The sequence below is a fragment of the Macrobrachium nipponense genome, chromosome 8, assembly GCF_015104395.2.
Source record: "Macrobrachium nipponense isolate FS-2020 chromosome 8, ASM1510439v2, whole genome shotgun sequence".
NCBI classification, from domain to species: domain Eukaryota; kingdom Metazoa; phylum Arthropoda; class Malacostraca; order Decapoda; family Palaemonidae; genus Macrobrachium; species Macrobrachium nipponense.
This window is the reverse complement of record NC_087203.1, coordinates 49,357,298-49,429,386: the sequence shown is the minus strand read 5'-3', so window position 1 is coordinate 49,429,386 and position 72,089 is coordinate 49,357,298. Positions and strand designations below refer to the sequence as shown.

The 72,089-nt window shown below is 40.6% G+C and overlaps 2 protein-coding genes and 1 long non-coding RNA gene across 3 annotated transcripts; 2 read left to right on the top strand and 1 right to left on the bottom strand.

The window, feature by feature from the left end:
• The first annotated feature begins 27,981 nt into the window (after window positions 1-27,981).
• On the top strand, window positions 27,982-29,118 carry LOC135223259 (uncharacterized). Its single transcript, XR_010316443.1, has 2 exons — window positions 27,982-28,328; window positions 28,936-29,118. It is a non-coding gene; the product is annotated as an uncharacterized LOC135223259 (long non-coding RNA).
• Window positions 29,119-46,434: 17,316 nt separating this feature from the next.
• Window positions 46,435-49,872, top strand: LOC135222770 (uncharacterized). The gene is made up of 6 exons (XM_064261026.1): window positions 46,435-46,781; window positions 47,312-47,402; window positions 47,547-47,779; window positions 48,168-48,448; window positions 48,626-48,809; window positions 49,507-49,872. The coding sequence occupies exons 1-6, from the start codon at window positions 46,568-46,570 to the stop codon at window positions 49,698-49,700; spliced, it is 1,197 nt and encodes a 398-aa protein (XP_064117096.1). The 5' UTR covers window positions 46,435-46,567; the 3' UTR covers window positions 49,701-49,872.
• A 3,638-nt stretch (window positions 49,873-53,510) lies between these two features.
• LOC135223088 (high mobility group nucleosome-binding domain-containing protein 5-like) lies at window positions 53,511-54,598 on the bottom strand. Its single transcript, XM_064261594.1, has 3 exons — window positions 54,371-54,598; window positions 53,853-54,184; window positions 53,511-53,619 (listed from the first exon to the last, which is right to left on the bottom strand). Exons 1-3 carry the CDS (start codon window positions 54,596-54,598, stop codon window positions 53,511-53,513), a joined length of 669 nt encoding a protein of 222 aa, XP_064117664.1.
• Between the last annotated feature and the right edge of the window lie 17,491 nt (window positions 54,599-72,089).

Sequence of the window (72,089 nt, the reverse complement as noted above, 5' to 3'; positions counted from 1 at the left end):
AGAGGCGTTGACACTCAGGCCTGAGATGCCGAGTTCTCTTCAGATAGCGCCGTAGCGCCCTCACAGGACAAAGCAGCATCTCATCCGCATCATTATCGGTGAAATCCTTCAGGGAGGGGATCGTGAAGGACTCGAACTGGTCATCAGGGACCGAAGGATTCTGAGTCTTCGCTACAAAGTTCGGGTCCGGCACAACCGAGTAGAAAATCTGAGAGTTTTCTGTTGTGCCAGGTGGCGAACAGATCCACGACTGGACGCCCCCACAGGTTGAAGAGCCTTTCCGCCACGTCTGGATGAAGGGACCATTCGGTTCCTATTACCTGATCCCGACGGCTGAGCTTGTCGGCTACCACATTCCTCTTGCCTGGAATGTAGCGGGCCGACAGCTCTACTGAGTGTGCCGCGGCCCACTCGTGCACCTGTAACGTCAACTGGTGCAGCGGGAGGGACACTAGGCCCCCCTGCTTGTTGACGTACACCACTACTGTGGTGTTATCGCTCATCAACACTACCGAGTGTCCCACCAGACGGTCCCGGAACTCTTGGAGAGCGAGGAACGCTGCCTTGAGCTCCAGGACGTTGATGTGAAGGTGCTTGTCGCGATGGTCCCACACACCTGCAGTCAGCAACTCCTCCAGGTGTGCGCCCCTCGGTCAATGCGTCCGAGAAGAGCAGCATCTCCGGGGGGGGAGGGGAGGAGTGCGAAGAGGCACTCCGCTTACGAGGTTCCCGTCGTCCAGCCACCAGGCTAGGTCCTGCCTCACCTCCTCCGTGAGGGACACGGAGAATAAGGGAGGGTCCCTTGCCTGTGACCAACATTCCTTTAGTCTCCACTGAAGAGACCGCAGGTGAAGACGCCTGTGAGGGACTAGCTTCTCGAGAGACGACAGGTGGCCGATCACAACTTGCCACTGCTGAGCTGGTTGCTCCTGTAGAGACAGGAACTGTCTTGCTGCCTCCCTGAACCTGTTGATCCGCGAATCTGCGGGGAAGACTCGCCCTGCTACCGTGTTGATCAGCATGCCCAGGTACTTCATCCTCTGCTTGGGCTCGAGATCTGACTTCTCATAATTCACTACGATTCCCAGATCGCAGCAGAATTCGAGGAGTCAATCTCTGTCCTACAGCAACTGCGAGCGGGAGCTCGCCAGGACTAATCAATCGTCGAGATACCTCAAGAGACATATCCCCACCAAGGGGGCCCAAGCCGACACCAGCGTGAACACTCGCGTGAACACCTGTGGGGCGGTTGAAATACCGAAACAAAGTGCCCTGAATTGGTACACCGTCCCGTCGAGGATGAAGCGGAGGGACTTCCTGGAGGATTGATGGATGGGTATCTGGAAATACGTGTCCATCAGATCCACCAAAAGTATGAAGTCGTCCTCCCTGATGGAATCGAGCACTGAACATGCTGTTTCCATCGTGAACCGAGTCTGGCGAACAAATCGGTTCAATGGAGAGAGATCTATAACCAGGACTTCTCCACTAGGAAGAGTCGGCTGTAGAAGCCCGGCGACTGATCCTGTACGATCTCCACAGCACGTTTGCTCAGCATGGCTTCTACTTCCTGCCGAAGCGTCACGTCCTTGGTCGAGCCAGGAACGTAGGTTTGCAGATGGACCGGGTTGTAGGTGAGGGGTGGCCGAGACTCAAAGGGTAGTAGATATCCCTCCCGAAGGACGTTTACTATCCAGGTCTCCGCACCATAGCGCTGCCATGTTGCCCAATGGCTTGCCAGGCACCCCCCCCCCCCCACTTCCGGCAGCAGGTGAGGGGGAACGCCGTCCCTAGCGTTTCCCTCCTCTCTTTGACTTCTTCTTCCCAGATCCTCCTCAAGAGAAGGACTGGTTGTGGTCACTCCTTACAGCAGAAGTCGAAGGCAGATTCTTTCCTCTCGGCTTCAACGAGGCGACCGTCTTGGCCGCAGAGGAAGCGCTAGCTAAGCTCTTGGGCTTAGCTGCAGTCGTCCGAGGTTGCTCAGCCACCTTGGAGACTGCCTGGTGGACAAGACGGTCACTGTCGTCAGTGCGCTGCTGTTCCACCGCAGCGTCCACCATCTCTCTGGGAAAGAGAAAGGCGGAACTCCACACCGGTCCGTTGCGAAGACCCAGAGCCGCCTCACGCCCAGCCGCCCTGGTCACTCGGGTGAGAACAGCGTCTCTACGCCAGAGAACCAGGTTGGCCCACAGGTTAGTCGTCTGGTGGGCCAGGTAGGCAATGGCCCTACCCCCAGACTGGCACAGTCTCACAAAAGCCGGGTCCCCTTCAGGAGTGATGTTCCCCAAGGAGGCCGCGGTTTTCGACACTGTGAGGGACCACAGGTCGAGCCATGAGACTGCTTGGAATGCTGCCATTGCGGTAGATTCCAAGGCAAGTGCCTCCTGCTGCGAGAACCAAAGGTTCTCTGACAGGAGCTGTGGCAGAGACACCCCGGAGTTAGCCTGGCTAGCTCCGGGTTAACCTGTTTGGTGGCAGAGGGTCCTCTGAAGGCACGTAGAAGCGCCTCTGTCGCGGTAGAGGTGGAGGAAGGAGCTTGGCAGACCTACCGGACCGAAGCGAACCCTCCTGTCCGGAGACGAGAGTGTCCACTTGGCTCAGTATGCTGTCAGCCAAGGCTGATTGAGGCAGACCCACCGTCGTCCTGGGTTCCTTCTTAGGTCTCCAGAATGACTCCAAGCCCGATGTGGGCTCGGTAGGTGGGAGCGGCGAACCTTCTCAGAGGTCGTTGTGCTGACGAATCAGCACAATTACCTCCGCGAACGACCTCTGGATCTCAGGAGTGACTGCATCCTGTGGAGACAGACCGTCAAGCCCGTCCAACGAGAATGCCTCCCGAGGCCCTCCTCCATCCACAGGAGGAACCACGATAGACCCCTCCTGGTCTCCTCCTGCCACTTGTGCATACGATCTGGTTGGTCCAAGGACCGTGCCAGGTTCGTAGGGCGTCGTGGCGGGATCACGAGGAACGCGTCCCTCGCGATCACTCCTGATCGCCTCGCTCTTCCCGGTGAAGCCCGAGGAAGTTGAAGGGATCGGAGAGGCAGACCTGACACTCCCCCTGCAGAACCAGTGTGCTGAGGGGGCTTCGGGCTGCAGCCCTGGTCGAGCGGCTCTCCCGGGGAGAGCGGATGGACCGAGAACAGCGGCGATGGTCCCGAGCGTCAGAAGAGTTGCTGCTGGTCCCCCTCTCTGCCCGGTCCCGGTAGGAGCGGCGGTCAGGGGACCTGCAGAGTCCGCTGTCGCGGTGGGAGCGAGGCCTGTCCTCACGGCGCGTCACGCCGCTTGGACCAGCCGAGGCTGGTTCAGGCGACCGAGGGGACCGCTTCCTCACCTCAGCCCGCGAGCGGTCTGTGACCGTCACATCAACCCTGGGTACCAGCGCGTTGCCGCGACAGCGATCGCTGGTCTGGTGAGTCGCCTGAGCAACCCCCGTCAGTCTTCTGCTCCGTGCCTGGATCCTGGCGCCGAGAGGACTCGGATGCCTGGGTCTTGGCTGTGCAGGTGACCGTACACTCGGTGACTCTCGCAAACGAGACGCCGAGACGGTACCTGGCGTCGAGGCAGAACCTCTGGTGCCGGTGTTAGCCGGCACTCCTCCAGTCCCCATCTTCTTCCTTGCGGAAGAAGAGACGGGCACCGTTCCCGAAGGAACAGGAGGACCGACGGAAGTCCCGACCGTCCCACCGGAGTGGGACGGACCCTTAGGAGTCTTAGCACAAGCCTTCTTGGGGGGGGGGGAGGAGGCAACCTTCTTCTTCTTCGGCTGTGTGGCCTTAGAAGTTGAAGGGGAAGCGGCGGCAGATGACGGCAACGATGATGACGAAGACGACACCTTCCTCCTCTTCTTCTTCGTCAGCTTCCTCAGCACCACCGTCAGGTCTTCCATCCAGGACAGAGCCGGGGCAGTTGCCGAAGCAACAGGGCCCGACTGCACCTGTCCGGAAGGACCTGGGGTGGGAGCAGCAACACCACGGGCAGGAACGACGGCAGCAGGAACTGGTACCAGGGCTGGAGCGGCAGCATACTCAGGAACAGGAGGCAGGGCAGGAACCGGCAGCATCCTCTGCACAGGAGGCAGGTCTAGAGGAGAGCTCTTGGGACACCGGAAGTCTGGGGCTGTAGCAGAAGCGACAAACCCAGGTGGCGGCATCACAGCGGGCATCGAAACCTCCGGCAGCGGTGTCTGCACAGCAGCTGTTGGGGTCACCGTGGCTACGTGCTGAGTGTACACTAGGTGTGACAGAGCAGAGTAGCCCGGCGTGGACACCGTCGTGGTGGTCGGCCCGTGTGTTACCGGCATGGCCCCTCTTGCCAGGTGACTCGGCAGCCCCTGGACCCTTGGTGTCCCTTGCAGCCCCAGCGAGTACCAGGCCCATCCGAGATCGTCCCCCGTGGCCAGCAAGTCTGAGGAAGGAAAAGTCGGGTAAGTTGGTGGGGGAGTCTCCCCTCGCCCGGGGGGGGGGACAGTTCCAAGCCCGAGCGAACGGAGGACCCCAAGTACAACTGGATGTCGGGGTATCTTGCCCCTCCCTCCACGCTCTACTGATCAAGAGAGAAGAGGGAGTGAGAAACCTCCCCCGAAGGGGAAGGAGCCATACGAGGGAGCTGAGAAGGAGGGAGAAAAGAGGAAGACGTGTCCGTGACCAAGGGCGTAGCCGGAGAACCCTCCGACGACTCCTTGGCCGGCTTGCGCTGCTTCTTCCTCCCACCATAGTGTTCCCACTGCTCCTCCGACCAAAAGATAGAAGTGTCACATGTCTCGGTGCGAGAGCATTCTCGCCTTATACACCGAGCACAAAAATCATGAGGGTCAACCTCTACAATCTGCAGCTGATGTGGGGGAGAGGGGGTCTCTCCGACTCTTGTAGTTCCATATCCATAGCAAAAAAGCACTTATGAATACAAAAATACACATGCACTTACTTTTATCCTTGCAATAGCACACAAGTAAAAGGAAAAGCAAAAAAGTCTTCACGCAGTGAAGCAAACCAAGCATGAGACGAAGCAGCACGTCCATCCACTAGCTGACCGCCAACTGCCGGACAAGTACAGGCAGTCCCCGGGTTACGACGGGTTCGGCTTACGACGTTCCGAGGTTAAGGTGCTTTTCAATTATATTCATCAGAAATTATTTCCAGGGTTACGACGCCTATAACTCTCATCTTGCAGAAGAAACATGACACCAAAAATGCAAAATCATCAATATTTGAAGGTTTTTGGATGAAAATTGCAATAAAAATGCAGTTGACATAGTTCCCAATGCACCCAAAGCATTAAAAGTAAGGTTTTCTTAGGATTTTTGATGATGTTCCGGTTTATGACGCTAAGTACCTTCCTATTGTTAAAGGACCGAGGGTTTGTATAGTATCAGAACAAATTCCAATTTAAAAAATCAGAAAATAACATGAATCAATACTTTCAAAATGGAACAAATCTGAAAACAAACTTAACATGATAAATACAGCATACTTGTACTATATATTTTATATATTTATAAATCAAGTCAATCTGGAGGATTACATATTCGACTGGATCGCCTTAACATTGGTGGTTGTACTGAACATTCACTATCATTATTTACAGTTACTTCTGTGGGTTCTTCAGTCCCACCTGTTATCACATGGTACATTAGTGTCTGAAATGAAAGTACTAGAATCACTAAAATTTACAAATGACTTAGAATTATTTGATAACACTTCTTTATTGGATTGGTTAAAGTCTAGGCATAATCTGATCTGCATGTCTTGTCCAAATAATATTACCAAAACTGTACTTCCACCTTATAATTTCTCAACCCAAGTACTTCCACAATCTTTCCTTCCACCCATGGTGAACCTTTCCCAAAATTACGAACAAACACAGCATCATTGACTTTAAACAATTTACCTTCCTCCCGGAAAATTTTATCCTTCATTTTCCTTAAAGATTTCTTTCAGTTTAACTGATTCAACAGTACCTTAGAAGTTCCTACTGAACGTTATTTCTGCTGGGGCCTTACCAGTGGAAGAATTCTCAGTCCTCCTATAATTATACAAAAATCTACAAATTCTGGTCTGCATATCTCCCTTCTTAAATTTTCCCAGCCCTCCTTGAATGTTCTCACAGCCATTTCGGCCAGCCCATTGGAGGATGGATGATAAGGAGGTGGTGTTACATGCTTAATCCTATTTTTACGCAAGAACTCCTCCCTCTCTTGAGAAACAAAATTTGGAGCATTATCCGATACAATGATATCAGGTATACCAAAATTACAGAATGTCTTCCTCAAATGACCAATGGTAACAGCAGACGTAGTGGAACTAGAAAACTGAACATCCAAAAATTTACTATGAGAATCTACAATTATCAAAAAATATTTACCATCAATCGGTCCTGCATAATCTATGTGCAGTCACGACCATGGTTTACCAACAATAGGCCAAGACAATGTAGGAGCTCGAGTATTCATAAAATTCTTTAAACAAATGCTAAAATTCTTTGTGACTTCTCCTATGTCCTGGTCTATCTTTGGACACCATACCAAATTCCTTGCCTCCGCTTTCAATAGCATTTATACCATTATGCCCACAATGCAAATGGTTCAAAACCTTACATCTTAACTCAACGGGAATCAAAACTCTATTTCTATACAATATTACATCATTATGGAGAGAGAAATCATCTTTTATAGAGGCATATTCCAGAAGTGACATATTATGTTCCTTTGACCTTTTAATCAACTTATAAGCAAAACCAAGCCTATATTATAATTTTACATATGCCGTGCGTAATTCGTTGTTGCTATGCTGACGCTCAAAATGGCGGCTCAGTCGGCGACACCCTCAACTCATATTTTGAGGGGCCTGGACTGATAGCATACTTAATATAACTTAAATATGATAAAAAACCAAATTGGGGTACTCAACTTCGAAGCAGCAGAAGATTGGGCACTCATAATGATTGAAAATAGCGAAATCCACACTGGAAAAAGCACAGCAAAATTCTCGTTAGTTAAACGCACGGCTCTACTAACAGGAATGGAGATGGCGCGTGGGTAAGTAGTAGTAGTGGCGAGCAAGGACGAGTAGTGGGATTTCGTTGTAGCGGCTCCCACCAAAGGGAGGGAATTTGAAGGGAATCTTCTAAATGGCAGAAGTCCTGTGGTTTGTGGTAACACAACGCCCCTATACTATACCGACACCCTTTTGGGTGATCGCGCTGGGGGTAGTAACCTCAGCATAACTATGTTAGCTTTTTCTCTGGTATATTTAGAGTTTATTTATACTAGAAAAATGAGTAACAGGGATTTTTCATCGGGCGACACAGGTCTTCCCCCAGAAATAGATTTTTCCTATGTCAAAATCCCTTTTTTCAACTGAGACAATACAGCATCCTTATTGGTGAAATGTTTAACTGCCTGAAAAGAGATGTCAAAATCAAGTAATTCAACTAATTTAACATACTCAGCTGGTGTACCAGAGTGAAAATCATCAAGTGGCAATCTGGTTAAGGCATCAGCAATTACATTTTCCTTCCCAGGTTTGTGAACTAATTCATAATCATACTGAGATAAACAAAGCCCATCTTTGTATTCTAGAATTAGCATTATATGGAATCTGTTTCCCTCTTCCAAAAAGTCCCAGTAATGGTTTATGATCAATTCTAGCAACAAAATTCCTGCCAAGCAAAAAATATCTAAAACGTTTCACAGCAAAAAGAGCTAATCCTTCTTTATCTAAGTGAGAGTAGTTCCTTTCTGCTTTAGATAGCTTTTTACTTGCAAAATAAATTGTTTTTCTTGGTCACCAACCTTTTGTAACAAAACGCACCCCACACCTACAAGAGATGCATCTACTTCAATGATTAAAGGACTATCCCCATCAAAACTAGTCAGCACTTGGGACTCTGCAAACTTCTTCAACAAAAGTAGGACATGGGCAATCTAAAATAGCTTTCAGTCCCTTTGAAGATGGCTTGACTCCTTCACCTGAGGTGTGGTATCCTAAATATTCAATAGATTCAGCCTCCAAAACAGCCTTAGTCATATTTATTTGTACATTATGTGCTTGCAAAGTTCCAAAACTTTTCTTAATCGGTGATCATGCTCCTTTTTGGTAGCACCACTTACAATAATATCATCTAAATAAGCAGCTACACCCTCCACATTTGCCAACAGTTGAGAAAGAAACCTTTGGAAAATACCAGGAGATGAGGACAAGCCAAAAGGTAAGCGCTTATATTTAAACAATCCTTTATGAGTATTAATGATTAAGTACTCTTGACTTTTCTCATCAACAGGTATTTGAAGATAAGCATTCTTTAAATCAATTTTGGAAAAAACTTTCCTTTACCAACAACAGATAACAATTCCTCTATCTTTGGTTAGGGATACCTGTCACAATGAATTTGTTTATTCAAAACTTTAAAATCTCCACAAATCCTCATTTCAACCTTATTTTCTTTCAATATAGGTACAATAGGAACTGCCCATTCACTATGTGATAAGGGTTCCATCATTCCATCCGCTGCTAGCTTATCTAAGGCATCTTCAATCATTTTCTTGTAATAAAAAGGAACTGTGAGTGCTTTCATAAGCACTTTGAGATGAATCTTAGCCAAACCACCAGTAATAGGCTTACGAGAATCTACCAAGTAATTATAAACACCTACTTGCTGCATTAAATCTTTATCACACAAATTTGTATTACATTGAATCAACAACATAAAATACCTGAGAAACTTTTGTGCTATTATAAAGTACAGGGGCTAACACTTTGCCTAAGACATCAATTCTCATATTATCGTAAGCTTTTAGCTTTTTATTGCATGGTTCCATATTTAGTTTTAACCTATGTACCCACTCTTTGGTTATAGTGGACATAGCAACGCCTCTGTCAATCTCAAATGGAACTAATTCTGATTAATACTGAAATAAAATTCGTCGGAATTAAGAGCAAAAACCTTTCTTTTAACCATTAACAATCTATCATCACTGTTGTATTCATAATCATTAATAGTTTTTACACCCTTCTTACCTTCAGCCCTATTATTGGAAGCCTTATACCTAGGTTTAACACTACTAGGCCTATGAGGAGACAAATCTTTGTTTGCCTCTCTTCACACCCTTTTTAGATGTTACAAGTCAGATCTTTAAACCTACAGGCTATACTCTCATGAAAAAACCACAATGCTTACAAAATGACTTTTCTTTTCTCACTAAACTAACCTGTGGCTGTGACTCGCTCCTCTCACCCACTAAAGCTTTTTCCATGTTCAAAATTCTTTCTAAAACTGCACTAGAGGTCATAGCTTGGAGAGAAATATTCAAAGCAACTAAATTGGGAAAATATACTTCATTGTCCACTGCCATAAACAACTGATCTTTGACTCTTAAATCAAATTGAGTACCAAAATTGCAATCTTTTGCTAAAGCCTTGAGGTCAGCATACAGACTATTCACTGTCTCATCCCTCTTTTTTTTTTTTTTTTTCTTTTTCTTGTTGAAAAGCTATTAGGCTACGATGATAAGGTTTCACAATGTAATGTGATTTCAATACAGCTACAAGGTGATCGTAAGTCTTTGTATGGGGTAAATCAGCAGCACACAAATTACCCAGTACACTAAAAACATCAGTTCCAATCGACACTAGCAAGACATTTTTCTTTTTGTTATCTTCCTGAATCCCAAGATTACTTTAAAGTAGCTTCTAATAAACTAAGCCAAAGAACCAGGGTTATCTGAGAAGAATTAAAAGGATCAGTCTTAATCTGTGTCGTCGTCGCCATCGTGAACAAAATTGCAAGATGAAGCAAAACTGTAGGTAGGGCAGCCTATATGCCAGGTAAGGTAAGGTAGGGTAAAACACAATAAATCTAAGCATCAACTAATACAGCTTACGGAATTGAAAATCCTCACATCCTAGCATAGGTGAACTCTGCCTACCCTCCGCACCGCCACCATCGCCGTCAATCAACTGGCCTTTCGCAAGTATCCTCAGAGCCAGTAGACTATGCTGAACTCATCAAAAATCCTGGAAAATCCTTACATCCACATGAAGTTCTTGTAGAACCTATGCTCCTCTTCATGGATTCTCGTCGCCATTTGTTAGGACTAGCATAATTAAATACATGGCCGGTTACAAGGTTTATTGTGAATGCCGTTACAACTACTTGCCGCCAAGGACCAGCACGGCGGTCACATCACAACACAAGAACGGGGCCGAGAACTTAAAAACAAAAGACGTTCACGGCAGGGAATAGAATCAGAATTAACAAAGGATTACCTTATTTTTATCTAAAACTCTACAACATGGAAACCTGCTTGCCTGTGATCAAAAGAAAAACCATTCGGTTGATGCTCGCTGTGGGAATGGAGAAGGAACTGAGGTGTGCGCATGTCAATGTAATATCTGCCTACATCAATAGTGATACCAAGGACGAAGTATACCTGGAACAACCAGTGGGTTTTGATATTGACAAGAATAGGATGATATGCAAGCTGAAGAAGTGCCTTTACAGTTTGAAACAATCATGTTGGAAATCTGCAATATTGTAAGATATGTAATTACTTATGTTAAATTAGATATTCCTTATTCAAACTAATGAAAAAGGTTTCCATACAAATTTTACATATATCATTTACCCTGTAAGATCCATATAGGATTATTCACATAGATATACATTTTCACTTCTAGACTTCCTGACTTTAAAATCTCTTTTATTTTATTTTTTTTTTCATTGACTGCGAATATAAACCACCAGGACAGACAATATGCCAGTAGGTTTTGATATGCGTTTGAGCTTTTAGCTTATTTGTCGTTAATATCCCTAGAATACTGAATGGACTACTAAACTAAAGCGTTAAGTTAGAGTTCAAATCTTTACGCATATATATTTGGATATTTTATAAACACTTACTGCATATGGTTACGTTTTGCTTATTGATTTTATCGTGATTCCTTTTTTATTACAATTTGTAACCCTTCAAACTTCTTACGGAGTATATTATATCGACTCCACTTGTATCCATACCTTCTTTTTTTTTTTTTTTATTTGATAAATTAATGGTTGGCCTGAATATGTGGAAAAGTGTTCTAGCGGCGTACCGTATAGGCTACTTGCGGTATCATTTCTACAGATACATAATATGAATGATAAAGGTATTTAAAACCGCGAGAACTGCAATAATCCAGTTCGGATCCAATATCGCGAGTGTAACTCGTAAAACATTGACACTTTCTTATTTATTTCTTATTCTACCAAACCGATTGACTCTGGGTGATATTATATGGTATTGGTTTTCTTAATGGAAAGGAATTCACACAACGAGTTAAGGAAATTATTATTGATTTACGCCACCCGAGTCAGAGATTATCGTGTGTTGAATTCCATGTTTACTGATGTAGCACTCATAAATATTCCTAGCGCACTCAATTGCGGTGTTTGTCTTTTAGTGCTATTAATTCTATATAACGTGTTAAGGCAACTATTAACACTAAGAGGTGTTTATTTCCTCTGTCAGACTCGTAAAACCCTGTTAATAAATCTACGTGTACACTTTCAAAGGGTTGATTTGACACGGGATAGGCCCCTAAACTGACAGGTGTCTTAGTGTGTCCCATGTTTTCATGACACGTGACAATTAGTTATGTGCTTTTTATATCTGTAAGCATTGTAGGCCAGTAAAATAGTGATTTGGCTTTCTGTAACATAATAGAGAACCCTGGATGACCATGTAATGGGTTGGAATGCAACTAGTTTAGGACGATTGATATGAAAGAGATTATTACTACTACCTGGTCGTTAGTCACCTGCTGTGTTCTTCGGGTTTTCCTCGTCATGGACCTACATATAATATTACCTTTGATTACATAATTCTGCTACACATACTTTAAATATACTTTTGCTTTAGGATTTCCATTCGAAGCATTTATTGTTTTGCTTAGTTGCTGACCCTTGCTTTGTTCAGTTTGTAACAGTTCAGCGCTCCAACCCTTGTCTTCAGTGTTCACGATCTCTTTGGGTTAATGAATTTTCTTGCTCAGATACGGTTTAACAGTAGGCACGGATGTTTCTATATCTTTTAGTCCAACTAATGGTTCCTTACAGGATGGTGCGGGATTGCGGGATAATGCGTCAGCTATGATATTTGCTTTCCTAGGTAGATATCGTAACGGCTCCAAAGACCTGAATGATCATATGCCACCGAGTTCCTTTGAGACTGTGATTAAAGCCTTTGAAAAACTCGGTAAGGGACTTATGGTCAATAAGGACTTTAACAGGATAGCCGTAGATTATGAACTTAAAATGTACTAGTGAGTTAACGATACCTAGCCCTTCCTTGCCTATTACTGCATATTTACTTTCAGAGGACTTTAGTTTACGTGAATAAAAAGCTATAGGAAAGAACTGTTTATCATATTGCTGAAGTAGTACCCCTCCTACCCCTTGGTCTGAGGCGTCTGTTGCAATAAAAAAAAAAAAATCCTTATTTAAATCAGGGAATTTTAAGATAGGTGAACTGCATAATTCCACTTTAAAGATATCGAATGCCTGTTGATGCTTTTCAGACCATAATAAATCTACTCCCTTCTTCGTAGGATCTGTTAAAGGAGCTGCTATGATTAAAGAGTTACATATTTACTTACGATAGTAATACCCACTACAGCGCAAAAGTGCTGTATCCCCCTTACGTTAATAGGTACCGGAAAGTTATGAATAGCCGACACCTTACCATGGACTACTTTAAGACCTTGACTAGACACATAAAACCTAAATAAACATGTTCGGTTTTTAAAACTCACATTAGATATTTTACTCTGAGATTATTTGTCTTAGTCTCTGTAGCACTAGCTCCGAATGTACTTCTAAGGTATTAAAAAAGATTACAAGACCAACCATATAGGCATGTAGGGTATCCCCTAAAGGTCTCCAAACACTATATTAATCATTCTGGTGAATGTAATTGGGGCGCAACGTAAACCGAAAGGCATACGTAAAAATTGATAATGTCCCCTGAGTGTGCTGAAGGCGGTGTATGAGGTACACTCACTTAGCTAATGGTATTTGGTGAAAGCCTTTAAGTAAGTCCAAGCTGGTGAAAAATTTATACTGACCTAACAAAGATAAGATATCGTCGGTACATGGCACTGGAAAACGATCGGGAATCGTTTCCTCGTTTGAGCGACAGAAATTTACTCAGATACGCCAAGTCCGATCTTTTTTAGGCATGACGTTTAAGGGAAAAATTATATAGGCTATTTGATTTCCTAATGACTCCTATTACTAACATTTTTTCAACTTCGTCATTTATCTCATTTTGAAATTTCATTTGGAGTCTATACAAAGGTATGTATATAGCTTTATGTTTGTCCTTCGACCGTATTTTGTGTTCAATGACATCCGATTTCCCCAGAGATCACTCGCTAGTGGAGAAACATCATGATATTCAGATAAAAGATAAAAAATTTCTGCTGAATCACCTCTGCTTGAATGACTTTACTGATTTTACTTTAGATAGAGTATAAAAGGGATTCACCTACAACTGGTTGGGCGTGATTAAATTTAGCAACAGTAAAAAATGCGATATTTATAACTTCCATATCCTCGATATATATATAGGTTCTGTGGATTACTAGATTGGTATTCGGAAGGTTACAGACTTCAATATTAACTTGTTGCTGTGAGTCAACTGTGTATAGTGCTTTGTTCGCGGAAATCCGTTATATTTCAGAGTGTCGGGAAGGGATTAAAATTTTCAGATCCCAGTGAAGTCTTTTTACATGCACTAAGACATTCGAGGATGCATGCGTCTCGAGATTTTGCGTGCAAACTGCGACTGCGGGTGTGGGAGAATTCTGTTAGGTCGCTTGAACAATGTCACGATTTATGGGACAAGTGATTAGTTCCTCTATATAAGTTATTATTTGATTAACTGTCTCTTTTTGTCCAAAACGGATTTTAATGTGTTAGAAGGTTTATAGAATTTTCCTTTGATAAACACGCCTTCTTTGGCAGGAGGTAGGATAATGTTTTGTATACCCATAGATGGATATCCTACAATTACACTAGATACAGATCAATGGTTTTTATAACTAGAAAGGTATCTGTAAGCGTGCGCTTATCCGCCCTGTACTGAAACTAAGTTACGCTACGACAATTAACTCGTTATTGCCAATTACTGAAAGCTGTACTCCGGACTTCTCAATAGGGAAGTTCGAAGAACAACGGTGAGTCCGTAAATATAGGATTTTACGTGGAATAAAGGAATAAAAACACTGTAAATGGCTGATATTCTAATTTTACGGCACGTACAGTCAGGCTTAATCCACCACTACTTATAATAACTTATATTGAAACTACGGGAACCTGCTCTGATTACTTGATACAGTCGTGTGATTCATAGGAAAATTCCTTTTTAATTCAGAAAGGTGTTGGCATGAATGATCCGACATCACTCTCCCCCCTCCACTAGAGTCGCTTATGTGGAATGTGCTTTGCTTTCAACACTCGGCAGATTTGACTGACCCTGACCGTTTTACTAGATGACACAGTAACCAAGTTTGCTGAAGCACGATTTGTTTGTTTCTGATTTTTAGCAGATTTACTGTTTACCTGTTTTTTTTTTTTTTATAATAATGAGGATTCTTTTCTTTCATATCATCGGCAACGTATTGTGTGTTTTTAGCATTATGTTGCTGTTGGTTACATAAAAAGCAACGAACGTAAGAATGGCTTGAACTATAATGAATTGAGCGATTACTATTAAAACAAGTTATCCCTACTGCATTATTATTAATTATATGTACTTGCTGTGGTTTACTTTCATTCTTTGCTAAAATTTGAAATAGTGAGGGATCCAGGTCAGCGCATTTAGACATATTTTTGTTAATTTGTTTATATGAATGTTAAGTATGTTAACCTAATGAAATTTTTTACAGACATGTTATTCCTTGCAATCCAGCCGTATTTTATTTTTTTTTAAGTTAAGTTGAGTCATAGAGATTCAATTTTTTTTTAAGCGTATAACTCAAAAAACTCAAGGCTAAAACTGCCATCGGGACCTTGCAAAGGAGCCCTTATTGTCCTGACCCAAAATAGTGTTACCTCTAATTTATCCAGATTTGTACTTGTGTTCCACTTGTTTTTGTGTGTTTTCTTATCACTAGGGTGCCTAACGACCCTATCCATGTATCTGTATAAATACAGACGACCACTGCGTAAACGCATATTCAATGTTTAATATGATTTGTTACGTACAGAATTAATAGAGTGCCCCAAAATGATAAGATTAACACAGAATGTATAATTATAATATTTCAGAATTTCTGGAAAAATAAAGTTGACAGAAACTCAAAGATAAAAACTCACAGTAGGAAAGTCCCAATAATGTAGATAATTTCTGTAAAAAACTAAGATTTAGAATGTCTCGTAACTTCAGCCACAGGAACAACGAAAATTCGACCTGCAAAGGAAACACTCAAAGTTACTCCAATGAATAAAAAAGGATTGTACTTAGCTTGATTTTGTGGTGAGTCACAGCATTTCAATAATGACACGGCCTTGGCCCTCCTTCTCTGTTTAGCGGATGACCCTGGTTTTTAGCTTGAGTTTCCCCCGTGTGCATTGTTTGTTTGTTGAATGATTCGTTTCTTGCTGATCCTCGATGATCCGATGCTGCAGACGCGTCCGGTTTGTTTCTTGAAGTGCTGGAAATGCTCAATAAATGATGATACCTTCTCTTGAATGATTCTAGATGAGAGACATCTCTTACGGTTAGGACGAAGCTTGCGTTGCCGTAGGGAAGCAGACACGTCCAGTTTGTTTCTTGAAGATATGTACTGCTGAAGACGCTCACTAAACGATGATACGGTTTCTTGAATGATTCTTGATGTAAGACATATCTTACGTTGCCATAAGAGACACTAAGTTGCTTGAAGAATCTCTTGCTTTCGCCGTCATTGACTTCTGATATGATACATTATTTGTTATTCTTCGAATGATGTGGAATAGTCCGAGTCCGAGCTGCCAGCTATGTTGTCTTCTGATGGCGTCGACCCGGTAAAGCTGCCACCAAGTCTCTTCGGAGGCGTGGGTTCGATCCCACCGCTGCCACCAATATGTAGGGCTGATGCCTTTGTATAATAAGGCGCCCTGTGAGGTTATTTAGACCTGCGATAATTTACGTTAAGGTCGGTTTGTTATGACTCTCCATCCTCATTGGAGTGTCTTGGATTTCGATGATAATTTCTAAGTCAGTATCTTCTTTGGGTATGAAGGCGGAGATGTTTCAAACTCATGATGATAATTTCTAAGTTCATTCAGTATCTTCTTTCTGATGTGAGGTTTCTAGTTGAAACACAGAGTACAAAAATATCTGTATTCTCGAAGTCTGCATGTTGAAGATCAGATAAAAATGTACAGGTCTGCCAATGATGCTGGCTAATTCAAGTCTGACTACAATCTGGTTTACAAATCATAAAGTGAGCAGACAGTAGCTCGAACATACGAACATACAAACAGATGACACAGATTACAAGTCATGTAGGCCGTCTAGGTTATAGGTCACTGTGGTTGTCTCAAGCAGGAAGCTTTGACAACCGTTTACAAAACAATAGGTTTGATGACCACAGATGACGGCAAACTAGACACTGACTGATACAACATGTCATCTTAGCCTACTTTATCTTATCTGGTCTGATCACATTCCTGCAAGCAAACTGGTTGACCTCTTGGGTCACTGGTTTTTAATTAATCATAGATTTTAGTTTTTATATATGGAATAACATTCCATATTTTATTATTATGTAACACTTACATAAAAAGTTCAACCTGTCAGTTGGTGACCCTTGCCTATTTTATCATCAAGAATAGAAAGTGTATGTTGGACTTTATGTGGATGACATTGGCATTTGGGGAAAGAAAGAAGATATTGATTGGTTCAAGAAAGAGTTTAGCCAACAAGTTGAAATACAAGAGCTGGGAGAAATATCTGATTTCTTATCATTGACAATATTGCAAAAGGATGAGCACACCATAAGCATCGACCAGTGTGCTTATATCGATCAGATATTGGAGCAGCATGAGTTATCTGAATGCAGAGGAAAACACAGTCCTCTGAATATACTGTGTATATCAGTTTTGTTGCTTGTTCAGCATACTTTTCTTGCAGCTGTGTTATTCTTTATCTGCTAGTGTTTTTTTTATTCGTGTAATCATTGCAATTTTGCAGTTTTGTGTTGTTGGCTATCCAATTTTTGTCAGCGTCAGTTCTTGTAAAATTCGCTGCATTACAATAAAATCAAGGGGAAGTGTTAGCATATTGGGATTTGTATTGTTCATGTTGTGTTAGTGACATTGCCCTCGTTCCTTGTATGTCGATTTTTCTTTAGTATTTAGTCTTTCTCGCTGGCGAATCGTGGCACCACCTCTATGTAAACAATGCGATATGTTCATTGTTCCCGCTTCCCTCTTTCAGTCTGAATAAAATCTACCGACGACGACACAAGTGTATCAATCAGCCCCTTCCTGGAACTCTGTTAACAAGTTCACTCTCGACGTGGTTCGGAAGTCACGTAAAGCTGTTGGTCCCGTTGCTGAATAACCACCGGTTCCATGCAACATAAAAGCACCATACAAACAAACAATAGCAAGTGAAACTAATCCCAGAAAGTCTAGAACTTAGTAAGGTTAACGGGCTCGTTAAAATCAAGTAAGGTTAACAGGCTCGTTAAAATCAAGTAAGAGACGAGTAATTTAGGTAAGTTCAGTTAAACTAATGAGGAGTTTGAATAAATTAAACCAAGGCCATAAGATTCCCAGTGCAGTTGCAGTTTGGTCCTGGAATTCAATTAAGTTTGGACCCAGTTAAAGTAAAGCTAAGGTAAACTAATCATAAATAGTAATGGTAAGTATACAGACAGACCTAATTTTGGCTAAATGTTCTATTACGCCCATGTGTTGGTGTCCTTGTATTTATTTACAAACGAGGCACCGGGTTGTTCTTTTGATTGCATAGCAGACGTCAGTTGGTATAACACCATTCATTCTTAGCTCAGTCTCACTGGCTGTGATGATATTCTCTAAGTTTCGTGTCAATTGCTTCTTCCTGGTGTGGAGGTTAAGTCGTTGAAACACATGGTACAAAATATAAGATATATTCTTCTATCTTACATTGTTGGATAGATGCAAAGAAGGTTCTGAATAGATGTTTAAGCTAAGAGAGGAAGGTGAAGTCTGAGATAAATTTTTTTTACAAAATCATAGGAGAGCAAATACTGCTCAATATACAGACAGATGAACTAACATATGTAACAGGGTCAGTCAATACGTAACAGGGTCAGTCACGCAGGCACGTCGCCTCATGGGAGAGTCAACATATTTTCCCAGAGAAGGCATAGTTGATATTGTCAGCATAGATAATGCTGACCCCAGGTGTCCACACACTGGGGTGCATCGTCAATCTTTCTGCCTGACCTCCTTGGTCTCTGGCCTGGTTCTTTGTCATGTGCATTACTCTACAGAATGTGTGCATACATTCTTTATTTAATGTAACCCTTACATAACACTCGGTCAGCTACAACACCAAACATAAAATAATAGCCAGGTCGGAAAGATTGCCTTACATATGATATGTAATAGTGTGATTTTAGATATAAATACAAAAGATATGGTAAACATATAACTACCAACATAGTGATTAAGGAAATGATAGTTAACTGGTTATATGTAAAAATCACATATATAGAAAATACTTATAACCCCCCAAAATATACATAGAGTATACAAATACAGATCCACGTATAAGATATATGCATATGATATAACTCTAAATACTAAGGATCACATGTGATATATAATGATACATTTATATAATGCAAGTCATGAAGATACATATTCAACAGAAAATACTAACGTAATTCTGATGGTTACATGACTAAAATTATGTTAAAAAATCATATAATAATAAAATTAATGGTACCAAAATGTGATAAGATACAAGGTATCAGGTTGAGTATAGGTGCTAACTGATATAAGAATACATGTATATATTGATTCAAATTACTGATACGAATAAATGTGATTAAAATATGTGCACTTTATTAGATTCCTAGTGCGTACATGCACAAATATATTGATTCATTGTTCAACTTCTATATATGCTTCAAATAAACGTGCTGATAGATATAATTTAAGATACTGATACAGATACTTTTACATATGGAATGCTTTGTCAAGGAGGTTTCTATTACAGTTAGCCAGCGTCTTAAACAACTTTTCGCGCATTTCACAGTTCCAAACAACTTCCTTGAGTCAAGAGAAATGGCCAGTTTCATATTGCTCGAAAGTCAAATGCCTTAAGGACATAGGGGAGATTGTCTGGGCAGGTTCCGACGTTCTGTTGATTAGCCATTCTTGTTCCCTTCATCCTACGCCAAGCGAATATGTTCACGATGACCAGAATCACCACCGTCACCAAAATCACAGCTAACAAAATGTAGAAACGAAGATCTTCTCCGACGTCGTAAGCGGGGGAGTATGGTCCATGGTAGCCAGACACGTCAGTTGCTGGGCTACCGTTTGGTTAAAAGGCAAAGGGAGTGCTGGGATGTAGTTATTACCCCAGGAAAAATTTGCAAAATAAGCCCTCTCCCTTATGATGGTGCTGATTCCATGAACAGTGTAGTTGGTCGTTGCTCCACTGCAGCCGTCCACAGCGACGAACATTCGTGAATTTGCAGCTGATCCATCCGGGCATGCGACTTTAAATTCTTCAACAGCGAACCGCAGCCAGGTCCTGTTATTCAGCCTGTAAGCAAACTTATATTTGTCAAAAGAGTAAAGTTGATCCAGACATCGTTTGTTTGTATGGGAATGAGAACCGTTAAGGGCTAGGCCTAACTTGCATGAACTCTCGGATATATTGTGGAATTCAAAGGAGTCAGCCGTGCAAACCCTATTATCCATGGCATTGTAACATTGAGCGAACAGGTCCAGGTCTCTGACGACCGTAAAAGTTTCCTTATTAGGGGAAATTAATAGGTAGCCAGACAAATTCGATATTACTGGTAATGAGCTATTAGACATATAAGTAGGAAACGGAGCTATTTTGTAAGATTTCCATGCATCAGAAGAATTGAAGGGGATATTAATCATAATTCTGTAGTTTTCCACGCTTACTGAGATTTAGCTGTAATAAAATTCAATTCTATGTGCTTCTAACAAAGGAGTATAACCAAGTTTCTCACACGCATTCTCTAAAGTTAATGTTAAGTCTTTCATTGGCAAAAGATGCCGTGAAAGAACTCCCTTTGTGGCTAGCATGATCGCTTCCACATAATCTTTGGATATAGGTATCTATAAAGTGTGAAATTTTCATATGGATATGATCTACCTTCGAACTGTAAAATGCTAAAGTTCCAAGCAAGTATTGCACATCCATGATCTGATTTATATTACTGGAATGTTCGTTCACCATTGTCATAAGCTGATTTATTGACTCTAATTGTCTGTGAAGTTCAGAGAAAATTAATTCATGTTGATGATGTAAAAATTCCATTCTCTTATTCTGATCGTTAATTTCAAGACGATTGGATATTCCTAGACCTAAGCTTGCTACTGATCCAAATATATTAAGAGCTGCAAAGATAAATGGGTTACGCCTTTCTACGTTGTTGTGTCTGACAGTTCACATAAGGAGATCACGCGCTAAGCATTCTGATTCAGCCGTCTTGTTTTGCAAATCATAGGACAACTCGGCCATACCCAAGGTCTGAGCCAGCGGATTCTCTGGGTTAAAGGGAAAATGACGCCTTTGACTCGGCAAATCGCGATAAGTCGCTTTTAAGATTAATGACATCATTTTCTGGCAAGAAAATCGTTTGCAAATCAACTTCAAGAATTACGTTGCTTGCTGTAATGAATACGTCATCGGTTCTTTCAATGATGGAGCCATGTGTAAATTGGATATTTCTTGTTTTGGAACTCGTCCCACACAAGAAAATGTCTGAACACACAGTACCAATCAGAACAATATAAGTTTCATGTTGGAAACCTGCAAATAGTGAATTATATGTGATTACTCATGTTTACATTAGCTACTTCTTATTCAATACAGATAGAATATATTTTCATACAAGTTTTATATATACTAGTTTATGATGTAAGTTTTATATTTACTAGTTTATGATTTAAGCTTTATATATAGGTATAATTATATTCTTCTCCTTTGTCCTTTTCTTCCCCTTTTTCCATTAGCTTCGAACATGAGCCAACGGAACAATACGTATGTCAGTAGGCTGTGCTATGTTTTGAACTTTTAGCCTGTTTGCCATTAATATTTCTATAATACAAAACGGTCCTTCAAATTTAGACATTAGTTCATAGTTCAAACTCTTGCACACATATATTTGTATATAGATTCGATCACCTACTGCATATGGTTTTGTTTGTTTGGCGTTTTTATCATGATTCTTTTTCATTATGATTTGGGCTTCTTCTAGATTTTAACGAAGTATATTATATCGGCTTACACTTGCATCCATAACATCCCTTAGGGGATTGGGGATTTGTTAAATTAGTGGTAGGCGTAAGGATATGGAAAGCCGTCCTAGCGGGAGTACCATAAAGTGCTTCATGTGGCGACATTTTTATAGATCCTACATTATATGAATAGTTAAGAGTAATTAAAACCACAGCGATGGCAATATCCCAATTAGGATCCATTCCCCCAAGTGTAACTCGTAGAACATTTAACACTTTCCTATTTACCCTTTCCACCAAACCGTTTGACTCTGGGTGATAAATCATGGTATTGATTTTCTTAATGCAAAGGAATTCGCACAACGAATTAAGGAAATGATTATTGCATTCTCCACCAGAGTCATGTGTGGAATTCCGTGTTTACAGATGTAGGCACTCGTAGAATTTCCTAGTGCATTCAATGGCAGTTTTTGTTTTTAGTGCTATTAGTTCCGTGTAACGAGTCAAGGCATTAATTAACACCAAGAGGTGCTTGTTTCCTCTGTCAGACTCGTAAAGCCCTGTTATAAATCTAAGTGTACTCTTTCAAAGGGTTTATTCGGCACGGGGTAGGCCCCTAGGCTGACAGGTGTCTTAGTATGCCCTTTGTTTTCATGACATGTGACAATTAGCTATGTGTTTTTTTTTTATATCTGTAAGTATTGCAGACCAGTAAAATAGTGATTTGGCCTTCTGTGACATGATAGAGAACCCAGGATGACCATGTAAGGGATTGGAATGCAACCAGTTTAGAACGATTGGTATAAGAGAGATTGGTACTACTACCTGGTCATTAGTCACCTGTGGTGTGCTTCGGGTTTTCCTCGTCACGGACCTACACAGAATATTATCTTTGATTATATAATTCTGCTCCGCATTCTTTAAATATTCTTTTTCTTTAGGATTTCCGTTCAAAGCATCTATTATTTTTCTTAACTGCTGATCTTTCCTTTGTTCAGTCTGTACCAGTTCAGCGCTCCAACCTGGGTCTTCAATGTGTGCTATCTTTTGGATTAGTGAATTTTCTTGTTCAGATACTGGTTTAACAATGGGAACGGATGTTGCTATATCTTCTAGTTCAGCTAATGGTTCCATACACGATGGTGCAGGGTTGCGGGATAATTGGTCAGCAATGATATTTGCTTTCCCAGGTAGGTATCCTATCTTGGCTCCAAAGTCCTGAATGATCATATGCCACGGAGTTCTTTTGAGACTGTGATTAAAGCCTTTGAAGAACTCGGTGAGGGGCTTATGGTCAGTAAGGACCTTAACAGGATAGCCGTAGATTATGAACTTAAAATGTACTAGTGAGTTAACAATACCTAGCCCTTCCTTGTCTATTACTGCATATTTGCTTTCAGACGGCTTCAGTTTACGTGAATAAAAAGCTATAGGGAAGAACTGTTTATCATATTGCTGAAGTAGTACCCCTCCTACCCCTTGGTCTGAGGCGTCAGTTACGAAAAAAATTCCTTACTGAAATCAGGGAATTTTAAGATAGGTGAACTACACAATTTCTCTTTCAAGGTATTGAATGCCTGTTGATGCGTTTCAGACCTTATAAAATCTACACCCTTGTTCGTAAGATCCATTAAAGGAGCTGCTATGATTGAATAGTTGCGTACAAACCTTCTATAGTGCCCGCTACATCCCAAAAATTGTTGTATCCCCTTTACGTTAGTAGGTACTGGAAAGTTACGGATAGCCGACACCTTATCGTTGACTACCGTAAGACCTTGACTAGACACCGTAAAACCTAAATAGACTAACTCTGATTAAAAAAACTCACTTTGATATTTTTACTCTTAGATTGTGTTGCCTTAGTCTCTGTAGCACTAGCTCTAGTTTATGCAAATGTTCTTCTAAGTTATTAGAAAAGATTACAAGATCGTCCATATAGGCATGAAGGATATCACCCAATAAATCGCCAAACACTATATTAATCATTCTGGTGAATGTAATTGGGGCGCAACGTAAACCGAAAGGCATACGTAAAAATTCATAGTCCCCTGGCTGTGCTGAAGGCGGTGTATGGGGTACTCTCTTTAGCCAAGGGTATCTGGTGAAAGCCTTAAAGTAAGTCCAAGCTGGTGAAATATTTGTTCTGTCCTAACAAGGATAAGATATCGTCGGTATATGGCACTGGAAAAAGATCAGGAATCGCTTCCTCATTTAAGCGACGGAAATCTACGCAAATTCGCCAAGTCCGATCTTTTTTAGGTACAACAATTAAGGGAAAATTATAAGGGCTGTTCGATTTCCTAATGACTCCTTCTTCTAACATCTTGTCTACTTCGTCATTTATCTCATTCTGAAATTTCATTGGGAGTCGATACAAAGGTATGTAAATAGCTTTATGCTTGTCCTTTAACTGTATTTGGTGTTCAATGACATCCGTTTTCCCTAGAGATATTTAGTTAAAAGATTAAAAATTTCTGCTGGATTCCCACTTCTTGAATATCTTTATTGATTTTACTTTTGATAGATTGTAAGAGGGATTCTTCAACAACAGGTTGAGCATGATTAATTTCAGCAACGGTAAGAATGCGATATTCATACACTTCCATATCCACAATATGTTGATTTTTGTGGATTACTAGATTGGTATTCAAATGGTTACAGACTTCAATGTTAACCTGTTGTTGTGAGTCAACAGTGTATAATGCTTGTGTCGCAGAAAGTCTGTTAATTTTCAGTGTCTGGAAGGATTAAAAGTTTAGACCCCAGGAAGGTTTTCTTGATACGCACCGAAACATTCGAGGGTGCATTTGGCTCGAGAGTTTGCGTGCAAGCTACAATTACGGGTGTGTGAGAATTCTGTTGGGCCGCTTGGACAATGTCCTGATTCATGAGACAAGTGATTGGTTCTTCAATGTATGTTACTGTTTGATTGTCTGTCTCTTTTTTTGTCCAAAACGGATTTTAATGTGTTAGAAGATTTATAGAATTTTCCTTTGATAAACACGCCATTTTTGGCAGGAGCCAGGATAATATTTTGAATGCACATGGAGGGATATCCTACAATTACAACTGGATACATCTCATTGTGTTGTACAACTATAAATGTGTCGGTAAGCGTGCACTTATCCACCTTATACACTTAGTTCGCTATTGCCAATGCCCAAAAGTCGCACTCCGGACCTCTCAATAGGGAAGTTGCACTCCGGACCTCTCAATAGGGAAGTTCGAAAACAACAAGGGATGAGTCCGTAAGTCCATGATATTATGTGGACTACCAGAATCTAAAAACAATGTAAAGGGCTGATATTCTAGATTTACGGCATGTAAAGTGGGGCGTAATTCATCATTACTGATGATTGAGTGAATTCTATGATAGTCTACGGGATCCTGCACTGATTTTTTGGATACGGTCGTGTGATTCATAGGAAAATTCTGTGTTTCACATAAGTTTTCTAGATGATTAAATTTATTTTTTAATTCAAAGGATGTTGATACAGACAACCCAACATCACTCCCCCTCCCCCACTGCTGGAGTTAATTACGTGGTATTTGCTTTGCTTTGGACACTCGAAAAATTTGATTGACTTTGATTGTTTTGGCCAGACGGACCAGGAACTGAGTTCCCCGGAGCCCGATTTGTTTGTTTCTGATTCTGAGCAGAGTTACTGTTTACTTGTATCTTTTTGTGATAATGTGGATTCTTCTTATTATCATTGGCAACGTATTGTGTATTTTTAGCGTTACCTTGCTGCTGATTGCGTGAAAAACATCAAGCATAAGCATGACTTGAGCTATTATGAATTGAACAATAACGCGTACAACAATCTGCGATCATGTGTCCTGACCTCTTACAATTAAAACAAGTTATCCCTGCTGCGTTACTATTAACTACATTTACTTGCTGTGATTTACTTTCATTCTTTGCAAAAACTTGAATGATTGAGGGATCTAGGTCTGCACATTTAGACATATGTTTCTTAATTTGTTTGTAGATGTCCAAGTCTGTGCTATCTGGCAATAGCTCTTCATCAAAACACCGTACCAAGGCTTCTGGTAACATAGCTGTTAGGAAAGTTAAGTATGTGAGTCTAATAAAATCCTTTACAGTCATGTCCTTCCCTGTAACCCAAGTAGACTTTTTCAAACTATCCAGATATTCAATCAAACGGTCTGCAATAAGTGCTGCCCTGTCTACCTAGTTAAGATGAGTCATAGAGACTAAATTAAAAATACTCCTCAAGGATAAAACCGCATCCAAGGCCTCCTCGCTGCCATATATGGAGCGTAACTTAATTTTAAATTCATCAAATGTATTTGCCTCTTGGAATGAAACCCCTCTGAGGTAGGACCCCGCATCCCCTTTTGCAAAGTCAATGAAGCTTTTAGCTTCCAGTAGCTGTAGGGACAGTATAGTGATGCATTTTGTTTTTAATTGAGCATCCACTGATGATATCCCCAAAATGATAAAATTAAGCACATAAGATATGATAAAATATTTCAGGGGAACCTCTGAGAAAAAAAAAAGGGTTGGCAAAAAACAAAGATAAAAGGCCTGCGTTGACGAATAACCAAAAGATGAAGATAGATTCCTGCAAGAAAAGTAAGATTAAGGATGTCTCGTAACTCGCCCAGGAACACCGATCTCTCGACCTACATAAGAGGAACACCAATGTTACACACTGAATGAATAAAAAGGTTTACTTAGCTGGTATTTAAGGGAAAGTCTGCGGTGTTTTCATGACGTCATGGCCCTCGCTCCTTCCATCTACTCCTACGTGCGACCTAGTTCACTTAGTCGTCCGTTGTTTTGTTAGTAGAACGACTGTTTTCTGTTTCGATGGGCTGTTGACGATCCTCTGTGGAAGACACATCGGCGGAAGTTCTCGAAGTTCCACGCTGCCTATGACATCCAACATACAACGACGAAGTCATCAGCGTCGTCACCTGAGACACGATGTTGATTGTAGATTCTTTTAATTTGACATCGTAGAAGGTTTCCGATGTTTGATAATGTTTACCTCCTGCTTCCAAGTTTTGTAGTGGAGTTTAACTGTTTTGATGCCATTCATAAGTCTTCGTAATCTGCCACCATGTTAGCCTTCGGTAGAGCCGCTCGCCACCATTGTTGGTGTCCTCGTATTTATTTACAAACGAGGCACCGGGTTGTTCTTTTGATCTGCATAGCAGACGTCAGTTGGTATAACACCATTCATTCTTAGCTCAGTCTCATTGACTGTGATGATATTCTCTAAGTTTCATTTCAATTGCTTCTTTCTGGTGTGGAGGTTAAGTCGTTGAAACACATGGTACAACATATAAGATATATTCTTCTATCTTACATTGTTGGATAGATGCAAGGAAGATTTTGAATAGATTTTTAAGCTAAGAGAGGAAGGTGAAGTCTGAGCTACATTTCGTTTACAAAATCATAGGAGAGCAAATACTGCTCAATATACAGACAGATGAACTAATATACATAACTGGGTCAGTCACACAGGCATGTCGCCTTGTGGGAGAGTCAACATATTTTCCCAGAGAAGGCATTGTTGATATTATTGTCAGCATAGATAATGCTGACCCCAGGTGTCCACACCCCAGGGTGCATCGTCAATCTTTCTGCCTGACCTCCTTGGTCTCTGGGCTGGTTCTTTGTCATGTGCATTACTTTACAGAATGTGTACATACATTCTTTATTTAATGTAACCCTTACACATGTAGTTATGTAAACCCATGCAAAATCGTTCAATCTGAGTCTATGCACAATTAATTCTCATAAACTCCAATATTACAACAGCCTAACTCCGTAAAAGGGGTTCTAAATTTAGCTAAGGTAAGGAAAATAGTGCATTACATCTTAAATAAGCAAGTTAAACGTTAATAGCCGAAACCGCTTCCTATTGAATGTATGTTGACTCAAATCGGTCCCCGGATCATGGTGACCTAGCCTATATGGGAATTGTATATTGACCTACCTTAAAGTTAGCCTAATTTGGACACACGCATCTTAATTCGTCCTTAAACTGAAAACAATCCTATCTATTTAGTCAGCAAAACCAGTGACCTCTAATTGCGTTCGTGGAAATACATGGGTACGTTGATAAAATTTATTCTACTTTCCGACGACAGATTAGTATAGATGACCACTTCAAATTTTGGTTGTAGGCAAGGATTCGGATAGGGTATGGGTTAGGATAGGTACAAATAGGAAAGGAGATCATGCAAACCAATTATCTTACGGGTTATTAAGTTCTACAACGCTACACTATGTAAATTATACTCAAGTAGAAGTTGACGAAACAAGTTGTCGTGCGTCTGCCATGCTGTCTGTTTAAACAAGGCTTAAACCGCCTGCGTTCAGCCTATAGCCACAATAAAAAAAAAAGCATATGCCAGGTATGCTGAATATAAATTCACATCATAAGTAGATAATTACTTATGACTTTTTGGTATTATTTTTTTACTTAACAGTTTCTTATGGTGGTAGGAAGGACTTACAATTTTCAGAGATGTCTTGTTTATTTAAATGCTTGGTACTCTTTAAGTGTCCTTCCTGCGGTTGTTAAAGGTTGGTTAACCATTTGACTGACTCCTCCTGCTTTTCATTCTTCTAACCCGACGTGGCTGAGTAACGACAGAGGAGGAGAGAGTCGGAACGAGACTACTGGTAACAGAACCTCAAGAGAAACCAAGCTTTTGGTGACCAAGGGGAGCATATTCTTGGTTTCCCATTTTATATTGAAGAAGTATGCATCTCATGCATTGCTAAAAGATAATCGTCCAGATCCCAGGCATTTCTCATCATTATGGATACAAGGAAATTATTCTGCCTTCGCCATCATCGCAGTCTTCATGCTTGGATTGATACGGTGAGTACCAAGCATATTTAGAGTGCTTATGTTTACGGTAACTGTATTCAGTCTCTAGTCTAATGCCTTTGTGTTGCCTCTTATAAATAATCCTTCCTCCCTGCCATAATTTAATACTGATTAAGTTTTATTGGATAAGTTTAGCAGAAAGTGTTTTTCTTGTCCTTATTTCAGTGATTTGCCGTTGCACTCTTTCTTGTGGGGCACTTATATAATTATTATTAACGGATTGATAACGACTCTTAAACTGTTTAAATCTAAAGTGTTATTTCACTGGTTATAAATTTGATATAGTTTTATATATTTCATTACATTGATAATTTAAGGCTAAAAAACTTCTTTCAGGATATGTATATTATCCAGACTCTAATCGGGTTTCCATAGTCCTGCGGTTTTTTCCTTCCATAACTGATTGGTTGTTTAGCCCTCGTTTTACTTACAGCCGGTAGCTTATATTAAAGTTTATTGTTTCGTAGTTTTAAAATTTTTCTATATTATCAAATGGTGGTATATTCTTCCATGAAATAAACTCTTATAACTGTTATATTCTAAGTGTCATAATTTTATAACTAATTTTTTCTTTCCTAACATCCTTTATTTACATCAGACGAGGAAGAAAAGCTGATATTGAGCCAGGAAGACCCTTAGATTTGGAAATCTTCATAATACATTTACTTAAGATGTTATCTTGATTACTTAAAAGTTAATATTGCGTTGTGTTCTGTTACATTAATTACTTATATTTACATAATAGCATAGTTTCTTTCATAAATAAATTTTTTTTTATAAATTGTATAATTGTATTCCTGGTTTAAGCCACATGCTTTATATTATGAATTTTCAGCCTACCAGGTCAATGGTTCTTATCACTCCATAAGTCAATTAAATCAGTTTCTTAACTAATTTGAAAGGACAGTTAATTCTGTTTATTAAATCAATCTATCAATTTTTTTAAATGCTAAGTAAAATTAATCAGAGTATTTAAGATACAGTATTAAAAATTTTGCTAAGCTCACGAAAGAAAATGGAGTATAATGATTTGTAGCTCTTAGCAGTGACTTTGTCAGAGTTAGAAAATAGATATGTACAAACTAAATTTACAACAGGAATTGTAAGAGAAATAGCAGACTGGATTGAAGACTGGCTAACTAATAGAAAACAGAGAAAGTCGTAATAAATGGTGAAGAATCAGAATGGTCAGATTGTAGGCTTCACTAGCAAGACAGCCAAATTTGCAAATGACACCAAACTAGGTGTAGATGCAGTGGAAAGTTTTAAGAAAGTAGTATCTAAGGAAAATAGGAGAGTGGTAAAAAAAAATGGCAAATGCTTTTAACTTGGGTAAATGTAGTGTTGAAAATAGGAACAAATAACCCTCATGCTAACTACAAGCTGCTTGGGAATGACATAAACAGTGGAGAACAAGAAGAGGACCTTGGAGTTATTATTACCTAGAACAAGAAGAGGACCTTGGAGTTATTATTACCTAGAACAAAAAGAGGACCTTTAAGTTATTATTACCAAGGACTTCAAATCCACAAAACAATGCATAAAAGAAAAATAGTGGGATACATAAAGAGGCAGTTCAGATACAGAAATAAAGAAACGTTGCTGCAGCTCTACACATCAATAGTTAGACCACATCTTGTATAATATGCAGTGTAGTTTTGGTCACCAACACTAAGAAAGGACATAAATAGAGTAGAAGGGGTAAAAGCAAGAACCAAAAAGTTAATTCTATCCATCAGGCAAATAGATTACCAAAGACGACTAGAGAGCCTGAACACGCATGACCTAGAAACACGACGATTGCGAGGACAACTAATAGAGACATTTAAAATACTAAAAGGCATAACAAAAGTAGACAGTAACCTCTTCACATTAAACGAAAACCAGACAAGAAATAATGCTTGGAAACTAGAACTGAAGAGATACAACAAATTGCATTGTGGGAACTTCTTCACATAAAAGATAAATGACACATGGAATAAACTGCCACCAGAAGTTGTAAACAGCAGCAGTGTAGAATAGTTCAAAAGAAAGTTGACAATATCATTAGAACACTGTGAATGAATGGTAAAACCTGCTCCTAAAGATAATTGAGCAAATGATGTCTCCTAGGATGGACTAATATGTCTTTGAGACATCGTAACCCTTGTAACTCATTGTAATTCCGTACATGCAATATATATGTGCATATGATGTAAATTATGTCCACAATATACGGACAGTCGAGCAAGGGCTTAGAAGTAAGATTAAGCCAGCATAAATATTCTGTAAAAACAGGGCAAACATCTAATGTAATATTCATTCATTTAAGTGAAAACAACCACCGAATAAATTGGATTGGTAGTTCAGTAATTGCAAGGTCAAAAGATGTCTTATCATGAAATCTTTTAGAATCTGCTTTAATACAACTTACTTCTCATTGTAATTTCAATATTAGTCGCGGCCTGTTTCATTTAGACCCTTGTATTTGTAACATGTTTAAGAATGACCTCAAAGATATAATTACAGACTTAAATAAAAATTAGCTGCCTTAGAGTTATCTTTGTTGTATATGTATGTTTAATATGTATTGTGAATATGTTTTTGTTTACCAAAGTTCTGAATAGCTGTCACCTATAATAATCCGTTAATTGTCTTGTTCTTGGGTCTGAGCAGATTGTCTTAAGCTTTTTTTTTTTTTTTTTTACCCATGTTTATGCTTGTTTGGGAAGGTTACTCATCTTCCAGGTGTGTCGGATTCTAGGTGCTAATCTCTTTATAATCCCTATCTGTCAGTTATACGACCTTTCATACTGCATTTACCTTTGTTAGTAAGCTTGTAAATAAATCTTTGTTGTGTTAGTGTTTCTTTCTATATTCGTATCCCCAGTTTCAACTGTTGGTGTTGAAATATTTTTTTTTATTATTTCATATCGAACCTGAAGCGGACCTCTCTCAGAGGCCGTAACATTGAGTCGACCTTTAATCAGGATATTTCGACACCGTAACATTGTCTCTGAGATCTCGGAGTCCGTAACATTTGTGGCGACCTTGCCTAGGCTATCAACACTTTAACAGTTTGAAACAGGGAGAATATAGAAAGAATCAAAATGAGTGAGATGGTGAAAGAGTTTATTGAGTCGGGTAAGCTCCGAGGTCTAGAGGGGAATGATCTCCGTGAGTATGTTGAAAGGAAAGAAAGGGAAAAGTATGAGAGAGAAGTAATGAAAATGCAGCAAGAGAAAGAGAGAGAAGCTATGATAATGCAGCAAAAGAAAGAGAGAGAAGCAATGAAAATGCAGCAAGAGAGAGAAATGTTGGTAATGCAGCAGGAAGAGAGAGAGAAAGAGCGTATGCATGAGTTGGAAATTGCTCGGTTAAGGGAAAGTACTCGTAACAGTCGGTCAGGCGAGAACGAAAACGAAGCTGATACTTTGGGTATGAATGCAGTGCTGATATTAGTACCAAAGTTCGATGAGGAAGATGTTACGACATATTTCATGTGTTTTGAGAAGTTAATGGAACGAGTAGGTTCTCCTAAAGAAACGTGGACTTTATATTTGCAGTCAGTTTTGAGTGGTAGGGCACTTACTGTGTATAGTTGCATGTCTAAGGAGGAATGTAATAATTACGATATCGTGAAAGAAACCGTTCTTAGCGCATATAGGTTAGTACCAGAAGCATACTGTAAGAAATTTAGAAATTTGAGAAAGGATGAAAATATTACGTATGTAGAATAAGGTAAGAAGTTAGATAGGCTGTTTTTTGATTGGTTAACTTCTGCTAAGGTTGAGGATTTTGTTAGTTTGAAGAATTTAGTGTTGTTAGAAAACTTCAAAGATAACGTGTCCCCTGAGATTAAACTTTATATAGAGGATAGGCGAGAAGTATCTTTTGCAGGAGCAACTAGACTAGCTGACGAATATAGACTAACTCATAATTTGAGTGTTAGCAAGAAACGAAATGATCCTTCGTCTGGTAGAGTACAAAGTATTAAAGGTTTCAGTCCTAGTAATAGCAATGCAAGTAAAAGTGACTATTCCTGTTATACATGCGGAAAAACTGGTCATACGTCTAAGGTTTGTAAGAGTAGAATGGCATCTAGTGGCTCAGAATTAACTTGTTTCCGATGAAATGGGAAAGGGCATTTAGCGAGGAATTGTGCAGTAGAAAGAAAGGACGGTAAGAAACCAATGTCTCTAGTTAACCTTTCGTCAAGTAGGAATGATGTGATGAGAGAAACTAGGAAAGTTTTTGGTGAATTTCTGTCGGAAGGCCTAGTTTCCTCTCTTGGAGGAGTAGATTTGAGAGAAGTGGTCTTGCTTCGAGACACAGGGGCCACTGTATCACTGATAAGGAGTGAGTGTGTGCCGAACAGGGCAGAAATCAATATGGAAGAGAAAGTCATGTTAGGTGGATTTCCTAACACTTGTGTTCTTTGTCCTTTGTTGAAGTTGAATTTAGAAAGTCAGGTAGTGTCAGGAGAAGTAAAACTTGCAGTTGTGGACAGTTTGCCCGTCGAAGGCGTTGACATTATTGTCGGTAATGACTTAGCTTTATCCAAGAATGTGAATCCTGTTGTGAGGAATATTCCAGTGCCTGAAATGGTAGTCTAGGTCGGGTTTAGATACAGACATAGACTACGATCATAATTTGTTCGTGGATTCGAACGAGTGTGAGTTCGTGGATTCGAACATGAGTGAGTTCGTGGATTCGAACGAGTGTGATAGAGGTAGCGAGGTTGATCTTGGCATGAATGTGGCTGAGAGACCTAACTCTATCGTTGACAGTGAGAGCCAAGGGGAAGGCGTAGCTGTCGAGAGTAACGTAGTAAATGTACCAGTATCTAGTACTAGTTACGGTGATGAATTAGGCTCTAACATTTTGGATAAGGATGAGCTAGTCAAGTTGCAGAGAGAGGATGAGACACTAACCCGAATTTTTTAATATGAACTGGATGATGATCTCGATGATGTGTGTAAGGAAACTTTTTGTATAAAGGACGAAGTTTTGTGTCGTTATGTTCGACCGAAGTAAGGTAGTAAAGGGGAAGTCACAGAACAATTAGTAGTTCCTAGGAAGCTTCGTGAACTAGTTTTGAAGTTAGCACATGATGAGCAAGGACATTTGGGAGTGAATAAAACTTTCAAGTGTATTAGTAGGGCGTACTTTTGGCCTAAAATGAAAAATGATGTAAAGAGGTATGTGTTAAGCTGTCATGAATGCCAAATTGCCGGGAAAAACCGAATCAAAGTAATCCCACCAGAGCTCCACGTTGTCGTAAACTATTCCTTCCGGTAGGCGAATCTTTTGAGAATGTAGTTATCGATATGGTTGGACCTTTGCCTAGAAGTAAGGGAGGGAATATATATCTGTTGACGATCATTGATAGACTAACTCGCTATCCCGAGGCGGTACCCGTAAGAAGCGCAACGCGAGGACTTAGTTAAACGATTGTTGAATTATTTTTCTAAGTTTGGTCTGCCTCGTACTATTCAGAGTGATAATGGTAGTAATTTTGTATCCAAATATTTCAAGGATAGAATGAAAGAATTAGGCATCAAACTCGTAACTTCCACACCTTATCATCCCGAATCACAAGGCATTGTGGAGAGATTTCATCAAACGTTAAAGAGTTGCTTACGGAAATTGTGTAAGAACTTCGAACACGACTGGGAAGAAAAATTACCGTTCGTTTTATTAGCTTTAAGGTTAGCCCCGAGCGACACTACCGGATTTAGTCCATTTGAGCTTGTTTTCGGTCACACCGCTAAAGGTCCTTTGGAAATGTTAAAATGTAACTTAATGAATAAAGAAGGTAGTGAGGACTACATCACTAATCTAGAGCATTATAAAAACAGTTTAAGGGATGCTTGGCAACTAGCGAAGGAGACCGAGAGGAAGAGTCAAGAGGAAACTCAACGAAAGCGTGATCTTAGAGCGAAAGAGAGACATCTCTGTGTAGGAGATAAAGTTTTAGTATTAGTCCAGAAAGAAGGTCCCTCTTTATCGTATAAGTTCGAAGGTCCTTTTTCGATTTTAGAGAAGAGGGGGAATCTGAATTATTTAATAGATATGGGTAAACGTAGAGCAAAGTGGCTGCACGTAAATTTGCTCAAGAAATATAACGAACGCCCTGTGCCTATAGTGACGGTTGTCCCAGAAAGAAAATTAGCTTTTGAGAAAAACTCTGAGGTGCTTAAGAATTTCGAAGTTTTTAATCAGGGTTTAGAAGAGGAAAAGGTGAGGGAAGTACGTAATGTTTTAGTGAATTATCCTGAAACTATTAGTGACAAACTAGGCCTAACCAATGTTTTAGAACATGATATTAAGTTGCAGGACACGAAACCCATTAGGCAAAGTCCATATCGTCTGAACCCAGAAAAGGCAGAATCTGTGAGGAAGGAAATTAGTTACATGCTAGATAATGATTTGATAGTACCTAGCGAGAGTGAATGGAGTTCCCCGGTAGTTCTGGTGAAAAAGGAAGATGGATCAGATAGACTGTGCATTGATTTCCGGAAGGTAAACAGTGTAACGAAGCAAAGTAATTTACCCTTGCCCAGGATTGACGATTGCTTAGATAGAATCGGAAATTCCAAGTTCATCTCAAAGCTTGATTTGGCTAAAGGTTATTGGCAAGTACCTTTAAGTGAACGAGCCCAGAAAATTTCCGCCTTTATAACGCCATTTGGTAGTTTCGAGCCCAAAGTTATGGCTTTTGGCTTGAAGAACACAGCCAGTACCTTCCAAAGGTTAATGAATAAAGTTTAAATGGCATCAACAACTGTGTCGTGTACTTAGATGATCTTGTGATATTTTCAGAGACTTGGGAGGATCATGTAAGGATTTTGGCGAGAGTCTTGAGGGCCCTTACTAAAGCGACTCTCGTAACCTCGTTCTTAATCTAAAGAAGTGCCAATTTGGGAAAGCCTCTATTACTTATCTAGGACATAAGGTAGGTCTTGGTAAAATCTGTCCAAAGGATCGGAACATAGAAGCTATCGTGAATTTCCCAATCCCAACAACTAAAAAACAGGCCCTGAGATTTCTCGGAATGGTTTCGTATTTCCGTAGATTCGTACCAAATTTCTCGGAAATAAGCGCTCCCATAACTAATCTGTTTAAGAAAGGACGCAGTTTTGTATTTGATGACGCTTGTGTGGGAGCCTTCAACAAGTTAAAGGCTATAATGATTCACGAGCCAGTTCTATTATTACCCGATTTTGGTAAGGAATTTAATTTAGCGATCAATGCCAGTGATATTGGCGTAGGAGGCGTTTTGTTGCAAGAAGTGAATGGAATGAAACTCCCAGTTGCCTATTATTCAAAGAAACTGAATAAAGCGCAACAGAACTATTCCACTATTGAAAAGGAATTGTTTGGTTTAGTTACAGCCTTGCAACACTTTGAGATTTACGAGCTTAGCGGTTCTGTTTTAACTGTGTATACCGATCATAATCCGTTAGTTTATTTGGAGAGGTTTAGGAACAAGAATAAACGTCTAATGCGTTGGAGTTTAGAATTACAAGACTATAACCTGAAGATAGTTCATATAAAGGGAAAGGATAACGCATTAGCTGATAGCCTCTCTAGAGATTTCTCAGAATGAGTAGCCTAATAACCGTTTTCTGTTATCGCATGAGTGAGTGTGTGGGGAAGTGTGCGTGTTTGACTGGATTAAAGCTTTATGCAGAATTGTTTCCCCGCTGTTTAATTTTTGCTTCTCTTTAGAAAAAAAAAATTGATTTCATTTTTTTTCTCTTTTGGTGGGGGGCGTGTGATGGTAATTGCTTCATAGCAAAGGAAGATAAAGGAAAGGAGAACGCATTTACGAGAAGTTCGGCAGTAAGGAGGTTTTCGCGCCCGTGTTGGAGGCGTCTTTTCCTCGCGGCTGTTCTAGAATCGTCGGGCGTGTAGTGGAGCGCAAAAACGCGCCAATGTTACGTGAGAAACGCCGCAACTTTCTGATGCAATACCTCGTCTAGATTCATCTAAGAATGTCTAGAAACCTTGGGAGTCTGTGACGCTCGCCGTAGGCTCCGCCCCCAGGATGCCGTATAAATACTACGGAGGAAGTAGCAGCAGGAGGAGGAGATATAGAAAGTGATCGTAAGAGGAAGAGATCGTAAAAGAGAGGGATCACCAGTTAGTAAGAGCCACAGATCAGATTATCAGTGAGAGATTAGCAGCAGCAGAGATCTTCCGTGAGATACGAGAAAAAGGAACCGACGAAGTATCAATCAAAAGAAGAGTTGTTCGAGTGTTGGTTGGATATTGGTCCAGTCGTCTTTCGGTGTGGATGGCCAAGTTGTCTCTACGTTGAGCAAACTTCAGAGAAGAAAAGGGGAGAGTTCCTGCCTTACGAATAGACTAGTTTCTGCAATACGGAGTCAAGAGAACGTCTGCAATTGCCGCTCTACCTTTATGAAGCCACCTCTTCGAAGTGCCAAACTGATTACCCAGCAAACACAGATGTATTGGCCCAATTCTGGATTAGTTGAGGAAATCCAACTATACTAACGGATAATGGAATAACTGAATTGGACCCATTACAAAATAACACCGCATTTCCAATGTTGGATAACACTGGATATCAAATGTCGTTATGATTATCTCTTTTCCAGTGTTGGATACCCAACTGTGGTTCGATTCATAACAATACAGTTGGATCTTTTGAAGCGACTTTAAAAAATAGCATATATATATATATATATAAAATAAAAAAAATCCGAAGACAATTATTGATAACCATTTGAATATATACATATATATATATATATATATATATATATATATAAAATAAATTTTTATATATAATATATATATAAAATAATTTATATATATATATATATATATATATATATATATATATATATATATATATTATTATAATAATATATATTTCAAATTTGTAAAACAAGCAAATACACCAACAATGTCAAAATAAAAAACAATGTGCAAAATCGAAATTTTTGGATGCTAATCTGGTTTGAAAAGGGTGCCACATACATATACAATATATGTGGATTTGTGTGTGTTACTTCTCAAACATAATTGGTATGCAAAATTTTGATTTGGCATTTTTTTTCACTTAGGCATATTTTTGGCACATTTTCTGTTTGCCAAATTTGAAATTATGTTAAACCTATTCATTTGAAACATTCCAAGACACTATGAAGAGGAATATACTTTTTGCTTTTATTTGTAGACCTTTGAAAATAGGAAAGAATTAACAAAAGCACTATGGCATTAGAGAGAGAAAAAAACTTTACCAACACAGGATGAATAAAAAGTAAGCAAGGGAACCGTTTTAAAGCCAAACCTCGCCTACTACTACTGCTACTACTACTACACTTGCTGGGTGTTTCAACTTCAAAACTGTAAAGAACAAAGGTACAGCAACGCAAATATCCTCTGTCGAAAGTGCAATGCTACTGATCTGTTCTACGAGCACAAAACCATAAAGATCTCCAAGAAGAATAGGTCCCCGCGTAATAATTATATAGATTTACCGATACCTAACATAAACAAAGGAGGAAATAACAACAGGCAAGGGAGGAGCCGTTTCAAAGACAAAACACTGCCTACTACTACTACTACTACTCACGTGGACTGGCTGAGGTCAAATTTAAAACAATTGGCGGAATGTTTAAATAACATACTGAAGGGCAGGAAGACACAGAAAAGGTGGTTTAAGTCAAAAAACAACACTTACCCCCAAAAAACAAAACCCCACAGTCAAAGATCTAAGGCCAATTGCTCTAACAAATGCATCATATAAAATCTTCATGGGGATCCTGAGAACCAAAATAGAAAACATATTAGAAATATAGGAAAATTGAATGAACTACAATCAGGCTTTACCGCACAAAGGAGAGGAATCGATAATTTATATATCTTACAATACTGCATACAAGAGACACAGAAGAAAGGACCCATTATTTGTAGTATCAATAGACTTCCAAAAAGCATTTGACTCGGTTAATAGGAAAAAGCTCATTGAGGTCATGATGAAATACAGGCTACATGCAGAAGTAATAAATACAGTTGCAAAGATATATACAAATGACGTAACAAGCCTATGCCTTAACAATACAGAACAAAAAGAACTAAATGTAACCAATGGAATAAGACAGGGATGCAATGGCTCAACCATATTCTTTTCTAGTAATAACGTACTTGATAATAGAAAAATTAGAAAATACAACAGAAGGTTTCAGAAATGAAGTAATAAGGATAGTGGCACTACTATATTGCAGACGACGGATTAATACTAGGGCACACACTAGAAGAAATAACAAAATCAATAAAAACCCTTATGGAAATCGCTAGTGGATGTGGCCTAAACATAAACAAGGACAAGAGTAACATACTAATATACAACGACTGGTACAGTATCGATGATGTGGAGAATATGGAACACATAGAAGGAATAAAAATAGTTAAGAATATTAAAATACCTAGGAGTAACAATCAACAACATGAAAGACTGCTTCAGAGAACAGATAAAAAAGGGCCCAAATTAAAGCAAAGCAGATGGCAAATATGGCTAATGCAGTCATCAATAAAAGCTGTAGCAGGGTAAAAACAAATAGGAAAATTGTACTGGAAAGGACTAGCGATGCCTTCATTCATGTATGCGATGGAAGTCATGAAACTTGACAGGAAAACAATAAATGAATTGCAGAAGATAGATAATAAAGTATACAGAGCAATATTGAAAGCGCCAAATTACACAGCAAGTTGTGCGTTAAGATCTGAAATAGGGGCCTCTTCCTGCCAATCTAGAGATATCAAGAATAAACTATTCTACCTGAAACATACACTAAAGAATGGTGGAAATAGGCTCCTATATGAGATAACAATGGATCAGTATGAAAACAAAAAAAACACCCTGGATAATGCAAGTAAAAGAGTACATGAAAGAACTAAACATAAACTTAAGTAAAATTGAAGCAGTTAAAGACAAACAGTTAAGAGAAATAATAAACAATTGGGACAGAAAAAACATGGCAGAAAGAAATGAATGAAAAGTCAACATTAAGAATCTACAGAAAATATAAAGAAAACATAAGAGAAGAAATCTGGTATGATAACACTGAAAAAACAATGCTGATCAGTAGGGCCAGACTAGGTATACTAGGATTAAATGATAGAATAGGATAAAAGGAGAAGATACAAAAAAATGTTTTATACTGTGATGAACAAAATGAAAATTTAGAACATTTCTTACTTTACTGTCCAGCATACAATGAAATTAGAAATAGATATAGCTTTATGCAGCAACCATATCAAGAAAATAAAGAGGAATTAGTAGCAAATATAATCTTATTGGTAGTACTAATGAGGGAGGAAGTGGAGAATAGGAAAGATTTTATAAAAGAAATGTGGTATTTCAGAGAGAAGAAGCTCAAACAAACACAAACAAAGGAGGAATAAAAGAAGCAAGGGAGCCGTTTTCAAAGTGTTTGCATATTATAGGTTCATGTGTTTAGCTATGTGGGTTAGGCTATCAGAGAACAAGTATGAATAAGCTAAATTCGTTAAGAGTAGGACAACCTCGGAATGGTAGCTAAGTGTGCTTACTGAGCGGGGTCCCAGACTCCTGCCCCCTTAAAGCCAGGTGAGGGCACGGCACTCTAAACGAGATTGGATAGGCAAGTTCCGGATAGGTCATGAGTGGGATTCTAGGAAAACTTAGGTTAGTTCCTGGTATCCTAAGCTTATTTCCTTGTTAGTTTTACTCATTATTCAGTTTAACTTTGTTACTTAAAAACTGTTTACAGGTATTCTCCTACTTCTGGAAAAATCATAGCTTGAATATACCCTAGCCTACACTAGGGTAATTGGCACCATCTCTACATATAGGGTAGCCTAGTTTACGCTACTTTATACATAGATATACAGCATAATAATGATTAGTTTCAGCACATTTTCTAGGTTCAATGTATGTGCTTATGATAGTAATTCAGTACGAAGAAATTGAATAAAATTAAAGTGTTGGCCTAGTGTAGACATATGAATAAAGTAGCGTAGCCTACAGTATTCTCTATATTACACATACGGTATAGTAATTTATTCATTGATATAAGCCAATGCTGGAGGTTCAGTGCATTCTGACTATAGTATTAGTATGAAAAAAAATTGGACACAAAACGAGAATCAGTCAGACATCAGTACAATTGAGTGATGTCAGGCTGCTGATGGCTGCATATAATTATAAAATAAGTTCTACATCACTTCACTGTATCCAATATTGTAGGTATTCACTTATTATTGCCATTATAAAATACTAACATGTAGGTAGTGGTCAATGTTTTGATTTAGAAATCAGTTGGTGGCCCATATAAGTTTATTTCGCCATATTTAACTCAATTATGAGCAAATTTTCTAGCTTCTAGTTAGCATAAATGAATATCCAGAGGAGGGTAAAAAACCGCATGGTACAGGGGTGGACTATGTACGATCAACGTGTACAACCCCAAGAAAAGTACATTATAACGCGTCCTGAACACGAGTAGAGGTCTTTAGCTCCGTTTCTCACCAACAACCGATGTCAGGACGCGTTATAATGTACTTTTTTCGGGGTTGTACACATTGATCGTACATGGTCCACCCCTGTACCATGCGGTTTTTTACCCTACTTTACTTATATGAGACAAGGTCATTTTTTGTTAGACAATGTGTTTAAGTTGGAATATGACTTTAATACATTTGTAGTGAACTAAATTATTTTTTTCATTAAAAGATTGCATCAGGGGCATGTTTTTTTGTGTAAAAAAATTACATGATTCCGTTCACTATTTTCACTTGGTTTCAACGTAATACAAGCTTTGCGTTATCTTTTATTTATATTTGGTACATGTGTTCACCATGCTTTTTGTCCAACATTGTCCATAAGGGGCTCTTAATTGCTCTTCTACTATTTCTTTGATTGATTGATTGATCTTTGTTTTGAAAAACCTGCACATACATACTGCTCATCCTGATCTCTGCTTGCTCTTTTATTCTGGTTCATAGTCAACGTGTCTCATTTCTTGGTACCTTTTTTGGCATATCTCATTCCATTAATTTCTATAATATATTTGGTACATGTATTCACCAAGCTATTTGTCCAAAATTGTCCATAAAGGGCTCTTAATTGCTCTTCTGCTATTTCTTGATTGATCTTTTTTTTTTTTTTGAAAAACCTGCGCATATACTGCTCATCCTCATCTCTGCTTGCTCTTTTATTCTGGCTTATAGTCAACATGTCTTATTTCTTGGTACCTTGCCTTTCCATTTATTATAGCCCTATTTTGGCTTCTGATTCTGTGACTGTATTTACAGAGTCTACCATATTTGCAGTGCCCCTCATTGAAATGCTTTCATTCTCATCTTTGGCCTACCTAATTTCATCGTACTATAGTCCTATTCGGGCTAATGATTCTGTGACTATATTCACAGTTCCTGACGTACTTACAATATAATCCTCTGTAGAACTTATATACTGTCCTTTGGCTTACCTCTTTTCTGTCCTGACTGTTCTGGGATCTTTTATGAATTCTGCTTTTCCACTTGTATGCAGGTACTCAAAAGTCTCCTTTTCTGGTCTTGATGTTATTTTAGTGGTCCTTTCTGTGATTGTACCTTGTTCACTAGGTTTTCATTTAGGGTTTTCAAGTCTTCTATGAAGCTCCATTGATTACTAACTGTCCTGTTTTCTGCAATTTCTCTGTTTCTCCAATTGCTTTTTCCAATTTTTCTTTGTATGATCTGCAACCTTCTTTGAGTAACTGTAGTTCTTCTCCAATTGATTTATTCTCCTTTTTTACTTTCTCCCCTTTTTATTCCATCCAACACCATATTTTCCAAATTCTTGGTGATCTGGGATTTTTTCTCTATCCATTCATTCTACACAAATACTAGTGTTTTTCTTCCTTATAGCATCTCATGCAAAACCAGTATATGCCTTTTACCTTTTCTGTCATTTTTATCGAACTCAGGAAATTCTTCATTTGAGGCTTGTTTAGGCCTGTGCAGAACCATTTTTTGCATTTATCGCACTCGGCACTTTCATCTGGGCCTGTACCTTCCATTACAAATACTAGTGTTTTCTTCCTCATAGCATCTCATGCAATACCTCATGGCTCATAGTCAACGTGTCTCATTTCTTGGTACCTTGCCTTTCCATTTACTATAGCCCTATTTTGGCTTCTGATTCTGTGACTGTATTTACAGTTTCTACCATATTTGCAGTGCCCCTCTTTGAAACGCTTACATTCTCATCTTTGGTCTACCTAATTTCGTCGAACTATAGTCCTATTCTGGCTAATGACTCTGTGACTGTATTTACAGTTCCTGTCATATTTACAATATAACCCTCTTTGTCGAACTTATATACTGTCCTTTGGTTTACCTCTTTTTCTGCCCTGACTGTTCTGGGATCTTTTATAAATTCTGCTTTTCCACTTGTGCAGGTACTCACAAGAGTCTCCTTTCTTGCACTTTCCTGTCGTAAGTGCAGGTACTCACAAGTCTCTCCTTTCTTGCACTTTCCTGTCGTAAGTGCAGGTACTCACAAGTCTCCTTTCTTGCACTTCCTGTCGTAAAGAACCTGCACTCTGCTCTTGTTAGCCTATCCTTATCTTTAGGTGCACTTTGATTTTCCCATGATTCTTTGCTTTCTTTCCAACCCCTCTGTTAAATCAGGTCCCTGTTCAGGGCTTCGCTATTCAAGCATTGCTTGCTGTCAGGGTTAGGTGAGTTACTCTCTAGTCTTGACATTATTTTAGTGGTCCTTTCCGTGATTGTACCTTGTTTGTTTTCCATATTCTTCACTAGGTTTTCATTTAGGGTTTTCAGGTCTTCCATGAAGCTCCAATGATTACTGACTGTCCTGTTTTCTGCAATTTCTCCGTTTCTCCAATTGCTTTTTCTAATTTTTCTTTGTATGATCTGCAATCTTCTTTGATAACTTTAGTTCTCCAATTGATTTATTCTCCTTTTTTACTTTCTTGGCACTTTTTATTCCATCCAACACTATATTTCCAAATTCTTGGTGATCTGGATTTTTCCTCTATCCTTTCTCATAGCAATTTCCTCATCCTGACTTATTGACCCTTTTTGCCTGTACCCTCCATTACATTCTATACAAATACTAGTGTTTTTTTCCTCTTAGCATCTCATGCAATACCTATATAAGACTTGTTTATCAGCAATTTCTCAGTTTCTTCAATTGCTTTTTCTAATTTCTCTTTATATGATCTGCAATCTTCTTTGAGTAACTGCAATACCAATATAGGCCTTTTACCTTGTCTGTCATTTTTATCGACCTCAAGAAATTCTTCATTGGAGGCTTGTTTAGGCCTGTGCAGAACAATTTTTTGCATTTATCACACTTGGCTTTCGTCTTTTGGGCCTAGCTGGGCCTTGCATTGCCCACATGGGCATGACTCCTTCCTATCACTTGTCAATTCCTTGTGGGTGGATGTAGCTAAAAAATCATCGTCATGGTCTAAATCTATTAGCTTACTGTTGTCATGAGGCCTACCTTTTGAACATTCTTTGATGTCTAACAAGGAGACGTCACTCCTCTAGAGTTTTATCTATTGCTTCTTTTACTTTGGCCTTTTCTGAAGGGTTGACCTGCCTACCCCTGGAATTCATTCTGACTTCAATTTTCATGACCTGTTGTTTTCCACCTTCCGCCATGTTTGTTTCCCTGACCTGGCTGGATGTCTCCACCAACAACACAACTGTACCTTACCTTTCAATCCAGATCTGAATTCTCCCTCTGCTAATTAATTTACATCACACCTCCCACTAGTTGCTTTGCCATTCATAAAATTGGTACCCACTTTCAATTAGGACAACAAGCCAAAAATAAGCTTTTGTTCCACACCATATCTTGATATTTTTCTGTCTCAGGGTCCCCTGTATGTTCAAGAATTGTGAAGCTGGGGATTGTTCATTATGGCAAGTACATGGACCTTGAATCGTCATGCAAAAAGAAAATTTAAGGAATATAGAGAACTTTGCATGGAAAATAAAAAAAGCTACTGTAGAAAATAATTCACATACACAAGCAACTAGTGGTGAAATTTTTAACAACGATGGATGTGAAAATAATGAAAGTTATATTACAGAAGATAGACAAACAACTATTGGTGAAATTTTAAACAGTGATGGATGTGAAAATAATGCAAGTTATATTACAGATCACAGTGACAAAAGCCCAGATAGTAGTGACAATGAAAATACTGATGGAGTTGGAGAAAATTGTTCAGCTGAAATTGATGATAAAAACGGAAATGAATGTTCTGCTGAAAATGTGGGCAATGAGAGTGCGCATGGAATGTTGCAACATTGGGCAGTAAAACATAACATTACTCATGTGGCATTAAAAGATCTTCTTTCTATTATAAAAATGAAGTATGATGAATCGTTACCCTTGGATCCTCGAACATTTTGCAATACTCCTAGGAATACCTCAGAGTACATAGAAAAGATTTGTGGTGGAGAATACTACCATTTTGGCCTTAAAAATGCTATTAAAAATTTCCTTGAGGGATCAAATTTTCAGTCTACTAAGTTGTTATTAAAAATCAATGTTGATGGAATCCCTCTATATAAAACTTCCAACAAACAATTTTGGCCCATTTTAGTTCAGTTTTGCAGTGAAGCAAAATTTCTTTCACATCCATATATCATTGGTATCTTTTATGTAAATGCCAAGCCAAATAATATCGTTGATTACTTGAAAAAGACAATTGCTGAACTGCGAGAGCTAGAGAGTGGATATAAGGCCCTCTGCCGATTGTATTTGATTAAAGTTCACTGTTTTATTTGTGATGCACCTGCATGCCAGTTTCTAAAGTGTATTGTTTCACATAATAGCTATTCTGGGTGTGAACGTTGTACTCAAGAAGGAGTATTTTTAAAGGCCATGACATTTCAAAATACAAATGCACCTTTGAGATCTGATCAGGATTTTGCATCTGCAACTGACAATAACCATCACAAGAGTGTATCCCCACTAACAGCTATTGGTATTGGTATGGTAACCCAATTTGTTCTTGATCCCATGCATCTATTGTATTTAGGAGTGATGAGGAAACTAATCTATTTGTGGCTAAAAGGCCCCTTACATGTACGCTTTGGTTCTACTGTCAAAAACCTGATTTCAAAATCCTTGGAAGAAATGTCCCAATATATGCCAGATGAATTTTGCAGAAAGCCAAGGTCTCTTGATTATTTAGAAAGATTTAAAGCCACTGAATTCCGAAGCTTCCTCTTATACACAGGCCCAGTTTGTTTACTAAATAAGATAGATAGTAATATCTGGAAGAATTTTCTCTTGTTTAGTGTGTCTGTAACATTACTGTCTAAAGGAAATGCTATTGAAAATGTTGAAAAGGCAAGAAAGTTAGTGTTGGCTTTTGTAAGTCATTGCAGGGATTTATATGGCCCAAGGTATCTTGTATATAACATTCATAATCTAATTCACTTACCAGATGATGTACTAAAGTATGGACCCATCGATAAATTTTCTGCCTTTTCATTTGAAAATCGATTGGGGATGATAAAGAGAATGTTGAGAAAGCCAAACTGTGCCTTAAGTCAGGTGATCAACAGAGTTCATGAAAAAATTGGTAAATCTGAAGTAGTATCTGAAATAATTCAACAGCCAGTTCTGGAACAGCAACACTGTCTTGGACCTTTTCTTATTGAAGCCCCAAACCAGCAGTTCAGAAAAATAATAATCAATGGGTTTTGTATTAAAACAGACATTTCTAATAGAGGAATAATGGTTGGTAACTTTATAGGACAGGTACAAAACATTGTGAAGTATGAGAATGACGCTCGTATTACAATAATATATAAAGAATACAAGAAATATGCAGATTTATATAAGTATCCAATTTCATCCAGGACTCTAGGAGTTTTTATTGTTAATGATCTTAGTAGAAATTTAAAATCATGTTTTGTGGAGGATATAAAATGTAAATATGTATTATTACCTCATAATAGTGGCACTGCTGCTTTCCCACTCTTGCATTCAGAGCATTGTCAGTGATAAATATATGAAGATTTATATAAATATCCACTTTCATTCGTGACTGTAGGAGTTTTTATTGTTAATGATCTCGGTAAAAATTGAAAATTATGTTTTGTGGAGAATATAAAATATAAATATGTAATATTACCCCATAATAGCAGCACTGCTACTTCCCCACTCTTGTGTACAGATATTCAGTGATATAGAAATGGAAATGGAAGACTTTGCAGTGGTAGTCTTTGAAGATTCCGTTATGGGGGATGAAGTTGAATTGGTGCCAACATGTTGGCTGAAGGAAGGAGAAAAGAAATGTTCATGGCCAACCTTCAAGAATAATTGGAAGGTGACAAAGGCTGTCAAGGACAAGATTAAACCAGATGATGCATGGAGCATTCATTCTGTCAGAGTATTGACAAAATGCAGTAAGTAGTGAATCTTTGGTTAACACTTTTCCCTGCTATGTATATTGCAAAAATTTTAATGTGATTTTTATAGGTTGCCCATTAGGTAGAGTTTTGGGGAGAGTAAAGCAATCTTTGGTCAATTTAAGAAAGCAGTCTAATTACAGTTGAGACCTCAGGGATGTCATATGTTTACTTTATTATGTTGTAAAGGTAATTTTAAGAATTTTTTCCTCAAGTTTATAACTTTACATATTTTTTTGACTCATGAAATTGCAACTGGGATTAAACAGCATTCTAAATGATTTTCTCATTTATACAAACAGTTTTGCTCTCTCTCTAGAGAAGGTAGCCACACCAGGTTGCATCACAGGCATTGGGGCTAACATAATCTGAATGTTATGTAGTTTGAGGTGTCATAAAAACTTTTTATTGCAATTTATGGCAGTTTCATCATCATTTGTAGTACAGTTATGATCTTCAGATTTTAGCATTCTAATAACACACTTGCTTCATGATAAATTAGTCAATCAATCTAATTTGGGTTTCAGAAGACTACATTTGTGGACGGCTTCTAGCAAGGAGAGCTGAAAATGATTCAGATGTCCAGAGTGATGGAAATTATGGCCGTGGACAAAGACGGTAAATATTGATATACTTTACAGCTTATTTAGTACTGAATTGTCCAGGTGACTATTTACAGTTATGAGAAGTCAGAACAATAGGTACCTGTTATACATTGCACTGCTAAACTTAGGAGTTTTTATTTAATTTTTTTGTTTCCAGAATAAAGCCTGTGTGTAATGACTCTGATGATGACTCGGATTTATCGCTCCCTGAACCTCAACCAAAGAAAAGTCGCTTGCCTGAGCCACCAGCGATAGAAGACGAAGAAGAAACTAGAAGTCCAGGGTGCAGCAGAAAATTGTCTGCCATAAATAGCTGGTCAACACGAGCATCATCATCATCATCAATGCAGATACTACCTAAAACAATATCACGATCTGACTTGGAAAATGGTACAGTTTACATACTGATATACTTGAATATGTTACTGTTAACTCTTTTGTACATCCCTGCACAATGGTTTTATTAATGAGGAGGGAATGCATGATTAGAGTGTATGCTTTCCTAACTGTTGTCCATATACTTCGTTGTCTTCTCCTAGCTTACTAATTGCTTGGCAATCTGTGTGTGTGTGTGGGGCTATCAACCTTTTTTATTTTTGCTTATACAGATTTCCAAAGAGTATCTGTTGACAGTTTCCTCAATTTTTCAGTAAATTGAATATTGTAAATCAGATGGTACCTGTGTAACCAATAAAATCAGCTTTTATTTCCTGTGTTGGTGAAGCTATTTATGAAAAGAGATTTGTGCTAACTAGGAAAATATTGATTTCTTTTTCAGCCTTGCGACCTCTTATGGTGGAAGTGATGCGACCTCTTATGGTGGAAGTGATGCGACCTCTTGTGATGACCGTGACAAAATTGGAGAGTAGGGTGCAAGATCAGCAGAAGTCACTGGAAATAATGACAGGTACCATCAAACATTTGAAACAAACTCAGGCTGCTGCACCCACTGGACCTGATTTATCCCTGCTGGATGGATTGCTACCAATACAAAAATATGTAGACTTTGAGGACTTTGAACAACAGATAAATGGGGACAGTGCCCTTAGAAAGTCACTGGTAAGCTATATGTCAGTTACCGTGATATGCACAATGATGTTTATTACGCTTCAGTACTGAAAACTTTTACTTTGACATTACTAAAGATAAGAAAAGGCCATAGTGTGTAGAATTATTTCATTACTAATGATTATCAAAAACTTTCGTATAACCATTCTTACTGAATGTTATTTCTAGGTACATCGACTCCAGATTCTTGGGGGAGCAACTGTCAAAGCAGCAGTCAAAACCATGATTGACTTCTGCATGACAAGTGGACTCCAGTATGAGTTCAACTGGGAAGGTCGTCTTGGCTGGAAGACGAAAACAAATACATGCAAGAAAGGGTTCAAGAACACGACATTGTGTGGAATTATGATAAGTGAGTGCTGTATAATGCTGTTAGGTGTAGGGTATGGCTTTTGCAGTGTGTAAATTGGCACTTTGTAGTACTGCCTATTGCTAGCTTTTAGATGGGGATGCAGATGCAGTGAAGTGCCATGGATGCTGGTAGATATTAAAAATATAAGTACTGTATGTGAAACCTCAAACATGAGTTGCATTTGTATTTCATCCACACATTCAGTAAGGTTTAAAAGTAATGCAAAGTAATCCATTATAAAAGTGCAGTGTAATGTTAAAGCACAGAAACCATAAGTGCCATTATCATTTAGCCTTGGCAGGGGTTAACACCAAAATCAAATCCCACAAAGTTAAAAAGGACTTAAACCTTAATTGTTAACCCTTTAAATGAATTAATACTTTGACATCAAAACTTCTAAAGTTGGATACTGCCATAGCCTCTGTACCAATGTCTTCCACTGTCTTGGATTTGAGTTCACTTGCTTGAGAGTACACAAAGTTGCACCATTTTTTTCTTGTCCACTTTTACCTTCCTGTAAAGGGTTACTTTTCCTATTCGACCCCTTGGGTTTAGAGGTTTATGCTTTTCTAACTTAGATTTTAACTCAAATTGTAATAATAGTGGTATAAGTAACTGAATATAAAGGCTTTTATATTGTTGGACTATGCATAGTACTGCAGATGTGCAATTTACTAATATTGATTATCCTTTTCAGATATTCTGGTGAACAAGAGACAGTTATCAACTGATGGAACTGAAGTAGGGAAAACAATGATGATTTATTTAAGAAATGCATGTGACAGATACTTGGGAAGGAAGAGACCGAAAGACTTGCACAGTCAGCAAAGTCAAGATGAGAATCCCAATTCAGCTCAACCTAATTCTGGTGGGGATCCAGAACGAATATAATGTAGAGCACTTCTGCTGACTGTTGTCAAGGAAATTATAAATATTCATGTAATTTGTTTATCACTCAAATTTATCTTATTATTGTCAGGCTCTTTTGATTAGATTTTTATAATATTTAAATGAATATTTTTTATTATATTTAAATGAATAATTTGATGTAGAGAAGTATCATTTCTTTTCTGTCTAATGTTGTTGTGACATCATGCAAGATGCTACATCCATTTATCTAGTACATACAGTGCTGTACTTAATGAATGGCAATTTGTGTTCCTGCATTACTTTTTTTTAATTAAATGGATGTACCATCTTGCACGAAGTCACAACAAACATTAGACAGAAATCCATGAATATTTATAATTTCCTTGACTACATCATCAGCTAGCTTTTGTAAAATATTGTATATAGAAATCAGATATATTAAACAATTAAGGAGACTTTATGTAGTATGTAGTGAGATATAGAGAATGCAGTGGGTGTTTCATGTATATATATGGTACTAGTTACTGCAACTGTTTTGTTAACCATTTGTTGCCTTCTAATAAAAATTTAATTGTGACTATGTATTTTGATGTTAAACACCAGTATAATGGAATCCCATTTTTTTTTATGTGTTAATGCATTTATTGAAATTATTGTTTACATGACAGCCACAATACTTGATCACAGAACAGTTTTTAAAAGAGTATTGATTTGTTTCTATTGACTGATATATGTTTGCATAAAAGTGTTTAAATTATTTTCAAAAATAATTTTGTCAATATCTAAATACTTGCCACATCACCCTATACTACTTTATCAAAATAAATTTAGATGAATATTGCAACATACAGATACATAAGGGTATACGTTTTGTCCGGAAGACTATGAAAGAAATGTTTTATATCTATGTACATCACCCTGTTGTAGCTAAAGTTTGAAAATAAACTATACAATGTTTTATGCATGTAACTATAGTGCTGAAAAAAGGTAAAGTAAGGAGATCAAGCTTCTAACATTTCTTCCAGTGGGGTTCGACCACGTGTCTAAGACCACTGAACAAAACCGCCAAAGGATTCCGTTTTTTCATTGTATAGTTTATTTTCAAGCTTTAGATACAGCAGAGTGATGTACATAGATATCACATTTAATTCTTTCATATCATGCATTGGAATTATCTGGCAATCCATAATGAAACAAATTGGATACTGGTAATCGTACCAGTATTTGCCCAAAATAGTAAAGTTGGTAGTCCAGAGTTGTTCCACTACTGGTCCAACACACGCATTGGCGTGATTAGGGATTACATGAATTGCCCCAACATTCTTACAACACAGTGCCATTAAGGGCCCGGTGTGCAAACGGATAATGGATATAAACTGGACCGATGCTACTGATCATTTGTACCAATGCCCGAAAGTCTGGATCTCCGGCAATGGGTCAATGTATGACCAATACTTGTGTGTTTGCTGGGTAGCAAGTATTCGAATTACCTCACTGTTTCGCCCAGTTCATGCAGTGTAAGATTCTGTCTTTTTATGTAAATAGGAGATACTATTCTGCATTTACCTTTGTTAGTAAGCTTGTAAATAAACCTTTGTTGTGTTAGTGTTTCTTTCTATATTCGTATCCCCAGTTTCAACTGTTGGTGTTGAAATATTTTTTTTTATTATTTCATATTGAACCTGAAGCGGACCTCTCTCAGAGGCTGTAACATTGAGTCGACCTTTAACCAGGATATTTCGACACCGTAACATTGTCTCTGAGATCTCGGAGTCCGTAACACCCCCCCCCCCCCACCCCACACATAAACCGAATCATCCAGCTACCAAACCCACCCTCAGTCACACTTTCCTCTTTACACTACCGAATACACGCAGGAGAATTGACCTACCTACACAGAACAACAAAAAACACAAACACATGTACTCACCCAACTCCAGATACTCCGGGCTATTTGAGCTGTCTGCCGGTCGAGGTCGCAGAGATGCCAACAACAACAAAGACAACAACCAAGAACCACAACCCAACAACACTAACACCCAAGGACCACAACAAAAGACCACTGCACAAACAATCACTTACAACACAAAAAATCAACAACACAACAAGCCAACACTCACACCCACCAACAACACCAAAAAATCACAACAGCTCAACCACAACAACTCACATATAACTCAACAAAAACTCATAAGCACAACAAATCCAACTGCATGGGCACAACAACTCTAAAGCAAACAATATCAACTTTACAACAACAAAACACAAAACTCAACTGACTTTCAATGCCTTCAACACTTCACAGACCACTGCCGACACTACCAATCATCACCGATTCTGACCAAAAACTGACTGAAACACAGAACTCTAACAACTAATTCCAGCTGCACCAGCAGACAACTCAGAACTCACCAACAGCCAATTACCCTCTCTCTCTCTCTCTCTCTCTCTCTCTCTAGGACGTCAAATGGAACTCCCATAACTCCTCCATATTTCCTCCCCTGTTACATTTGACAACATCTCCTTACACTCACAACACCCACACTAAATAGCCTTCCGCAACACCCACAGATGCTCGGATGCAGGCCCCCTGGATCTTGTTTGAGGGCTCTCATACACACTCTCAGTTACACCGCCATCAACTTCTCCCAGACCACTTCCAGTCAGACTCCCATTACCATCTCCCTCACTACCATCCTTCCAAATCCCAATCACTATCTCATTTACCCCTTCCAATTCTTGTCTCAATATCACTCGTAACTCTGCCACCAAATCACTTACCTCATTTACACTCCTGCCAAACTCCCGAAGAGACTCATTCATACTGCCAACCACATCTTTACCACCTGATGCCCTTCCTGGTGAAACTTCACTAAACCTTGACAATTCAAACCCACCCACGCTATATGTATCATTCCTCCCCTCAAAGTCATCCTTATTACATGCCTTATCCACCATTTTTACCCTAACACTAACCCCTCTATCATGCAGCTCACATTTCCCCCTTTCATTCCCTTTCCTTTCCTTCTTCCACTTTCTTCCATACACAACCAACACTAACTGCTGATCTCCCAGACCCATTTGCTCACTGATGCTCGGCTCACATTTATTTACTTCAAACCACTCACTCATCACATTCTCCCGAATATACTGTCGAATACTAGAGGACCCACCCAACTGAATCCCCTTAACTTCTAGTTTCCCGAATTCCCAGCCTGACTCATCCTCTTTTGCCTACACACACTCGCTACATGACCTTCCATTCCATATTCAACACATTTCGCGCGCTGTTCTTTACACATCCTAGCATAATGCCCGTTCTTCCCGCAGTTGCCGCAAACCACGTTCATACGAGTACCCCAACATCCACTAGCTATGTGCCCTACCTGTCCACACCTGTAACATTTAATATCCCTACCTTCCTTACACTCGCTCACTAAATGCCCTGTTTGCCCAAACCCGAAACACACTCCTAAAGCCCACCGGCATTCATTCTTCTTGTGTCCTACCTTACCACACCTGTAACACTACTGTTCTCGCTCACAACTAACTGACCCTATTCTTCCAACACTCGCACTCCTACCTCTTTTAGGGCTAACTACACTCACATTACTTGCCCTAACGCTCCTATCAACCACTCGCTCTGCCATTAGCCTTGGCCCTTCTAAAACTGCCTCCCTATAGCTCTTAAACTCTGGCATAACCTCAGCTACTTCAGTCCTAACACTAGCACTTCTACTCTCTTTCATACACCTATCTAGCTCATAATCCTCTACTATCTCTAAAATGTCGTTCCATGTCAACCTTTCATCTGTCCATCACATTTTCTCCTTATGTTTCAGATTTATGAACTGGTACCGTCGCCAACAACTTTCGCACTAACTCCTTACACTCATTTATCCCTTCGTCCCCAAACTTTTTCCTAGCTAACGTTTCTAACCTGCACACATACATCGACAACAGTTCACCAACATTCTTTCTTGCCTCTTCAAAATCTTGCTTTCTCCTATATCTAACGCTACTCTTTATCCTCTTTGCCTGTTCTACAATCCTGGCTTTCACACTCTCATACGGCACATTCCCTACACTCATCATTACCCCATACATACTCAACAAAATCCCATCAAAAAGCTACCTAACTCTATTGCCCAGACTCTCTTGTTATCCCCATACTTAGCCTCACAACACTTCTCATATTCCTTTAAAAAGTCCCCTATGTCCCTACTACCACTTTCGCTATTTCCATTCTGACCCTTCTTTCCCTCTTCCGAATCCAGCAAATCCACTTCCATACTCACGTCCATAAACTTGACTACACCCTTCTTGCCCTTCTTCTTTCTACCCACCTGTTTCCACTCACCACTATCCAAATTACTCTCAGCCCTTTCCTCAATGTATTCAGTCCTAGTCTCATCCCATCCGTTACCCTTACTAACTTTCTTTCCCTTAGTCTTCTTCTTTTCCTCAGCCCCCTTCTTATTCTTGTCCTCAGGTTTATCCTTATCCTGTGTCTTCCACTTCTTTCACTTACTTATCACAACCAAATCAACTTCGTCACTCGTACTCTCATCCACTCGCTCTTCCACTTTCTTTATCACTCCTGGCCCGTCACAAGACCCAGTAGGCCTACCTCCTACAGCTCCCTCTCCCATGACCCCCTTCATCATCTCCTGCACTGCATTCATCATTACCCCGAATTTTTTGTCCATTTTCTCAACCATCCTCTCTTCCGCTCTTTTCACCTCTTCTTTCATTTCCACTTTTGCACTCCTTAACATTCCTCTCATTTCCTCTAACTCGCTCTTCAACTCCTCACACTCTACCCTCAACCTCTCATTCTCCACTTCCAATCTTTCCTTAGCTTTCCCTCCCAACCACAACTCCTCCTTCAGCCACTCCATCTCCTTCAACCCTTCCATCCTCACTTTCTCCACCAATCACACAACTCACTAACCCAATCATCCTGCAGCTGCCGTACCTACAGTCCCTGTTCGGGCGCCAAAAAATAATGTGGCAGGATCACAAGCTTAAAAAGAAGCAAGCAAAATCCTCCCCCCACCCCCACATAAACATAATCAACCTGTCTTGATGTTGTATATTGGAGGTGATATTCATGATATAAACTCACATGTAACAACTTAACTTTATTGTACTGAGCGGGATTACAACAACAACAACTCACGCCGACATCTGGCAGTGGCATTAGGAATCATGGAACTGTTGGTAGCGTTCTCAACAATACAATTATCATAATTACTGAATAATTATTAATAATATAACATCACCTGGCTACCAAACTCACCATCAGTCACACTTTCCTCTTTATACTACCGAATACAAGCAGGACAATTGACCTACCTACACAGAACAAACAAAAAAACACAAACACATGTACTCACCCAACTCCAAATACTCCGGGCTATGCTGTGCTGTCTGCCAGTCAAGGTTGCGGAGATACCAACAACAACAAAGACAAGAACCATAACACCCAAGGACCACAACCCCACAACACAACAACAAACAAGGAAAACAACCACAACAAAAGACCACTGCACAAACAATCACTTACAACAACACAACAAGCAAACACACACACCCACTAACAACACCAAGAAATCACAACAGCTCACCAACAACAACCCTCAACAACCACAACAGCTCACATATAACTCAACAAAAACTCATAAGCACAATAAATCCAACAGCACAGGCACAACAACTCTAAAGCAAACAATATCAACTTTACAACAACTAAACAACAAAACACAAAACTCAACTGACTTTCAATGCCTTCAACACTTCACAGACCGCTGCCGACACTACCAATCATCACCGATTCTGACCAAAAACTGACTGAAACACAGAACTCTAACAACTAACTCCAGCTGCACCAGCAGACAACCCAGGACTCAACAACAGCCAATTCAATCGTTAACCATCCAACCACCAATTACTCTCTCTCTCTCTCTCTAGGACGTTGTCAAATGGAACTCCCATAACTCCTCCATAAAGTTAGAACTATTAGCACTATTATTAGGATTTAGATTGGGAAAGCATCTTTGTAAATTATTTAGCTTTATCACCATAATGCTCTGGACTGACAGCAAAGTAGCTAAGACCTGGGTAGGTAGCCGCACGGGAAGTAAAACCACGCTAATTTCTAATCAAGTTGGGGAGATTATTTCGATCCATCAGGAACGTGTGGTATCAGGATGAAGTACATCCCCACGAAGCAGAATCCAGCTGGCATTTTGACCAGAGGTTCAACATTGCACGATTTGAAAGTACACCGCCTGTGGCATGAAGGACTGCCCTTTCTATGCTGTGAGGGCACCCCTGAACCAGGTGTTGAAGAGGAAGAATCTCCAAAACGACAAAATGTGATCACGGTTGCCCTGAGGGAACTCAGGGAAGAAGGAACTTTAACTCCACCCACTGAATTGTGGAAATTGCAGGGGAGTAAAGTAGGCTTCACACAACTTATGAAAGTTGTCTCTAGTATTGAAATTTGGGTACTGTAAAGCAGACTCTTTCTTGAAGTTAGTTTACTTAAAACAAAGACACCACCTTCCTACGTGTGTAGTAAGTTGGAGGGTGGCGTGCCTGTACCCACTCACATTAATAATTTCATCAAACAATTAAGCTTAGTCGTGTGTAATGGCATAATTTTCACACGAAATAGATTATTTAATCTTACTAATACAAAAAATTAGCTATTACTGTTGCCCTCCAAGGGTACTTTAGTATCATTGTATCTCACCCATCTTCATGAAACTCACATGCATTGTGGAGTTAATGTTTTAATGACTTTTCCCACAGGAATGTTGGAGCCCTGGATTGAGGGCTGCTGCCAAGAAAGTAGTGGGGAGATGCAGAGCATGCATGTTAGCCTTCAGACCTCTTCTCCAACAACCACCACCTCCAACCCTCCCGACCGACAGAGCACTCATGATACGTCCCTTTGAGAAGGTAGGAGTAGACCACCCGGGCGCCATACCCATAGGAGGAGGAGTGAGGCACATTCTCATCATCACCTCCTTGGCCAGCCATGCCGTATATCTCAATTACTGCAGCGCCCTGGACACCCATACATTTGTTCTGCTACTACGACGCTTCGCAGCCACCCATGGTGCTCCTTCAACTGTCTACAGCGATTATGCTGCTATGACCTTCAGGATCTCAAGCACCTTTCTCTAAGAGGTGTATGACGAGGATGTTACAAGAGCATTCCTGCGCAGCACGGGAATCAAGTGGGTTTTTAAAACCCCCCGATCTCCCTGGGAAGGGGGATTTTTTTGAAAGACTGATTGGGATTGTAAAGTGGACGCTTGCTATGACGTTACGACGAAATCTGTTCATCGAGGAACAACTCAGAACCCTAATCGAAGAAGCCGAAGCTGTAGTCAATAACCGCCCTATGATGTACCCGGGAGACATGTGTGAGGACGAAACACCCCCACCTCATCGCACCTCATCCATGGAGATGTTCACTTATTACCACCCGTGGTTCCTCACAAACCGCTTAAGAAAGTACTGGAGGGAAGGATACCTGAAATTCTGCAAGAACGTCATGACCTGCGAGACCTCCCCCCCGACTGCACTACGTGTAGGCGACCTCGTGCTGGTGAAAACGGACCAGCATAAACGCAGTCAGTGGTCCCTCAGCAGAATCCTCGAGTTGTATCCTGACGAAAACGGAGTCGTCAGGTCCCTGAAAGTCCTGTTTGAGGGAGAGGAACATCTGCATGCAACACAACACATCGTCCCTCTTGAGATGAACACCCACGGCAATGTCATTGATCAAGCTATGCTTGAGTATTGATATTGAGTTGATTTTTTCTATTGATGCTTTGAGATATGTGCTTACATGATTGCAGTCATGATGTGCACTGCACTAATTGTCTATTGATGCCATGATATTATTCGAATTACATTTTGATGGCCTGAATTGCTCTGTAGTATGTTATGCTGAGTTGACACAGATTTAATTTTGTTGAACCTATTATCGCAATCGTTGCCTCGAGAGTTACAATTTGTACATTACTTTTGATTCTCTTTGATTGTTGCATTATTCCTTGCTTTTTTTTTTTTTTGTAATGGGAAAAATATTACTTTAATTATTAGTGATTTATTTAGGAATTGATTCATCATCCTCCTCTAATGTCTTTACACTGCTGTTGTAAAAGTGATTGGAACTGTGAAATGTTCTTGTTTTTGTTGTGGACACGAGTACGTGGCAGTGTAGCCAGTCCCTTGTTTTGTTTTTCTCTCACTCTGAGTATGGGAACGCTGCCCTGAATCTTTCGTCTGCTTTTGGTAACACTAGAAAGAACCATGTAAGGATCATGAATGCTTTCATGTGAGGAGGACGTTAACCGGTCCATCCTTCATTTTGGGCTATTTTACCAAATTATTAATACAAATGATTATCTATCCCTTGCAAGGTAAGCTTTTAAAGTCGTGATATTGCCGTTAGTTCATTAGTTGGAACAGATCACTATCATGAAAGAACAGTAGCAGACGAGAATTCAAGTGCAGAGTTGCCTGCCCAGTCAAACATGATTACAACACCTTAATGTGGAAAATTTTCATTGTCGTGAAAGGTGCTTCATGTTCATTAGTTGTCATGAGATTTTCTGGGTTTGACCTGTGTCTGCCGGTGAAAAGTACCTGTAGCTCACTTTTCCAAGTATAAATAGATCCTAAATATACCAGAGAAAAAGCTATTATGGAATGCTGAAGTTACTACCTTCAGCTCGAACACCCAAGGGCGTCGATATAAGCACTAGGGCGAGTGGAAGCCACTTGTCACAGGACTTCTGCCAATTAGAGGATTCCCTTTCAAAATCCCTTCCACGGCGAGAGCCGTTACAAAGGCTGCCTCTTCTACCTTCCGCTCGCTACTACTACTACTACCCACGCCCGCCATCTTCATTCCTGTTATTAGCTCCAGCATATGTGAACGTGTCTGAGCTGCTCCCTTGGTGCCTTATTTCATTGAAGATATGTCAACTGTAGTGCCTTCTGCTTCTGCATCCAAGTTGAGTATTCCATTTTGTGTTTTCGTAATTCGTGTGGTTATGATGCATTCCGTTTTTAGCTATTGGCCCCTTAATTTCGCGAACTGGGGTGTCGCTATTTCATCCGCCATTTTGGGTGCATCATCAGACGCGTGCGTTATTTACCCTTAGTAACTTCTTTTAATTGTTTTCATCACGGTTATTTTTACCATTTTTCATATCACGTGCATTTCTCCAGCCAGTCTGGAGTTCGGTTTATGGTTCGTAATTGTACAACGTAGGCCTAACACACTCCTGACGTCCTCTGGGGTACTTATTTTATTATTTACTTCATGTTTATAGTGGTCTTCTTGCCTCAGCCCTCAAGAGCGTGTTCGTGCCCATTTGTTCATATCCTTTATCATGTATTGTATATATGCATTTTATTTGGGCTACCAGTTAGCCTATCGTATTTAGCATTGTAAGGAGAGTAAGTTCGCTCTCTCTCTCTATGGCGATGTTATGCATGCATGCGTTATTGTTTAATGTGAACCAGATAGGTACTTGATTTTATGCACGTTTATGATTTTCATTTCACTGTGAAGTTGGAAGAGTTGCTTTCCTTCCCTGGCTTACCCGACCAGGCCTAGGCAAGGTTTTGGAAGGTAAGCCAGGTGCCCCTACCCCTCTACCCTTTAGGCCTCTTTCCCCGTCTGCGCTACGGTGCTCCCGGGAGGACATCAAGGATAGAGAGTTTCTCTCTCGTCATGTTGGACCAACCTATCCTCCCTACCTGACCAGATCGAAATTTCGATTTTGGAGGGTTTGGTTGAGTACCACCGTCCAAGTCATGACGTCCTTGGTAGCCTATCTAGCCTACCTGACCGGATCCGTAGCGATCTCGGAGGGCTAGGCTAGATCTATACTGGGTAACCTTTTTCTCGCCTTATGTCCCTCCATGCAACTCTTCCATGATATCTTATTATTGTAATGTATTATATTGTTATTAAGTGATGGTTTGGTCTGTGTATCACATTGACTTAGCCTCCTTTAGGATGACAGTTGGCTTGCCGCCTCCTGCCCCTTTAGTAGCAGGCTTGGACCTTCCGTTTGAGTGTGATCACCGATCGGTCGCTGTTCCATTCACGACTGGCCATGGGACCAGTCGGCCTACTACCCCTTGTGGTAGTAGGCTATACAGCCTCCAGTAGGTGCCTATCTCTGATCGGGTACTATAGCCAAGCGGTCACGACCGACCATCCCATATACACACCTCCCCCCCCCCCCCCCCCCCAAACACCTCAGCATCGGCTCTGCCTGACGCTGTCTAATAGCTCGCGGTGCTAGTAATCTTACCGACGAACGGGCGCTAGAGCGTTTTTTGTTCAGGTGGCGGAAGAAAGGGTTGGAAGGGAAGGGTGACTGGTATTACATGTAATCTCTTTATGTCTCCGGACTTATAGCTCCGCCGGCTTGATGGTCTACCGTCACACCAGCCTGCGAGCTGCGCACCGGATCGTACATTTCTTCTGCTCCGCCACTCAACTGTCCCTTCTCCCTGTTGTCTCCGCCTTCCCACTCAAGTGAGGTATGGATTCGGGCACAGAGTTGCATTTCTAGCTACCTTAGAATTTCTTCTTCTTCTTCTTCTTCTTCTTCTTCTTCTTCTTCTTCTTCTTCTTCTTCGATCGTTCAGGTTCAGGTATAGATCTTACCTTCCCCTGTTCCGCTCGTATCAGCCCGTCTCCGCCGGCATTACATTTTGACAACGGGATTAGGAGACTCCGGAGTAGGCTTAGCCCTTTTGAGATTACTCCACATTACCAGATAGGTTATAAATTTGTTGAAAAACTCTGTAGATATATCTCCAGACCCTTAGGGTCCCGGCGTAGTGTGACTCACCATCACACTTGCCACCGGAGTTTATTATACCAGGTTTCCGCAGCTCAGTTTTCTTGTTTTATGGCGCCCCACTCCGGTGGGGACGGTAGATGGTTCATAAATGCGACCACGACAATTCGTAGCCTTTCTGATTCAGTTCGACCGGACTAGAGATTAGGTCTTTTCTTCTCCCCAGTCCGGCTCGCCTCAGACCCAATGCAATGAGCTTATCTCTACCTGGCCGAAGACGGAACCCGGAGCAGGCGGAAACACCCAGAGCTTTTTCTTTTATTCATTCAGTGAGTTGAAGTCATTTAGTGAGTAAGTCTTGAACCAATATCTAGGTCAAGGTGCATGCTCCCGCCGGAGTTAACTCCGGCGCTTGCGTATGATACTCATAAAAATTTTCATCTTACAGATGGTCAGTTGCCAAGCTGAAGGGTGCTCCGCCACCCTCGTCAAGCCCTGCGGCCATGTAGTCTGCCGGTCGCATTCTAACTGTGCTGTCCATCTTGAGAACTACATGGTCTGGCACCCCGATGCTTGTACGGTGTGCTACGAGATGGTGACAATCATCTCGGACGGGAAGTTAAGTATCTTCTTCACCTCGTCATTCTCATGAAATTTCTGTTACAATAACTTATGAAATTTCTGGCATATTCTATTCCCCGAGTGGGATGTTAATTCGATTCCCTCTTTTCAGGCTAGCTTGGCCCTCCGGCAGGAGACAAAAGCGTCGCTCAAGAGCTGGGTGGGGGGTTTTGGCAAGGTCTTGGCGGGACAACCTTACGTCTTGTCAGAAGAAATGTGCTCCCTGGGGCTCCCTGTTATACCCAGGAGCCACGGCCACGACGGCTGTTCCGGCGGCCATCGCCAACCCCATCATTGAGTCCATCAGGCTGGAGACGCTGCCCATTCCGGAGGACCAAGACTGCGATCTGGTGGCGGAAGAGGTGGCGGCCATCAGCCTCCACCGCGAACCGATGGCCACCGAGGAGGAGGTGTAGGGAGGTAAGTGAGGCAGGTAGTCTCTTTAGTCCCACTCCTCCTTCTTCCTCTTCTTTCCAGGGCTTCTCTAAGTCCACCCCTGCTTGGGAAGGATCGGTTTCGGTCATTCCCAAGATCAAATCAGTAAAGCCGAGATCCCTTCCAAAGGGATCTAAACCTGCTCCGGAAGGTGCGACTAAGTCGTCTTCGGCCCCGAAGCCGTCAACCTCTGCTGCTAAGTCGCCCGCCTTCAAAGCTTCTCCCCCTCCTAAGGGGTCAAGAGCCAAGTCCTCCAGATCCAAGTTGACGGAGTCCGGCTTTCATCAGGAGGCATTCACTGACCTTCTAATGTCGAAGGTTAGGGAAGTAGTAGATGAGAGGCTGGAGTCGATGTCCATACGACTCGCTTCGGGCATAGATAACCCTGGTCAAACAATAACGTCCCTGACTGAGAGGATCAGAGCCCAGGAGGAACTGATGACTGGAATCCTCCAGTCTGGAACCACGGCACAGACCATGATGGTTCCGGACGCGTCAAAGTTGCCGCCATTTGACAATAACAACCCGTGGCGGTTAGCATTGCATGCCCCTTTTTCTGACAGAAAGCTAACAATTGAAGGTTGCGGAACCCGACCAATAGAGGACTTTGAGTTCTTCCCGGATGGTCTCCAATTCCCATTTCCAGGATATGTCAGAATAGCAGAAGACGCGCTAGTCAGGGTAGACAAGGTCCCGAAAGAGACCGTGATCTACCCTAGGGACCAAGCCCAAGCTGTATGGGTTCACACCCTTACAGAATGGGCATGTGTAAACACGAAGCTGACGCCCCATAAAGGTAGCTTCACTATGTTTGTGACACCAGAAGGAGTTCCGTCGCCATGTACATCCAAAGTGGCGGAACTCACCATGCAAGCAGCGGCGGAGGATAAACCCTTACCGGTTCTGAAAGAGACTGAGGCTACCTCCTTACTCTTACCCGCAGATGTGGAGTTTGGGAATGACGCTCCGGCTATGTTTACGGCAGGTAAACTCGACCCGGAATGCACCTCCACCCAGTTTGCAGAGAAGCTGCCCAGGATTTCGGACTACTTGGTCAAGGCGGAATTCGAGGTGAGAACTAGATTGGGCAGGTCGATCAACTCAGTCACCTTGGTGGAGTTGGTCGCTACAACCTATGCGGATGAACATCTGTTCCGGGTCCTCACGAAGGCTCTTTTGCAGACTTTCCAGGCGGACCTATATGATTTTATCTTGGCGAGACGAGCCTGCAGAAAGCACGTCCTTGGAAGTGCTTCTATAAGACATGAGCCCAACAAACTGATAAAGTCTTCAATATGGGGCGCAAACCTGTTCCCAAAAGACGAAGTTAATAACGTCTTTCATGAGGCCGCCAGACCAGAGCCAACCAAAGTCTTCAGGTCCCCTGGGGACTGCCTTTCAAAAGGAAGTTTGATACCCCTGGACAACAATCCAGACCTAGAAAGAGGCCAAGGAAATTCCATCCTTACCAGCCCTCTCAGCCTCAGGCGGTGGTCCAAGTGGTCCCGGTCTCCCAGGTCGGTAAGCCTTCGTCATCAAAGGCTCAACCACAGCAACAGTATGTTCTGGTACAAACTCCGCCGGCTGAGCAACCCTCATCCTCAACAGCCTTGGTAACTTCCCCAGCCTTCAACCCCACCTACGAGTCACAAGGCGCATTTTGCGGCTACAGTAGGCATGCTGGAAGTAGCAGAACCAGAGGTGGCGCCCAGCAGAGAGGTGGATTTAGAGGCAGAAGCTTCAGAGGAAGTAGACCTGCAGCCAACCAGTGAGAGTCCGCAGGTGGGAGGGAGATTATATCTCTTTTGGGACCATTGGACCTTCAGTCCATGGGCCCACAGCATTGTTTCGAAAGGTCTGGGGTGGAAATGGGAGAAAGGGCCTCCTCCGCCAATAGTTTTCACCAGACTCCGACAACGGACCTTCTAGACTATGCCAAAGATCTCCGGAACAAGAAGGCTGTAAAGAAAGTAAAAAGCTTAAAGTTTCAAGGACATCTGTTCAGTGTCCCAAAAAAGGACTCGGACAAAAGAAGAGTGATTCTGGACTTGTCCCGTCTCAACTCATACATTCAATGCGACAAGTTCCGCATGCTGACCGTCTCGCAGGTGCGGACCTTACTTCCCCGTGGGGCCGTCACCACCTCTATAGATCTTACAGACGCTTACTATCATGTTCCGATAGCAAGAAATTTCTCTCCGTACCTTGACTTCAAACTAGAAAAGCAAGCTTACTCATTCAGAGTCATGCCGTTCGGGCTCAGCATAGCGCCCAGGATATTCACCAAATTAGGAGAGACGATAATTCAAGAGCTAAGAACTCGAGGGGTAAAATTAGTAGCTTACCTAGACGACTGGCTCATTTGGGCAGCCAGCAGCGAGGAGTGTCTCAAAGCAACAGCCAAAGTGATAGAATTCTTGGAGTATCTGGGTTTCCAGATAAACAAGGAAAAATCTTGTCTCGTTCCGGCTTCCCGGTTTCAATGGCTGGGAAACCAATGGGACCTAAACAAGCACAAACTATCTCTCCCATCCAAGAAGGTCAGGGAGATAGCGAAGGCTACGAGACAGTTCCTCAAGAACAAAAAGGCTTCTTGTCGTACCCAAGAGAGAATCCTAGGTTCGCTATAATTTTCCTCGGTAACGAACGTCCTATTGAAAGCCAGACTGAAGGATATCAACTGAGTCTGGTGGAAGAGAGCCAACATCAGACTCAGGGACAAGATTTCTATAATTCCGCCGATATTAACGAAAAGGCTCCGTCCATGGACGGAACGCCGGAACCTGTCCAAAGCAGTACCACTGCAATTCCCTCCGCCGTCTCTAACTATCCACACAGATGCCTCTCTGAGCAGTTGGGGAGGTTACTCACAATACAAGAAGGTTCAAGGAACGTGGTCAGAGATGTTCCGCCAGTTCCATATCAATGTTCTAGAAGTGATGGCCATTTTCCTGACTAAAACATCTGGCTCCAGCCAGAAACGTTCATATAAGGTTAGTCTCGGACAGCTCAGTAGTAGTCCATTGCATAAACAGAGGAGGCTCCAGGTCAAGCAAAATAAATCATGTAATGATTGCGATTTTCTCCTTAGCAACAAAAAATCGTTGGCACCTGTCAGCCACCCACCTGGCAGGAGTAAGGAATGTCATCGCAGACTCACTTTCCAGAACAACTCCGCTGGAGTCAGAGTGGTCCCTGGACATGAAGTCATTCCGCTGGATTTGCAATCAAATCCCGGGCCTTCAAGTAGACCTATTCGCCACGGAATCCAATCGCAAACTACCATGTTACGTGGCTCCCAACCTGGACCCTCTAGCTTACGCACAGATGCGATGGCCATAGACTGGAATGTTTGGCAGAAGATTTACCTGTTTCCGCCAGTGAATCTTCTGATAAAAGTCCTGCACAAACTAAGATCTTTCACAGGACAGGTAGCATTGGTGGCACCCAACTGGCCGAAGAGCAACTGGTTTCCTCTTCTGCTAGAACTGAATCTCCGGCCCCAACGGATCCCCCGTCCAGAACTGACTCAAGTAGTACAAACTCGGACTGTGTCAGCTTCCTCAAGAATTCTGAGTGCCCTAACTTTATGGACTTCATGAAGTTTGCGGCCCAAAAGGACGCTAGTATTGATCCTCTAAACATCTTGTTCATAGAATCAGATAAAAGAGACTCAACGCTCAGACAGTATGATTCAGCAGTGAAAAAATTGGCCATCTTTCTAAAAGAATCGGATGCCCAAAGCATGACTACAAATCTGGCAATTTCGTTCTTTAGAACTCTATTTGAGAAAGGCCTAGCTGCTAGTACCATTACTACAACCAAATCTGCCTTAAGGAAGATTTTTCAGCTGGGCTTTAATATTGACTTGTCAGATTCGTACTTCTCTTCAATTCCGCGAGCATGGGCCCGCCTGAGACCAGTAGACCGCCCCCATACAGTCTCCTGGTTTTTGAATGATGTACTTAAATTAGCCTCAGACACTGATAATGATTCATGCTCATATACAACCCTTCTTAGGAAAACTTTATTCCTAATGAGTCTGGCTTCTGGTGCCAGAATATCTGAACTTCGGCTCTCTCTAGAAACCCAGATCATGTCGAATTCCTCCCGTCGGGTGAAGTACTACTATCCCCGGATCAGAAATTCTTGGCCAAGAATGAGGACCCACAAAACAGGTGGGCTCCGTGGAAAATTATTCCTCTTACACAACACACATCATTGTTGGCGTCACCCTTAAATCCTACCTGGCCAGGACTTCCAAGAAGTCTTCAGGTCCCCTTTTTATTAGAGAGAAAGGTGGCACGATTTCCCTGAAAGGTATTAGACAACAAATCCTATATTTTATTAAACAAGCCAACGCGGATTCAGTTCCGCACATCCATGACATCTGGGCAGTGGCTACCTCGATTAACTATTTTCATAATATGAATTTCGAGGACCTGAAGAAATATACGGGTTGGAAATCTCCGGCAGTATTTAAACGTCACCATCTCAAAAACCTAGAGGCCCTTAAATTCTCAATAGTGGCTGCAGGGAGCATAATCTCCCCTGAATAACTGTTCTTTTAGAAAACTTTTTCTACCTATTCTCTCTACTTCCTACCTGCCTCGCTCGTATTCCCTACCCACCCTCCCTCCTCCGGGCCGGGCTGGTTTGTTTACCATTCCATCACTGGACTTGTATATAACTTTGGGACCATCTTGTGTTTCACTTGACTATTTGTACATATTCCTTTGTATATTCATATTGCTTTAGATACCATTCCATTATTTTGTTTTGATATTACTAGTTTTAAGCTCTAGTTTAAGTCCTAATATTAATTAGTCAGATAAGTTGTCCGTTGTTATTATGGCTCATTAAATTTATTCTTTAGTGAGCTTCAAGATTCATTATCCCTTTTACTTGTCTGGTATCTTTCAAGCTTGTATTGCATTCTCTGATACTTTTTCACCGGCAGACACAGGTCAAACCCAGAAAAGGGATTTTGACAAAGGAAAAATCTATTTCTGGGGGAAGACCTGTGTCGCCCGGTGAACCCGTCCCTCTTCTTTCCCCACCCTTTAGCCAATCCAAGCTTGGGTGTCTAATCCAGGAATGAAGATGGCGGCCGTGGGTAGTAGTAGTAGTAGTAGCAAGCAGAAGGTAGAAGAGGCAGCCTTTGTAACGGCTCTCGCCGTGGAAGGGATTTTGAAAGGGAATCCTCTAATTGGCAGAAGTCCTGTGAGATGTGGCTTCCACTTGCCCTAGTGCTTATACCAACGCCCTTGGGTGTTCGAGCTGAAGGTAGTAACTTCAGCATTCCATAATAGCTTTTTCTCTGGTATATTTAGGATCTATTTATACTTGGAAAAGTGAGCTACAGGTACTTCTCACCGGGCGACACAGGTCTTCCCCCAGAAATAGATTTTTCCTTTGTCAAAATCCCTTTTGCTGTGTTAGTTGAGTTGTAACTTAGCATTTGATAGGGTTGTAAAACGTTAACAAAAAATAGTCAAGAGTTTTGTTTGTATAAAGTTTTTGCAAATACCAGTGCCAAAGGGTACCACAAAGAGGCCGTCCTACAGGGCATCTTGGGGTTGCCCCTACCTCTCATGGAAATTTCCACTCCTGATCATGATCTTAGACTAGGCTATACAGTAATTTAAGAAGGCCTACCCTAGACTGTATCCTATTATGAATGAAAAGCAATTCCATAGTGTGTAGTTGATATATTTTTTTTTTAAGTCTCTCAATATAATGAGTTATTTCTTTTGTTGTAGTTTTAAACTACTCACTTGTGTTGTTTTCTGGAAATAAAATATTAAATAAAATTAATATTTCAAGGGATCTAGTCCAGGGATCTAGTCCAGGAGTTCTGAAGACTAGGTAAGTTAACCAAGCCCAAGAGACTAGGCCTAGGAGAAATTTGGCATGATGTAATGAGTAATAAAGAAACAAGCTGAGTACCAGGAATTTTCTTCAATACCCCTAAAATGAAATCAGCACTTCAATTGCCTCCTGGTGGGAAGACATCACCTGGCCTCATCAGTAAAAAGACCCATACACACAAGGAATATCATGTAATAGCAGGTAGGACGGGCCTACCCTAATTCCCAGGCAGCGCAAACATCAGTCTTCATACCCACCGTGTCAACTATGACACAGTACCATTCTCCGACCCCTGTCTCCAGGCAAGAAGACTGACAACAGTGATTATGTACAGTAGTACCTAGTCTTATTATTCTCGCGTATCTTAATGTCATGGTGAGGGTAAAATCCCTCCCGCGACATTTTGAGTGATCACTCCATATTGCACGTTTGCTGTCGAAAGCTAGACCCGTGCTGTAGCGTTGCAAATGAGCCTAGGCTTCGACGACCCGTTTGACCATATTCGTCTGCTCTGTCCGATTGCCTTGTTGCCTGCTTCCTTTCCTTCCCCCCATTTTGTAGGATGGAGAATGTCGCGAAAATTTAGTGCACGAATTTTCCGAGACTTATCTTCCACCCCTCCATCTTTTCCCACTTGTAACATAAAGACAATTTGTCAAGAATAAGGCAGATTGGCGGCTGTAATGAAATGGTTCCCTTTCGTATATATGCATTTAATTAGTCATTGCCTCTCCTCCCTCATTGCTTAATGACAAAATTCTTGTTGTCTTATAATTTATACTATATGGAAAACGAAGGAATGCTTCCTTGAAGCAAATAAATTCGGATTAAAATGACTAACCCAATCCGCTCTGATATAAAACCACCTTGCATGCAGTTCTTGACCTCTCTCTGTTAATTAACGTAGTTCAGATAGCAACACTCCCGGGTCTTGAACGGGCATAGCGTGCGGGTGTGAGCTTGAGCAATGGCCATGCAGGGCAGCGATTGACCAGAATTTTACACAGGGATAGTTCCTTTTTGTGGCCATCGCTGGGCTAATTGAATTTAATTATTATTGAATATGTTCACAATCTCCTAAGAAATGTATTGGTATTTGTTTCGTTAAAGTGTAAATTGATATTTTTAAATACTTAAGAGTTTTGAGTGGTCGTGTGGCCACATAGAATTTATCCAAGTGTAGTGTGCTGAGCCACCTAAGTTCCGTTTATTTGCTCTGCCTTGTTAATTTTAAATGAGTTTAGTTTTGTAATCAAAATTTTTAAAATCAGACGTGTTTACCTATCGAGTTGTCCTTGTGTACAGCCTGGAACCTGTCCATCATTAAGGTAGAGCTATCAGCCCATAACATCGGGCATAAACTAATGAAAGTCACTATAACTTTCGCAACAAATAGGTTTATTTTTCTAATAAAATTTGTAAAATTGTCACCATAGTTCTTTCGTCCTTGTGCACGGGCTGGCGACTTTCCATTTTGGTAAATCTATTGCCCTCTAACATTGGGCCAGAACCCGTCCCTAATTAGTTGTTGAAGGAATTTTGCGACACTAACGATACTTTTATCATTCTCATTTGCTTTTTTAACTTATTTAACTAGAAGATATGATAAATAAAAAAGATGGAGGAAATGTTAGCAGTCCGAAAAAGGTGACTTTTTCTCTCTCTCAAACAAGGCCAAGATTTACCAGTAAGTTCATCGAATCTGATATTGAAAATTTGTAGAACTACTTTGCAGACCATAGTAATGATTAGGCAAATGAAATTCCACATTTTCATTAAAGAGTTATTACATATTAGGGTAAAATAACTGGCTGTGACACTATCTAAGGCATCGTTAACAAGTCTAGGGTACTGTAAGGTGGATTGTGGTGCCTGTAGACTTTTGAATTTCATTTAGCGACGATTTTCAGTTAGTGTCAGCCCCCCCAGAACCCCCCGGTCGTTAACCGGGGGCTGCCTGTATATCACATAACCAATCGGAGGAACAGAGCAAAATTCTTCACAAAAATAGATCTAAAAGGGCAGTTCCAAGTCCTGGTGGTAAAAGAAGATATCGAGAAGACCACAATCATCACCCCCTTCAGCACCTACACATTCAATTACAGCTGTTTTAGCCTCTGCAACTCAGGGGCAACATTCCAAAGACTGATGAATGAACTGTTCGATTGTCACAGGCAGATTTTTCCCTCACCATGACATTAAGATACGAGAATAAGAATAATATTAGTATACACATGTACTCGACATTCAGTCTTCTTGCTTGGAGACAGGGGTCGGGGAATGGTACTGTGTCATAGTTGACACGGTGGGTATGAAGACTAATGACCTTTACACTGCCTGGGAATTAGGGTAGGCCTGTCTTACCTGCTATTACATGATATTCCTTGTGTGTATGGGTCTTATTACTGATGAGGCCAGGTGATGTCTTCCCACCAGGAGGCAATTGAAGTGCTGATTTCCATTTTAGGGGTAAGGTATGATGGTACTGAAGAAAATTCCTGGTACTCAGCTCGTTTCTTTATTATTCATTACATCATACCAAATTTCTCCCAGGCCTAGTCTCCTGGACTTGGTTAATTTACCTAGTCTTCAGAACTCCTGGACTAGATCCCTTGCAAGGGATACATAATAATTTGGTAAAATAGCCAAATTGAAGGGTGGACCGGTTTACGTCTTTTTCACACTCGAGAGCATTCGTGATCCTTACATGTGTTGCTAGTGTTACCAAAATGCAGATGAAAGATTCAGGGCAGTGCTCCCATACTTAAAGCGAAAGACAAATAAAAGAGGACTGGCTACACTGCTACGCACTCGTGTCCACAACAAAAGCGAAAACATTTTACAGTTCCAATCACTTTTACAACAGCAGCGTAAAGATATTAGAGGATGATGATGAATCAATTCCTCAATAAATCACTAATAATTAAAGGAATATTTTTCCCATTACACGATGACCCTCCATTCTGCATGGTCTACATCAACAACATCCTAATATTCAGCCCCAAACTACAACAGCATCTCAAAGATGTTATGAAAGTGCTACAGAGACTCAAAGAAAACAGACTCATAGTGCAGGAAGACAAGTGTGAATGGGAAAAGAAAGGAGAAGAGTTTCTGGGATATCATGTGAGCCCAGAAGGCATTCAACCCCTACTAGAAGAAGTGAGGCAATCCCTAAATCAACAACAGTGAAATCAATGCAAGAATTTTCAGGCTTGATAAACTATTATCATTGCTTCATACCTAACATTGCTAGAATAATGAGCCCCGTATGTGAACGTCTTAAAGGGAAGAATAAGTTACTAACTTGACAGAAAATCAAGATACAGAAAATCGAGATAAAGGATTTCTTTTAGCAAAGCAAGCAATAACCTTCTGGAGGAGTGATATGGTGGTTGCATTTGACAACGTCTTCGAGGGTTGCATGAGAGAGAGAGAGCGAGCGCAAAAGATTGAGTGAGAGTGTTGTTGGGTTGTTTGTAATTATCGGAAATAATTGAGAGTTTAAGTGTTTTCGTGTGTTTGGTGTGTCGTGTTCATGTTTGGTGTTGCTGTACTGATTGATTTGTTAGTTCTTACTGATGTCGCAGCGACGATGGTGTTGCTGTATGGTAGTGTGTAAGTGCGTATGTGTTTTACTGAAGAGTGTGAGTGAGCGTGCTGTCCAGAGAGAGAGAGAAAGAACATAAGTGGTGGGTGGATAGTTAGCGATGGTTTGCTTGTTGACCAATTGTTTTGGGTTGTCTGCTGGTGAGGTTGCGAGTCAGTCTTGGATCTCTGCCTGTACTGGACAGACTTTTTAGGCAGCGGTCTTGAATAGTATTGATGGTCAGTTGTATTGTGTATTTCTGGAGTTGTTATTGATATTGTATGTTTGAAGGTTGTTGTGCTTGTGTTGGAAGGCTGGTGAACTTGTGAGATTCTGAGTTGTGTATGAGTTGTTGAGTGTTGTTGTTGGTGAGCTGTTCTGATTTCTTGGTGTTGCTGTGAGTGGTTGTGTGTTGACTTGTAAGGTTGTTTTGATGTTGTTGATGTTCGTCTGTACAGTGGTTTGTTGTGTTGTTGAGTTGTTGTTTGGTTGTAGTTCTCAGTTGGTTGTTTTGTGTTGTGATTCTCAGTGGTTGTGTCTCGACAACTGTATCCAGCAACGGTATAGCATCTCGCCCGGAAGTCAGTCAGTGATGGTGAGTACGAGAGTGTGCAATTTCTGTATGTATCTGTTGGTGAACCAATTGTCCTGTCGAAAAAAGTAATGTAGAGGGGAAAGTGTGGCTGTGGGTGATTTTTAGAGTCAGTACGGTTAACATAACTGTAGGGTGCTTTGTTGTTAGTTTTGATTCCGCCACAGTATTTTTGGCGCCCAAACAGGGACTGCTAGAGTGGCAGAGACGGGACAGTTGGCGCATTGTGTGTATGAGTGGTAGGAAAAGTCAGGATGGAAGGATTGAGTGAGGTAGAGAGATTGAAGGAGGAGCTGAGGTTGGCGAGGGAAGTTGGGAAGGCAATGGAAGTGGAGAATGAGAGGCTGAGGCTTGAGTGTGAGAGAAGTATAAGAGGGAGTTACCTTACAGACCTTACAGACCTTACATTTTGTTCGGGTTGCCCCAGGTCCCTCAGTGTGAGGCACCTCTAA

Bases quoted from the DNA above. Each gene is read 5' to 3' on its own strand.
- LOC135223088 (XM_064261594.1), bottom strand. From the start codon at position 54,598: ATGGAAGGGTTGAAGGAGATGGAGTGGCTGAAGGAGGAGTTGTGGTTG. The intron at 54,185-54,370 runs GTAATGATGAAT...TGGAAGACACAG, and splicing joins AAATGGACAAAAAATTCGGG to GATAAGGATAAACCTGAGGA. The intron at 53,620-53,852 runs GTATGGGGATAA...GTATGTGTGCAG, and splicing joins GAGAAGTGTTGTGAGGCTAA to GTTAGAAACGTTAGCTAGGA.
- LOC135222770 (XM_064261026.1), top strand. From the start codon at position 46,568: ATGGAAATGGAAGACTTTGCAGTGGTAGTCTTTGAAGATTCCGTTATG. The intron at 47,780-48,167 runs GTACAGTTTACA...TTTCTTTTTCAG, and splicing joins ACGATCTGACTTGGAAAATG to CCTTGCGACCTCTTATGGTG. The intron at 48,449-48,625 runs GTAAGCTATATG...TGTTATTTCTAG, and splicing joins GTGCCCTTAGAAAGTCACTG to GTACATCGACTCCAGATTCT.